Source organism: Somniosus microcephalus, unplaced genomic scaffold (assembly GCF_052327205.1).
Source record: "Somniosus microcephalus isolate GS21.2 unplaced genomic scaffold, FLI_Smic_1.0 scaffold119, whole genome shotgun sequence".
In the NCBI taxonomy this organism is placed as follows: domain Eukaryota; kingdom Metazoa; phylum Chordata; class Chondrichthyes; order Squaliformes; family Somniosidae; genus Somniosus; species Somniosus microcephalus.
Genome location: NW_028225306.1, coordinates 559,601 through 630,868, shown reverse-complemented (window position 1 = coordinate 630,868; position 71,268 = coordinate 559,601). Strand labels below are relative to the sequence as shown.

At 47.5% G+C, this 71,268-nt stretch overlaps 7 non-coding genes across 7 annotated transcripts; all 7 read left to right on the top strand.

The window, feature by feature from the left end:
• The first annotated feature begins 28,419 nt into the window (after positions 1-28,419).
• trnal-uaa (transfer RNA leucine (anticodon UAA)) lies at positions 28,420-28,503 on the top strand. Its single transcript has one exon. It is a non-coding gene; the product is annotated as a tRNA-Leu (tRNA).
• A 7,427-nt stretch (positions 28,504-35,930) lies between these two features.
• Positions 35,931-36,013, top strand: trnal-uaa (transfer RNA leucine (anticodon UAA)). The gene has a single exon. It is a non-coding gene; the product is annotated as a tRNA-Leu (tRNA).
• Positions 36,014-37,561: 1,548 nt separating this feature from the next.
• On the top strand, positions 37,562-37,643 carry trnas-aga (transfer RNA serine (anticodon AGA)). Its single transcript has one exon. It is a non-coding gene; the product is annotated as a tRNA-Ser (tRNA).
• A 7,494-nt stretch (positions 37,644-45,137) lies between these two features.
• Positions 45,138-45,219, top strand: trnas-aga (transfer RNA serine (anticodon AGA)). The gene has a single exon. It is a non-coding gene; the product is annotated as a tRNA-Ser (tRNA).
• Positions 45,220-45,822: 603 nt separating this feature from the next.
• Positions 45,823-45,907, top strand: trnal-uaa (transfer RNA leucine (anticodon UAA)). The gene has a single exon. It is a non-coding gene; the product is annotated as a tRNA-Leu (tRNA).
• A 7,408-nt stretch (positions 45,908-53,315) lies between these two features.
• Positions 53,316-53,398, top strand: trnal-uaa (transfer RNA leucine (anticodon UAA)). Its single transcript has one exon. It is a non-coding gene; the product is annotated as a tRNA-Leu (tRNA).
• A 1,478-nt stretch (positions 53,399-54,876) lies between these two features.
• trnai-uau (transfer RNA isoleucine (anticodon UAU)) lies at positions 54,877-54,959 on the top strand. The gene has a single exon. It is a non-coding gene; the product is annotated as a tRNA-Ile (tRNA).
• Positions 54,960-71,268: the final 16,309 nt, after the last annotated feature.

Below are 71,268 nucleotides of genomic sequence, written 5' to 3'. Positions count from 1 at the left end.
GGTCTCCACAACGACCTCTGTCACCCAGGGGTCACCCGACTATACCATTTTATAAAGTCCCGCAATCTGCCCCACTCCATCGAGGAGGTCAGGGCAATGACCAGAGCCTGCCACATCTGTGCGAAATGCAAGCCTCGTTTCTACAGGCCTGACCGTGCACACCTTATCAAAGCCACACGGCCATTCGAGCGCCTAAGTCTGGACTTCAAGGGACCCCTTCCCTCTGCCGACCGTAACGTATTCATTGATGAATATTCCCGCTTCCCCTTCGCCATTCCCTGCCCAGACATGACCAGTGCCACGGTCATCAAGTGTCTCTGTAATCTATTCTGCATGTTTGGCATGCCGAACTACATACACAGCGATAGGGGGACGTCATTCATGAGTGACGAGCTGCGCCAGTTCTTGCTCTCGAAGGGGATAGCCACTAGCAGAACCACTAGCTACAACCCCCGGGAATATGGGCAAGTGGAAAGGGAGAATGCTACTGTTTGGAAGGCTGTCACGTTAGCCTTAAAGTCAAAAGGCCTTCCGACCTCCCGCTGGCAGGAAGTCCTCCCAGACGTGCTCCACTCCATAAGGTCTCTGTTATGTACTGCCACTAACGCTACCCCTCACAAAAAGATGTTAGTTTTCCCACGGAAATCCACCTCGGGCATATCTCTACCCACGTGGCTGACGTCTCCGGGGACAGTACTATTGCAGAAGCACGTGAGAGGCCATAAAACGGACCTCCTTGTGGAAAAGGTACAGCTCCTCCATGCAAACCCTCAGTACGCCTATATCGAATACTCTGACGGGCGAGAGGACACTGTTTCCATAAAAGACCTCGCTCCCTCGGGGAGCGGAGAGAATGATGGGAGACTACCCGATGAAGACCTACACTACAAAGAGACAGGACGCCCAGAGGTATCAATACCCAACTTTAACCTGGAGGACACTGCAGATAACCTGGAAGACACTGCGGAGGCCCGGACAGCGGAGGAACCAGAATCCACTCCCCTAGAGGCCCCCCAACTGGCTTTGCGCCGATCACTGAGAACTGCAAAACCTCCTGACAGACTCACTTATACCAACTTTTAAGAAACATCACCCCGATGGACTAAATCTATAGAAGGGGTGAATGTAATGAAATCTGTTTGTCTTGATTCTGTCAATCTGTTTGCCTTGATTCTGTATTCGTTTTGCACTCATGTATATTACCCTCCTCCACTGTGTATAGTTTCACTTCCTCTTTCCCGAATAACCTGGAAGGTTCCAGGTCTTGGCTCTTGGCTCCGCCCCTGACTTCTCTTACATAAAGATCCCAGGATCTGTATGACTCATTCCTGTGAACCAGTCGGCGTGTTGAGATGTTAGCTCTGATCTTAGTGATTAAAAGCCAACTTGTTTAAGTCTATAACTTCTAGTTTTGTGGTTATTGAAGGCCCATCAATGTCCCTTTAACTGGGCCGCACATGCCTGTGATTAAAGGCATCGGAAACAGTGGAATTGACCCACCGCAGTCACACTGTGGACACTCTGGTGTGTCAGCGGGTGGGATACACCAGGGATTCCCTTTCCACACACTGAGGAGTACTCCAGATGTGGTCTCACCAATGCCCTGTATAACTGAAGCATAACCTCCCTACTTTTGTATTCAGTTTCCCTCACAATAAACAATAACATTCTATTAGCTTTCCTGATTACTTGTTGTAGCTGAATACTAACCTTTTGTCATTCATGCATTAGGACACCCAGATCCCTCTGCATCTCAGAGCTCTGCAATCTCTCACCATTTAGATAATATGCTTCTTTTTTATTCTTCCTGCCAAAATGGACAACTTCACATTTTCCCACGTTATTCTCCATTTGCCAGATCTTTGCCCACTCACTTAACCTATCTATATCCCTTTGTAGCCTCATTATGTCCTCTTCACAATTTACTTTCCTACCTATCTTTGTGTCATCAGCAAATTTAGCAGCCATGCCTTCGGTCCCTTCATCCAAGTTATTGATATAAATTGTAAAAAGTTGAGGCCCCAGCACTGATCCCTGTGGCACACCACTCGTTACATCTTGCCAACCAGAAAATGACCCATTTATGCCTACTCTCTGTTTCCTGTTAGCTAGCCAATCTTCTATCCATGCCAACATGTTACCCCCGACACCATGTGCTTTTATTTTCTGCAATAACCTTTGATGTGGCACCTTATCAAATGCCTTCTGGAAATCTAAGTACAGTACATCCACCGGTTCATTGAAACATAGAAATATAGAAGATAGGAGCAGGAGTAGGCCATTCGGCCCCTCGAGCCTGCTCTGCCATTCAATGAGATCATGGCTGATCATCCAAATTCAGTACCCTATCCCTGCCTTCTCCCCATATCCCTTGATCCCTTTAGCCTCAAGAAATATATCCAACTCCTTCTTGAATACATTTAATGAATTGGCCTCCACTGCCTTCTGTGGTAGAGAATTCCACAGGTTCACCACTCTCTGGGTGAAGAAATTCCTCCTCATCTCTGTCCTAAATGGCTTACCCCTTATATTTAGACTGTGACCCCTGGTTCTGGACTCCCTGACTATTGGGAACATCCTTCCTGCATCTAATCTGTCCAGTCCTGTTAGAATTTTATGTTTCAATGAGATCCCCTCTCATTCTTCTAAACTCCAGCGAGTATAAGCCCAATCGACCCAATCTTTCCTCATACGTCATTCCTGCCATCCCAGGTGAATCTTCGCTGCACTCCCTCCATGGCAAGAACATCCTTCCTCAGATAAGGCGACCAAAATTTCACACAATACTCAAGATGTGGTCTCACCAAGGCCCTGTACAACTGCAGCAAGACTTCCTTGTTCCTGTACTCGAACCCTCTCGCTACGAAGGCCAACATACCATTTGCCTTCTAACCGCCTGCTGCACCTGCATGCTTACCTTCAGCGACTGGTGCACAAAGACACCCAGGTCTCGTTGAACTTCCCCTTTTCCCAATCTATTGCCGTTCAGATAATAAGCTGCCTTCATGTTTTTGCCACCAAAGTGGATAACCTCGCATTTATCCACATTATACTGCATCTGCCATGCTTCTGCCCAATCACTCAACCTGTCCAAATCATACTGGAGTCTCTCGGCATCCTCCTCACAGCACACACGCCCACCCAGCTTTGTCATCTGCAAACTTGGATTAATTACATCTAGTTCCCTCGTCTAGATCATTAATATATATTGTGAATAGCTGGGGTCCAAGGACCGATCCCTGCGGTACCCCACTAGTCACTGCCTGCCACTCAGAAAAAGACCCGTTTATTCCAACTCTTTGTTTTCTGTCTGCCAACCAGTTCTCTATCCAAGTCAATACCTTGTCCCCAATCCCATGTGCCTTAACTTTACATGCTAATCTCTTATGCGGGACCTTATCGAAAGCCTTCTGAAAGTCCAAATACACCACATCCACTGGTTCTCCCTTATCTATTTTACCAGTTACATCCTCAAAAAATAAATAAGGAGAAACTGTTTCCAGTGGAGGAAGGGTCGGTAACCAGAGGACACAGATTTAAGGTGATTGGCAAAAGAACCAGAGGTGACATGAGGACTCTTTTTTTCCACAGCAAGTTGTTGTGATGGGGAATGCGCTGCCTGATAGGGCGGTGGAAGCAGATTCAACAGGAGCCTTCAAAAGGGGGCGGGATAAATACTTGAACTGAAATAAATTGCAGGGATATAGGGAAAGAGCGGAGGAGTGGGACTAACTGGATTGCTCTTCGAAAGAGCCGGCACAGACTCGATGGGCCGAATGGCCTCCTTCTGTGCCATTCTGTGATTCTATGAATACAGAGAGACAATGTCCCTTTAAATATCGAGGTGTTACGCTGAGGTAAGGAGACACATTGTCCCTTTAGTTACAAAGGAGAAGACAAAAAGATCGCAGACTCTTTAACTGACACCAATACTCCGAGAGAAGAGGATGTGACGGTCGATGTCCCTTTAACTGGGCCGCACATGCCTGTGATTAAAGGCATCGGAAACAGTGGAATCGACCCACCGCAGTCACACTGTGGACACTCTGGTGTGTCAGCGGGTGGGATACACCAGGGAATCCCTTTCCACACACTGAGGTTGACTCTAATGATCGGGAGTCCCAGGGTTTCGGATACCAGATAATCAAGCTCACAAGAACACAAATTGTCTCTCCAGGCTTTATTAAGAGCGCTGCATAACACAGATCGGATGATAATTCCCTCAATCTGGAGAATAGAAGTACAGTGGATTCACGCGCGATCTTCTCGAGTCTGTTCCAACTGACAACGGCTTAAGTGGCCTGTTCTTATACACAAGCTTGGTTACCACTCAGGAAATGGGATTGTTTGGACCCGTCTGTTGACCGCCTCCTGAACTCCTGCTAATTCAGGGAATTTAGTCCATCTGTGACCAGACTATAACCACAAGCCCGTCTGGTTATCACACCTATACGGTCCGTGAGGTTATTATTCGATTCACACCCAGACATTGTGCCTTTTCTTTTCTGGCACTTCATCCCATAACACGGGTACAGGAGCTCAGTAATGTTTCATTCATCAGAAAAAGACAAAGTACAACAACATACTGGGCAGCTTAACAAAATCTCATCATAATTACGGGGCCATAAATATAAAAGGCACTAAGAAATCCAGTAGTGAATTCAGGAGAAATATCTTTACCCAGAGAATGGTAGAATGGGGAACTCGCTACCACAGGGAGTAGTTGTGGTGAACAGCACAGATGGATTTAAGGGGAAGCCACACAAGGGAGAAAGGAATGGGAGGAGATGTTGATCGGGTTAATTGAAGTAGGGTGGGTGTGGGGCATAAACACTGGCATGGACCAGTTGGGCTGAATGGCCTGTTTCTGTGCTGTACATTCTATGTAACACCATGAACAGTCAATCGAAGGGAATCATCAGCACAACAGTCTTAAAGATTAAACAGCAGTACAAGAATTTATAAAACATTCATCCATTCCACGTTCATGTCACCCCAGCTGTCTCCAGGGCTCTGCGCTACAGAACAATGTGAACTCGCTGGTGTGTCAGCAGGTGGGCTGACCGAGTGAATCCCTTCCCACACACAGAGCAGGTGAACGGTCTCTCCCCAGTGTGAACTCGCTGGTGTCCCTTCAGATTCCCGGAGCTTTTAAAGCTCATCCCACAGTCAGAACAGTTAAATGGTCTCTCATCAGTGTGAACTCGCTGGTGTGTCACCAGGCTTGATGACTGAGTGAATCCCTTCCCACACACGGAGCAGGTGAACGGCCTCTCATCAGTGTGTACTCGCTGGTGTCTCACCAGGTGGGCTGACTGAGAGAATCCCTTCCCACACACGGAGCAGGTGAACGGTCTCTTCCCAGTGTGAACTCGCTGGTGTCCGTTCAGATTCCTGGAGCTTTTAAAGCTCTTCCCACAGACAGAACATGTAAATGGTCTCTCATCAGTGTGAACAAGCTGGTGTTGCTTCAGATCCTTGGAGCATTTGAAGCTCTTCCCGCAGACAGAACATTTAAATGGTCTCTCATCAGTGTGAACTCGCTGGTGTAGCTTCAGTTCCATGGAGCTTTTAAAGCTCTTCCCGCAGACAGAACATTTAAATGGTCTCTCATCAGTGTGAACTCGCTGATGTGTCAGTAGGTTGGATGACCGAGTGAATCCCTTCCCACACACGGAGCAGGTGAATGGTTTCTTTCCTGCTTTCTCCAGCTGGTCTCCCTTCAGCTCCTGGGACCTTTTAAAGCTTTTCCTACAGTCGGAATGTTTCACCAGTTTCTCCCCAGTGTGAACTCGCTGGTGTATCATCGGAGCGGATGACTGAGTGAATCCCTTCTGGAACACAGGGCCGGTGAACGGGCTCTCCCCAATGTGTAGCCACTGGTGTCGCTTCAGGTGCTTGTAGATCTTGAAGCTCTTCCCACACTCAGAACATTTAAAAGGTCTCTCATCAGTGTGAACTCTCTGGTTCACTGGTGTACCAGCAGATTGGAGGACCGATTGCATCAGGTCCTGACGAATCCTGTAACTCTGTCAGATCTTGACGTGATGTTTGGTCTCAGCCTCCTGTCTGTAAAGGCTCCACTTCTAAAGCCCTGTGAAAGGAGTGTAGAAAGGGGTAAGACGGAGAATGTGGTCTCAATTTTTTTAATATAATCATTCATAGAAACATAGAAGATAGGAGCAGGAGTCGGCCATTCGGCCCCTCGAGCCTGCTCCGCCATTCAATTGATCCCTTTAGCCTTCACGGGATGTGAGCATCGCTGGCAACACCAGCATTTATTGCCCATCTCTAGTTGCCCTTGAGAAGGTGGTGGCGAGCCACCGCCTTGAACCACTGCAGTCCGTGTGGTGAAGGTGCTCCCACAGTGCGGTTACACTTCTTTGCAGTGGTTTGGTACAACTGAGGGGCTTGCTAGGCCGCTTCAGAGGGCAGTGAAGAGACAACCACATTGCTGTGAGTCTGAAGTCACATCTAAGCCAGTCAGATTAGTGAACCAGATGGGTTTTTAACGACGGTTTCATGGTCACCATTACTAGCCTTTTAATTCCAGATTTATTTAATTAACTGAATTTAAGTTCTGCAGCTGCCGTGCTGGGATTACATAGAAACATAGAAGATAGGAGCAGGAGTAGGACATTCAGCCCCTCGAGCCTGCTCTGCCATTCAATGAGATCATGGCTGATCATCCAAATTCAGTACCCTGTCCCTGCCTTCTCCCCATATCCCTTGATCCCTTTAGCCTTAAAAAATATATCTAAGTCCTTCTTGAATATATTTAATGAATTTTAAATATATTCAAGAAGGAGTTAGATATAGTTCTCACTTGAACTCACTTCTCCAGATCACTAGTCTAGGCCTCTGGAGAACTAGTCCAGTAACATAGCCACTGTGGTATGGTACCTGTACTCATGTCTCCCTTTTCCCAGCCCAGGGGCAGTGAAGCTGATTTTCAGGCCCCAGCTGCTGCACAGGTTGGTTGAAAGGATCAACAATGGCAGCTGCAATCCCCACAAGCCCCCGCGCTCCAGAAAGCGCTCCGGCCGCCGCGCTGAGTTGTGGCTGACCCCGCGCATGCGCCACATGGCCCCGCCCTCTCCTGCTCCACAGGCGCCCGGCCCGCACCGCGCATGCTCAGCACACACCCTGGGCCCCTGTCAATCATCCTTCCCCGTGCCTGCCATTGGGCCCGAGCTCCAGGCTGCCGCTCGGGGCTTTCTTTGTAAAGTCGGTGTTGGTGAAGAGCCGCAATCAGTGAGGGAAAGTGAGTTTTCCCCCAGATCCGATTGAGATCAGAGGAGGGGAGAGAATAAAGGGGAATCCAAACCTGAGAGTCTGCGGATCCGGGCCCCAAGCGGAGCTTCTTCAATTTGGCGGAGCGCACCCGTAAGACAAAGGTCCTCGACCAACCTGCACCCGCCATGCAGTGCTGCCCCCCGATTATGAAAATCCACGACAAGGCCTTGGACAACGTGGACCACTTTCCATACCTCGGGAGCCTACTGTCAACAAGGGCAGACATCGACGACAACGTCCAACACCGCCTTCAGTGTGCCAGTGCAGCCTTCGGTTGCCTCAGGAAGAGAGTGTTTGAAGACCAGGACCTCAAACCTGGCACTAAGCTCATGGTCTACAGAGCAGTAGTAACACCCGCCCTGCTATATGCCTCAGAGACATGGACCATGTACAGCAGGCACCTCAAAGCAAAAAATAAACCCTTTTCAATTTAATTTAAAATAAGACAATACTTTAGAAAATATGATTAAATATAAAATAAATATTCACAGCCTCCGCCGTTTTACTTCAGACACACCCCTCCGCCAGCATTCATCTGTGTGAAAGGCTCAGAGGGTGCGGAATTCTTAAAGTGCATCCAGGAGAGCTTTTTGAGCCAGCATGTAGAAAGTCATACAAGAGAGGGGGCGGTACTGGACCTAATTCTAGGGAATGTAGCCGGGCAAGTGGTAGAAGTGTCAGTAGGAGAGCATTTTGGTGACAGTGACCATAATTCGGTGAGATTTAAGGTAGTCATGGAAAAGGACAAAGATGGACCAGAAATAAAAGTTCTAAATTGGGGGAAGGCCGATTTTAATATGATAAGGCAGGATCTGGCCAAAGTGGACTGGGATCAGCTGCTTGTAGGAAAATCCACATCAGAGCAATGGGAGTCTTTCAGAAAGGAAATTGAGAGAGTACAATGGCAACATGTTCCCGTAAAGGTCAAGGGTGGGACCAACAAGCCCAGGGAACCCTGGATGTCAAGGGATATACGAGAATGGATTAGGGAAAAAAGGGAGGCTTTTGGTAGATACAAAGGACTAAAAACAGTGGAAGCCCTAGAGGAGTACAGAAAGTGCTGGGGGGGGGTACTTAAAAAAGAAATTCGGAGAGAAAAGAGGGGGCATGAAATAACACTGGTGGGCAAAATAAAGGAAAATCTCAAGGTGTTTTATAAGTATATTAAGGGCAAGAGGATAACCATGGAAAGAATAGGGCCCATTAGGGACCAAAGTGGCAATCTGTGCATAGAGCCAGAAGATATAGGTGGGGTTTTAAATGAATATTTTGCATCTGTGTTCACGATGGAGAACGACAATGTAGGCATAGAAATCAGGCAGGGGGATTGTGATATACTTGAACAAATTATTATCGAGAGGGAGGAGGTACTTGCAGTTTTAGCGGGCTTAAAAGTGGATAAATCCCCAGGCCCAGACGAGATGTATCCCAGGCTGCTGTGTGAGGCAAAGGAGGAGATTGCAGGGGCTCTGACACAAATTTTCAGAACCTCTCTGGCCACAGTGGAGGTGCCGGAGGACTGGAGGACAGCTAACGCAGTACCATTATTCAACAAGGGTAGTAGGGATAAACCAGGGAATTACAGGCCAGTGAGCCTAACATCAGTGGTAGGGAAATTATTGGAAAAAATTCTGAGGGACAGAATTAGTCTCCACTTAGAGAGGCAAGGATTAATCAAGGATAGTCAGCATGGCTTTGTCAGGGGGAGATCATGTCTAACCAATTTGATTGAATTTTGAGAGGGGGTGACTAGGTGTGTGGATGAGGGTAGTGCAGTTGATGTAGTCTACATGGACTTTAGTAAGGCTTTTGACAAAGTCCCACATGGGAGATTGGTCAAGAAGGTAAGAACCCATGGGATCCAGGGCAATTTGGCACATTGGATCCAAAATTGGCTTAGTAGCAGGAGGTAGAGGGTGATGGTTGAAGGTTGTTTTTGTGACTGGAAGCCTGTGTCCAGTGGTGTACCGCAGGGATCGGTGCTGGGTCCTTTGCTGTTTGTCGTGTACATTAATGATTTAGATATGAATGTAGGCGGTATGATCAGTAAGTTCGCAGATGACACAAAAATTGGTGGAGTGGTAAATAGCAAGGAGAGAAGCCTCAGGCTACAGGACGATATAGACGGGTTGGTCAGATGGGCAGAACAGTGGCAAATGGAATTTAACCCTGAAAAGTGTGAGGTGATGCATTTTGGGAGGACTAACAAGGCAAGGGAATACACAATGAATGGTAGGACCCTAGGAAGGACAGAGGATCAGAGGGACCTTGGTGTGCATGTACATAGATCCCTGAAGGCAGCAGGACAGGTGGATAAGGTGGTTAAAAAGGCATATGGGATACTTGGTTTCAATAGCCGAGGCATAGAATATAAGAGCAGGGAGGTTATGATGGAGCTGTACAAAATGCTAGTTAGGCCACAGCTGGAGTACTGTGTGCAGTTCTGGTAGCCACAATATAGGAAGGATGCGATTGCATTGGAGAGGGTGCAGAGGAGATTCACCAGGATGTTACCTGGGCTGGAGCGCTTCAGCTATGAAGAGAGACTGGACAGGCTGGGGTTGTTTTCGTTAGAGCAGAGAAGGCTGAGGGGGGACCTGATTGAGGTGTACAAAATTATGAGGGGCAGAGATAGGGTAGATAGAAAGGAACTTTTTCCCTTAGTAGAGGGGTCAATAACCAGGGGGCATAGTTTCAAGGTAAGGGGCAGGAGGTTTAGAGGGGATTTGAGGAAAAACTTTTTCACCCAGAGGGTGGTTGGAATCTGGAACTCACTGCCTGAAAGGGTGGTAGAGGCAGGAACCCTCACAACATTCAAGAAGCATTTAGATGAGCACTTGAAACGCCATAGCATACAAGGCTATGGACCAAGTGCTGGAAAATAGGATTAGAATAGACAGGGCTTGATGGCCGGCGTGGACACGATGGGCCGAAGGGCCTCTTTCTGTGCTGTATAACTCTATGACTCTAACTCTGAGCCGAAGTTCCTCGAGCTGCAGACACTTCTGGTCACCACACTTTAGGAAGGATGTGAAGGCCCTTGAGAGGGTGCAGAGGAGATTTACCAGAATGGGTCCGGGGATGGGGGATCTTAGCTCCAAGGACAGGTTGGAGAAGCTGGATTTGTTTTCATTAGAGCAAAGGAGGTTGAGGGCTGATTTGACAGAGGTGTACAAGATTATGACGGGTTTGGATCGGCTAGACGGTGAAAGGCTGTTCCCACTAGTTGATGGTACAAGGACTAGGGGACACAGATTTAAGGTTTTGGGCAAGAGATACAGGGGGGACGTGCGGGAAAACTTTTTTACGCAGCGAGTGATGAGGACCTGGAACTCGCTGCCGACGGAAGTGGTGGAAGCGGAGACACTCAATGTTTTCAAGGGGAGACTGGATAGGCACTTGAGGTAAATAAACTTGCAGGGCTACGGGGATGGAGCAGGGGAATGGGACTGACTGGATTGTTCTACAGAGAGTCGGCTCAGACTCGATGGGCCGAATGGCCTCCTTCTGTGCCTCTATGACTCTATGTGGTTGCTGTGGATCACACTGGGGTCCACCAGCTCCCACATGCTACAGCTGCAACACATCACCTGCCCGGCCATCTCTATTGTATTTTATTTAACTAATTAGGTTTCCAAGTTTTGAAATACCCAATTGTCTATTAATAGTTTTTAATCTAGTTAATAACCTTGTTTAATTTATTACATTTAGTTATATGCTTTAGGTCTTTACTGTAACTTAGCCCACAGTCCTAATTAAACCCTAGTTGTTTATATTTTTTCACGTATCAAGCAGCAACTCTTACCCCCACCTCATCGAATTCGCTCACTCACCCAATTCCCGAGTTAAGTACTCTGTAGAAGCCGTACTCCGTAGAACTGGACTCCGTGCTACTTACCTCCCAAACATTTCCCCTTCCGCACTCAAAAGGCCGATGAATTTCAGGTCCTGATGAATGGAGTGACTCTCTGAGATCTCGATGTGAAGTTTGGTTTGAGTTTCCCCGTCTGTCAATCCTGCCCTTCTCACAGCCGGTGAAAGGAGTTTCCAAAAGCCATCACTGAGAGTCCAGGACAGAAATTGACAACATTCTCCCCCAGCAACAATTCTCTTGTCCTCACCCAATCACGTTCCCTTAGCAACAAGGTATTGAAACTTCTTTTATACATTCTCGCAAAATATTACACACAGGTGTCTTCAACCAATCTCGCTCCCCCAGCAACAACTCCCCGGTCCTCACAGGATACTAGTTTGGCAACATTAAATGATATGGAACCTTCCAGAACTTTGGGCACTTTTTAATGGTTAATTACAAAACGGGCAGTTTTGCAGCTACCAATTACTGTAACTCATCAATACACACAATTCTGATTCATCGACTTTGCATTATAGAATAGTAGAATTACATTAATACATCCAAAGGGCTTCCAGCAAATAGTTTGCAGAAGGCTGCACCACTGAATAAATGTGAAATATTTAGTGTTTCCCACATTCAATAACTGTTCATTTTATTTTGCCTCATTTGAACACATTAATCTGACTGGCTGAAGGGCACTGATGTAATTTGATTGGAGGCCTTCTATCAATTATCTTGCCTACCCTCAATCTGGCAAGAAACTACTTAAAAATGTCGACTATTCCTCAATTCAATTAATGTCAAGCACAATGGTTTTAATGGGAACAGTCACAAACAGTTAATTCCTGCCCCTTGCCCACCACAACAGCACTTAGACATACTATGGGGAATCCTCATGGGACAAAGATGGAAGCTTTGTGAATTTAACACAAAATGAGGGCAGCTAATGTTGTCAAGCCTAAGGGGGAATTACAGTTTGTGTCCCGAGCTCAGCCGCCCCGTCTTAAACTGAGTTTGTTTAGTCTTGTTTCTTATTTACAAGTTCACTTCTTACAATACATTCTTTAATTCTTTATGTTGCTGCTTTAAGCTATATAATTTTCACCCTAACAGATATGTACTTGAAGTGCCGTAACCTACAAGGCTACGGACCAAGTGCTGGAAAGTGGGATTCGGGTGGATAGCTCTTTGTCGGCTGGCACGGACAAGATGGGCTGAATGGCCTCCTTCTGTGCTGTAAATTTCTAAGATTCTATGATTCATTGATCATCCCATTCCCAAGCTGCCTCTGTGTTAACACCTCAGACGAGCCGTCCCACGTAGGGTGACTCCCTCAACCTGTTCTCCCGGTTACAGAACCAGTTTGTCTCTCTCAGGAATGCCCAAGCCTCTGTTGTCTGGGCACCAACTCACTCGTGACCTCACATGTTGCAACAAGTCTGCTGCCTGAGCAGTTTGCAGTGTTATTAGGTCTGTGGTTCTCTTAGCAACCACCTCCCTTATCTAGGCAAAGGGCTCATCTCCTGACTTTGGGTGTTATCATTCCAAACTTCAGCATTCTCTGTCTTTTAGCTTCAATCTGTCTGTGTCCACCCAGTGACAACACTGAGCTCCTCCCTCCAACCACTGACACTCGCCCTCTTGCTAAGAAAGAAAGACTTGCATTTATATAGCGCCTTTCACAACCTCAGGATGCCCCAGAGCGCTTTACAGCCAATGAAGAATTTCTGAAGTGTAGTCACTGTTGTAATGTAGGAAATGCAGCAGCCAATTGGCGCACAGCAAGCTCCCACAAACAGCAATGTGACAATGACCAGATAATCTATTTCAGTGATGTTGATTGAGGGATAAATATTGGCCCCAGGACACCGGGGAGAACTCCGCTGCTCTTCTTCAATGTAGTGCCATGGGATCTTTTACATCCACCTGAAAGAGCAGACGGGGGCCTCGGTTTAACATCTCATCCGAAAGACGGCACCTCTGACAGTGCAGCACTCTCTCAGTACTGGAGTGTCAACCGAGATTTTTATGCTCAAGTCTCTGGACTGGGACTTGAACCCACGACCTTCTGACTCAGAGGTGAGAGTGCTGCCCACTGAGCTAAAGTGCCTGGAGCTAAGCCAGCTGGGATACTTGACATAGGATTACATCGGATATACGGCACAGAAACAGGCCATTCGGCCCAACCAGTCCATGCCGGTGTTTATGCTCCACTCGAGCCTCCTCCCGTCTTTCCTCATCTAAATCTATCAGCATAACCCTCGATTCCCTTCTCCCTCATATGCTTGTCTAGCCTCCCCTTAAATGCATCGATACTATTCGCTTCAACCACTCCCTGTGGCAGCGAGTTCCACATTCTCACCACTCTCTGGGTAAAGAAGTTTCTTCTGAATTCCCTATTGGATTTCTTGGTGACTATCTTATATTGAGGCCTCTAGTTATGCTCTTCCCCACAAGTGGAAACGTTCTCTCTGTATCCACTCTATCAACATTTTTCATAATTTTAAAGACCTCTATTAGGTCACCCCTCAGCCTTCTTTTTTCAAGAGAAAAGAGACCCAGCCTGTTCATCCTTTCCTGATATGTATACCCTCGCATTTCTGGTATCATCCTTGTAAATCTTCTCTGCACCCTCTCCAGTGCCTCTATATCCTTTTTATAATATGGCGACCAGAACTGTACACAGTACTCTAAGTGTGGTCTAACCAAGGTTCGATACAGGTTTAGCATAACTTCACTACTTTTCAATTCTATCCCTCGAGAAATAAACCCTAGTGCTTGGTTTGCTTTTTTTATGGCCTTGCTAACCTGTGTCGCAACTTTTAGTGATTTGTGTATTTGTACTCCGAGATCCCTTTGTTCCTCTACCCCACCCAGACTCACACCCTCCAAGTGATATGTGACCTCCCCATTCTTCCTACCAAAATGTAATACCTCACGTTTATCTGTGTTGAACTTCATTTGCCAATTATATACCCATTCTGCAAGTTTATTAATGTCCTCCTGTAATTTGTTGCAGTCCTCATCAATATTGACTATTCCCCAAAGTTGGTGTCATCCGCAAATTTAGAAATGGTGTTTTTGATTCCAAAGTCTAAATCGTTAATATAACTTGTGAACAACAGTGGACCCAGCACTGATCCTTGTGGAACACCACCACCCACCTTCTGCCACTGTCAACAGCTACCCTTTTACCATTGATTTGTGAAATAAAGTCTATCAATCAGACGTCTCAATGTTTCCTGTTCCACGAGCTTGTTTCGGGGGTCTGGCTCAGCGACTATCCTGTAATCACACCAACAAGTCCCACTGGGCTGAACAATGGAGGAGAGGCGTTGGAGGAGCATGGTGTGATCAACCGTGGTGAAGCTCGCAGACAGGTCGAGAAGGATGAAGAGAGATAGTCCACCGGTTACAATCACAGAGGATGTAATTCGTGACTTATGTTGAGGGCCGTTTCATAGAATCATAGAAAGTTACAGCACGGAAGGAGGCCATTTTGGCCCATCGTGTCCGCGCCGGACAACAAAGAGCGATCCAGCCTATTCCCACTTCCCAGCTCTTGGTCCGTAGCCCTGCAGGTTACAGCATCCCAAGGGCACATCCAAGTACTTTTTAAATGTGGTTAGGGTTCCTGCCTCTACCACCCTTTCAGGCAATGAGTTCCAGTCCCCACAACCCTCTGGGTGAAGACATTTCCCCTGAAATCCCCTCTAAACCTTCCACCAATTACTTTAAATCTGTGCCCCCTGGTTTTTGACCCCTCTGCTAAGGGAAATAGGTCCTTTCTATCCACTTTATCTAGGCCCCTCATAATTTTATACATCTCAATAAGGTCTCCCCTCAGCCTCCTCTGTTCCAAGGAAAACAACCCCAGCATATCCAGTCTTTCCTCAGAGCTAAGATTCTCCACTCCCAACAACATCCTTGTAAATCTCCTCTGTACCCTCTCTAGTGCAATCACATCCTTCCTGTAATGTGGTGACCAGAACTGCACGCTGTTCTCTAACTGAGGCCTAACTAGTGTTTTATACAGTTGAAGCATAACCCCCCCTGCTCTTGTATTCTATACCATGGCTAATACAGACAAGCATTCCGTATGCCTTCTTAACCACCTTATCTACCTGTCCTGCTACCTTCAGAGATCTGTGGACATGCACTCCAAGGTCCCTTTGCTCCTCTACAATACTCAGTGTCCTACCATTTAATGTGTATTCCCTTTCCTTGTTGGCCCTCCCCAAATGCATTACCTCACACTTCTCCAGATTGAATTCCATTTGCCACTGTTCTGCCCACCTAAACAATTTATTGATGTCTTCCTGCAGTCTGCAGCTTCCTTCTTCAGTATCAGTGTAAGGTGTTTGGTTCCCTCGTCCTTACAAGGATTCTTTGACTCTGGGTTTTACAGCAACAAAATTGTAGACGACACAAAGGTTTAGGTTCAACCCAAAACTGTTAGTTTATTACAACCAAGAAAACACAGACAAGACCCTGTTGTGATTGGGCTGAAACTTACAATCACCCGTACGGCCGGTCGTTACTGTTGTGGATTGAAGGCCTGGATCGGAGATGACCTGTCCCCGTCCTCCTTTATCTGACTGCAGTGGCCTACACAACGCAAACCCCTTGTAGGGTCAACTGATACTAACAATCACCCGTCGGGCTGGTCATGGCCGATGTCGATTGCAGGCTGGGGCTGGAGATGACCGTCTTCCCTTCCTTCTTACACCTGGCAGTTGCTGTAGTTCGAGCTAGCTTCCGAGAGAGAGAGAGAGAGAGCTTCCGAGAGAGTTCCGAGCGAAAAGAGAGAGCTGAGGTGTGGTTCCTTCTTATAGTTCTTTTAGTCACCTGGCCCCATGCTGGGCCTCCCCCAACCAGTTTCGGTTGTCGGTTTGCTGAACTGTCCGATATTCACACCTCATCAACCTGTAATTCAATCACCGGAGGTGTACAGAGTTGTGAGATCGAAGATAACTTCTTATTTCCTCTCCCGCTTTATGTAACGCAGATTCAATGTGATTTCTATTACTATTGATGGGCAGCTGGCTGATTGACTTATGTCTCTTCCATTGAAGCCAGGAAGTCCATCGTGACCCCCATTGTTTCAGTTAAACTCAGAGCGTTGTCCAGATGTTAGTTTTTCCCATTGAAACCAATCATGATTCAAGGCCTCACAGTTCAATGTCAATGTCCTTCTCAGAGTTAATCATGAGTCCAGTATCAATGTGTTCTCCAAGAACTGCAGACTTTGATGACTGACCGGCACCTTTTCTGTGCTTCGAAGTTTAACCGTTTCATGCCCTTACCACTGGGCCAATAGGCTTCCAGCATTTTGTTATTGCACCGGTTTTTCTTTTAAATCTACATCAACCACAGCCAATTTTAGTATCATCTGCAAACTTCTTAATCATACCCCCTATATTCAAGACTAGATCATTGATATATACCACAAAAAGCAAGGGACCCAGTACTGAGCCCTGCGGAACCCCGCTGGAAACAGCCTTCCAGTCACATAAACACCCATCAACCATTACCCTCTGCTTCCTGCCTCCGAGCCAATATTGAATCCAACTTGACACTTTGCCCTGGATCCCATGGGCTTTTAACTTCTTGACCAGTCTGCTATGTGGAACCTTATCAAAAGCCTTGCTAAATTCCATATACACTACATCATAGAAGATAGGAACAGGAGTTGGCCATTCGGCCCCTCGAGCCTGTTCCACCATTTAATGAGATCATGGCTGATCATCCAAATTCAGTACCCTGTCCCTGCCTTCTCCCCATACCCCTTGATCCCTTTAGCCTTAAGAAATATATCTAACTCCTTCTTGAATATATTTAATGAATTGGCCTCTACTGCCTTCTGTGGTAGAGAATTCCACAGGTTCACCACTCTCTGGGTGAAGAAATTCCTCCTCATCTCAGTCCTTAATGGCTTACCCCTTATCCTTAAACTGTGAACCCTGGTTCTGGACTCCCCGGCCATCGGGAACGTCCTTCCTGCATCTAGTCTGTCTAGCCCTGTTGGAATTTTATAAGTTTCAATGAGATCCCCTTTTATTCTACTAAACTCCAGCGAATATAAGCCCAATCGCCCAACCTGTCCAAATCATACTGGAGTTTCTCTGCATCTTCCTCATAGCACACACGCCCACCCAGCTTTATGTCATATGCAAATTTGGAAATAATACACCTAGTTCCCTCAGCTGGATCATTAATATATATTGTGAATAGCTGGGGTCCTAGCACCGATCCCTGAGGTACACCGCTAGTCACTGCCTGCCACTTGGAAAAAGACCCGTTCTTTTTCCAACTCTTTGCTTCCTGTGTGCCAACCAGTTTTCTATCCAAGTCAGTACCTTACTCCCAATCCCATGCGCTTTAACTTTACACGCTAATCTCTTATGTGGGACCTTATCGAAAGCCTTCTGAAAGTCCAAATACACCACATCCACTGGTTCTCCCTTATCTATTCTACTAGTTACATCCTCAAAAAATTCCAGTAGATTAGTCAAGCATGATTTACCTTTTGTAAATCCATGCTGACTTTGTCCGATCCTGTCACTGTTTTCCAAGTGCTCTGCTATTACATCTTTTATAATGGACTCCAGCATTTTTCCCACTAACATGGGAACTGTGCCAGAGTCCATTGAATTTTGGAAGATGACCAGCAATGCATCTACTATTTAAAGGGCCACTTTCTTATGTACCCTAGGATGTAGATTATCAGGCCCTGGGGATTTATCAGCCTTGATTGCCGTCAATTTCCCGAACACCATTTCCCTACAAATACTGATTTCATTCAATTCCTCCCTCTCATTAGACCCTATGTTCCCCGACATCTCTGGGAGGTTATTTGTGTCCTCCTTTGCGAGGAGGAAAGCCTCAGGCTACAGGACGATATTAACGGGTTGGTCAGATGGGCGGAAAAGTGGCAAATGGAATTTAACCCTGAAAAGTGCGAGGTGATGCATTTTGGACGGACAAATAAGGCAAGGGAATACACAATGAGTGGTAGGACCCTAGGAAGTACAGAGGGTCAGAGGGACCTTGGTGTACATGTACATAGATCCCTGAAGGCAGCGGAACAGGTAGATAAGGTGGTTAAAAAGGCATATGGGATACTTGCCTTCATTAGCCGAGGCATAGAATATGAGAGCAGGGAGGTTATGATGGAGCTGCACAAAACGCTGGTGAGGCCACAGCTGGAGTACTGTGTGCAGTTCTGGTCGCCTCACTATAGGAAGGATGTGATTGCTTTGGAGAGGGTGCAGAGAAGATTCACCAGGATGTTACCTGGGATGGAGCGCCTCAGCTATGAAGAAAGGCTAAACAGGCTGGGAGCAAAGAAGGCTGAGGGGGGACCTGATTGAGGTGTACAAAATGATGAGGGGCATAGATAGGGTAGATAAAGAGGAACTTTTCCCCTTAGTAGGGGGGTCAATAACAAGGGGGCATAGATTCAGGGTAAGGGACAGGAGATTGAGAGGGGATTTGAGGAGGAACTTTTTCACCCAGAGGGTGGTTGGAATCTGGAACTCACTGCCTGAAAGGGTGGTAGAGGCAGGAACCCTCACAACATTCAAGAAGCATTTGGATGAGCACTTGAAATGCCATTGCATACAAGGCTATGGACCAAATGCTGGAAAATGGGATTAGACTGGACAGGGATTGATGGACGGCGCAGACACGATGGGCCGAAGGGCCTCTTTCTGTGCTGTAAAACTCTATGACTCTATGACTTTGTGAAGGACTGCAGACTTTGATGACTGGCACCTTTTCTGTGCTTCGAAATTTAACCGTTTCATGCCCTTACCACTGGGCCAAACAGGCTTCCAGCATTTTGCTATTGTACCGGGTTTAAAAAAAAATCTACATCAACCACAGCCGATTTAAGTATCATCTGCAAACTTCTCAATCATACCCCTATATTCAAGTCTAGATCATTGATATGTACCACAAAAAGAAAGGGATCTAGTACTTAGCGCTGTGGAACCCCACTGGAAACAGCCTTCCAGTCACATAAACACCCATCAACCATTACCCTCTGTCTGCTTCCTGCCTCCGAGCCAGTTTTGAATCCAACTTGACACTTTGCCTTGGATCCCATGGGCTTTTAACGTCTTGACCAGTCTGCCATGAGGAACCTTATCAAAAGTCTTGCTAAAGTCCATATGGACTACATCAAACACACTACCCTCATCTACCCTCCTTGTTACCTCCTCAAAATATTCAATCAAGTTTGTCAGACACGACCTTCCCTTAACAAATCCATGCTGACTATCCTTGATTAATCCGTGTCTCTCTAAATGAAGATTTATCCTGTCCTTCAGAATTCTTTCCAATAATTTTCCCACCACCGAGGTTAGGCTGACTGGCCTGTAATTTCTCGGTCTATCCCTTTCTCCCTTTTTAAACAAGGGTACCACATTAGCAGTCCTCCAGTCCTCCGGCACCACACCTGAAGCCAGAGAGGATTGGAAAATAATGGTCAGGGCCTCTGCTGTTTCCTCTTTTGCTTCACTTAACAGCCTGGGATACATTTATCCACTTTTAAAGCTGCTAAACCCCTTAATACTTCATCTGTCACTATGTTTATTTCATCTAATATTTCACACTCCTCCTCCCTGATAGCAATGTCTGCTTCGCCCCTCTCCTTTGCTAAAACATACGCAAAGTATTCATTAAGAACCCTACCGACGTCTCCCGCCTCCACACCCAGATTACCCTCATGATCTCTCATAGGCCCTACCCATTCTTTCATTATCCTCTTACTCTTAATATATTTATAAAACATCTTTGGGTTTTCCTTGATTTTACTTGCCAAGAATTTTTCCTGCTCTTTGGGGCTGCTGGGGCAGGGGTGGAATCCTGATGGGAGAGGTTCAAACCTGGAGTTCCGGGAAAGATGGGCACTGATTTGGGAGGCGGCAACACGTTCAAGGACTGGAGAGGAAGGGGAGGTTGGAGATGTGGCGGTGGTTTGCAAGGACAGAGGTGTCAAGGGTGTAATGATCAATAACATGTCATTCTATAGTGGACACTAGGTGGAGCCGTAGAGCTGTGTAGAGCTGTATATAGCTGTATGTATATAAGACTACACTACCCAGCTGTATAGATATTAAGACTACATTACCCATGAGGCACTAGGCTACCCACAAGGCAACAGTCAAGATGGCAGCCTGCACACAGGAGCACACATGCTGCATCTCTACAGATACTGTACCTAGAGAACGTGCACTGAATAAATGACTAGCTAGAAGCTAGCTGTGTTCATAATAAGAATGTCTAGTTATTAATGAACATAAGATGGTACCAGGATGGTGAAGATCTGCTAAAAATTGTGAAAAGCCACATGGAGAATTTGAAGCCACCAGAGCGTTTGAAACTCACAGAAAAAATCGACTACAATTGGCAGACTTTTAAACAACAATTTGAACTCTACATTGCAGCCATCGGATTCGGTACAAAGCCAGACGCAAGGAAGATAGTGTTGCTGCTTACGGTTGCAGGCCCACAGGCGATAGAGGTATTTAATACATTTGTATTTAATCAAGAGGAGAACAGAGAAAAATTAGAAGATGTGCTAAAAAAAATTGATGCACATTGCTCTCCCAAAAAGAATGAGATGCATGAAAGATACATCTTCCGTTCTCAGACACAGCAACAAAATGAGACTTTTGATAGCTTTATAACTGATCTGAAACTGAAAGCACAGACATGTAATTTCTCTGAGCTGAAATCATCCATGATTCGTGACCAGATTGTGTTTGGTATTCATGATAAAAAAGTCAGGGAACGTCTGTTGAGAGAAACCGAACTAAATTTGGAAAATGCGGTGAAAATATGCCAAGCCAGCGAGCTAGCTCGAAAGCACGTGAAGACTTTCAGTGAAATCAATAATGATGCGATTGTAATGAGTGATAATGCTGCTGTCGGTGCTGTGTCCTACAAGGGGAAGAAACGTGGGCAGAACAGAAATGAAAAGCAATCGGAGGATGAAATTTTTAATTGTAAACGCTGTGGTTACAAACACCAGTTAAGACAATGCCCAGCATTTGGAAAAATGTGCACAAAGTGTAATGGAAAGAATCACTTTGCCAAACAATGCTTTTCAAAAGTAAAAACGACGAAAGGGCAACAAGTTAATGTGATTGAGGACACTGATTTAAGTGAGACATTTTTTGTAGGAATGGTGTCATGTGACGATATCAAAAAAGATACAGAAAATGTGCAGCCCTCAGAAATGGACAATGCTGAACATAAAGTCAATGCAGTAAAAGTGGACAAATGGATGATCCCACTGCAGATAAATGGAGCATTAGTTACATTGAAACTGGACACTGGGGCAAAAGCAAACTTAATCAGTATGAGTGACATAAAAAATATGAAAGAAAAGCCCAAAATACAGAAAAAGTCAGTACTACTGAAGAGCTATAATGGACAGAAAATAGATAGCTTAGGTGTATGCAGACTTAAAGTGACAGTCAAAGACAAAGTGCATCATCTCATGTTTTCTGTTGTGGCTGAAAGACTTGATTCGATACTAGGTGACAAAGCTTGTGAAGACTTAGAACTGGTCAAGAGAGTCTACCGTATAAACTGTGCCATAAGCAGACCAGATGACTCAGGTGATGAAGCAGAGAGCCCATCAAAGATGAAAAGGCCAAAGGGTATCCATGTCTTCAAAAAACCTAGTTTCTCCAAGAAGAAAGAAAAAGACTTTAAGGTCAAAGAGAAGCCAAAGGAAGAAAAGCACAAAGAGGAAAAACACAAGGAGAAAAAGTCCAAAGATATAACTGCAGCAGATGTTGTTAAGCAGTGGAAAGAGAAAAAGAAAAAGAAGAAGCCTGCACCAGAGCAGGAAGCAGTTCCGGTGGATACTCCTTCTTCCCTCAGGCCAATCTTTGGTGTTCCATTAGCCGAGGCTGCTGAGCGGATTATGCTGTATGATGGGATCCAGCTGCCAGCAGTTTTTCGAGAGTGCATTGACTACATTGAGAGTTATGGCATGAAGAGTGAAGGAAACACTGAAACCCTCTCCAAGCAAAGATCACAAGGAGACCTCGATCTATACAAGAGCAGATTGATGACAATGCCGCAACTGCATCTTGTCATTCACCGCCAGAACAATCTCATGAAGACACATCAGACTTACCCATGTTGAGAAGATTCACACGTGAAGTAAAAGAGCCTGATAGACTTAATCTTTGAGTACAATGTAAAGCTTTGAAAATGTGTTGACTGTTTTGAAAATGTTTATGTTTATAGAGCACTAACAAAAGTGTCACTGATATTATCTTTATTGTTTTCTTGAAAGTTGATTGATATTGATTTTGTTAAACCTCAAAGAAAGGGGGATGTAATGATCAATAACATGTCATTCTATAGTGGACACTAGGTGGAGCCGTAGAGCTGTGTAGAGCTGTATAAAGCTGTATGTATATAAGACTACACTACCCAGCTGTATAGATATTAAGACTACATTACCCATGAGGCACTAGGCTACCCACAAGGCAACAGTCAAGATGGCAGCCTGCACACAGGAGCACACATGCTGCATCTCTACAGATACTGTACCTAGAGAACGTGTACTGAATAAATGACTAGCTAGAAGCTAGCTGTGTTCATGATAAGAATGTCTAGTTATAAATGAACATAAGAAAGGGTGGGTCTTTTGAAGGGCGGGATCGGACTCAAAGGCCCAAGTGAGCCAGAGAAGGGAGAGATGAAATTCACTGTAATATCAGTGAAATTAATTTTGGAAATGTTAACTTTTATCAGTAGATTTTTTTCCTGCCCGTCTCTTTGCCAATCACCATAAACCTGTGTCCTCTAGTTATTGACCCTCCTGGTGCACACTTATGGTCGTACGCTCTGTCTCCTCCTGTCACACTCTGGTTATCATTACCCCATCGCTACCCTGCACTATTGCCTTCTCCTTTCTCTTTGACTTTCTAATTCCCTCTTCCCTCCTCCCCTGAATATTTAGTTTAAAGCCCTATTTATAAAGCCCAGGACCCCATATGCTTTATTAAATGCTTTGTTAACCTGTCCTGCCACCTTAAGAAGCTCTGTTCTGCTCAACTTACTGGCAGAGTGGCGCTTGAATCCCAGAATCACAAAGAGACCGTCTCCTAGCAACACCAGCACCAGGATGGTCGAGTGGTTAAGGTGTGAGACTTAAGATCCAATCAGTTTATACCCGTTTAGATCAATGTCCTTTCATCCTGCTCAGTGACACTCGTTTGTCATCTGCTGAATCTCCATCAAACAAACAATGAGATGTTTATAGATCTGGAAAGAACATAAGGAGCAGGAGTCGGCCATTTGGCCCTTCGAGCCTGCTCCGCCATTCAAGGCTGTCACACATTTGTCTTCAGCCTCCTTTTGTCTCTCTCTGTCTTCTTCTCTCAGTCTCTCTCTCTCTCTCTCTCTGTCTCTCTCTGTCCGAGTCTTCCTCTGTCTGTCTCTCTGTCTCAGTATCTATCTCTGTCTTTCTCTGTATTTCTCTGTCTGTCTCCCTGACTCTGTATGTCGTTCTGTCTTTCTCTGTCTGTTTCACTCTGTCTGTCACTGTCTGTTTCTCTCTGTCTGTCTCTGTCTATCTCTGTCTTTCTCTCTCTGTCTCTCTATGACTCTCTCTGTCTTTGTCTCTGTCTCTGACTCTCTCTGTCTCGCTCTGTCTTTCTCATTTATCAAGTTCTGTTCACAGCTCAGTTCTTGCTCTGAAAAGCTGCTTGTGTCAGTTCCTCGTTAGTATAGTGGTGAGTATCCCCGCCTGTCATGTGGGAGACTGGGGTTCAGTTCCCTGATGGGGAGGACGATTTTAACTTTGCATATTCTAAACCTTTGGGCAACTCTTTAAAAACTTCCTTGGAGAAGCAAAACAGACAAAAATCAACTAAAATAATTTTGAAAGATTTACTGGCATATGAAGAACTGTATAACAACTTCCTGCACCAGTTCCTCATTAGTATAGAGTATCTCCCTTTTGTGTGGGGCGCGGAGGAGGGAGAGAGTGACAGAGAGAAAGAGATTAACAGGGTTACGGACAAAAAGCGGGGGGTGGGACTGAGCACGACTGCTCTTTCAAAGAGACAGCGCAGGCACGACGATCCGAATGGCCTCCTGCTGTGCTGTAAGATTTTTATGAATCCATGAAACTCAGAAAAGCTTATGAGACATACCGACACATATAGAGAGAGCAGACACTCATGTCCATGGCTGTGTGTGTCTGTGAGTGTGTTTGAGTCTTTGTCTCAAGCACTGCCTAACTATTTCCTCTACCAGGTCCTTGATAGTATAGTGTGTGAGGATTCAATTCCCCGACAGGTTCTCTCTGTCTCTCTTCCTCTGTCTCTCTCTCATATTTAACTGTAATTCTTCAAAAGTGCTATTTTGGCATCTGCTGAATCTGCATTTTTCTCTCTCTCTGTCACTATTAACTAACAAGGAGAAAGAGAATTCAGTCTCCACCCCTCTCTGTCACACTATCTGTCTCTCGGTCTCCCTCTCATTCTCTCTCTCCTTGTCTCTCTCTCTCTGTCTCTCTGTTACACATTTGTCATAAGCCTCCTGTATGTCTCTCTCTCTGTCTCTCTCTGTATCTATCATTGTCTCTCTCTTTCTCTCTCTGGCTTTCTCTCTGTCTTTCTCTCTCTGTCTGTCTCACTATTTGTCTCTGTTTCTCTGTTTGTCCCCGTCTCTCGCTCTTTGTCTCTCTGTCTCTCTCTGCCACTTTCTCACTCAGTCCAGTTCTGTTCACAGCTCGATTCTTGCTCTGACAGATTGTGCACCTGTCAATTCCTCATTAGTATAGTGGTGAGTATCTCCACCTGTCATGCGGGAGACCGGGGTTCAATTTCCCGACAGGATAGAAGCCTTTTTAACATCTCGAATTTTAAACCTTTCTGCAACTTCTTAAAATCCTCCTTGGAAATGAGGACAGAAAAAAATGATTTAAAATAATTTCGAAAGATTTACTGTCATATGAAGAATTGTATAACAACTTCCTGCACCAGTTCCTCGTTAGTATAGAGCTCTCTCTCTCTCTCTCTCTGTTTCCCTCTCCCTTTTGTGTGGGGCGCGGAGGAGGGAGAGAGTGACAGAGAGAAAGAGATTAACAGGGTTACGGACTGTCTGTCTCTCTTTCTCTCTTTGTCCTCTCTCTCTGTCTCTCTGTCTGTCTCTCTCTCTGTCTCTCTCGCTCTTTGTTTCCCTCTCCTTGCTCACTCCTCCCTCTGGGTCTGGTGAATGAGCCCAGGTCTGTTCACAGCGCGATTCTTGCTCTGCGCTTCTGCAGAGACTGCAAAGCAGCGTCTTCCGTCAATTCCTCTTTAAATGTAGTGAAATATTCCCGCCTGTTACGTGGGGTGGCCAGGGTTCAATTCCCGAATGGGCAGTAAGTATTTCTAAGATGTTAATCTGCAATGATGTATCCTGGTGTAGCTTCAAGTTAAAAAGCTGCAGTAAAAAACCGAAGTGTAAAAATTGCGAGAGGAGATTGTACCTTTGAGAAGTTTCTTCAAACTAGACTGTTTCGGGGTGAAGTGCTCTTAGTCTACAGAACGATGGATGATTGCGATTTTATCTGAGCAACATTTAACTCTTTGCAGACCCAGTAGTCGTGGCCAAGTGGTTAAGGCAATAGACTAGAAATTCATCGGGGTCTCCCTGCGCAGGTTCCAATCCTGCCGCCTACAGTTCCAGCATTTTTCATCCCATTTCATTTCAAAATGTAACCAAATCCTGAGTTGGGCGGAATTGACTTCCCACATTTTTCAACACCTCGAGGTTATTCACTGTTTCATTGTGCAAGTATGCACGAAATATACGGTCAGAAATAGAACCACAATCAGGCAACTCGGGGTATAAATTTACTTGAAATAACAACAGAAAATGCTGGAAAAACTCAGCAGGCCAGGCAACATCCGTGGAGAGAGAAGTAGAGTCAACGTTTCAGGTCGAAACCCTTCGTCAGAATTGAGAAAAAAGCAGGAAATGGAAAGCAAGTTTAGGGGCTGGGAAAAGGGGGAGGGGATGAAAGAACAAAAGGGAAGGTCAGCGATAGGATAGAAAGCAGGAGAGATTAAGAGACATTGAGAGATAATCAAGGCGAGAGGAGATGGTAATATAACAAGTAAAGAGGCAAAGGATGGCTCAAGATGAAGTGTGAAATGCGCTGGCAGAGTGAGAGATAGCTGCCATGTGGGAGAGAGAAAAAAGGAAAAGTCACAAACCAAAGGTGTGGATAAAAAATATAAAAATGTAATAGGGGCCGAGGTTATGATCTGAAATTGTTGAACTCGATATTGAGTCCGGAAGGCTGTAAAGTGCCTAGTTGGAAGAAGAGGTGCTGTTCCTCGAGTTTACGCTGAGCTTCCGTGGAACAATGCAAGAGGCCAAGGACGGTGAGGTCCGAGTGGGAATGGAGCGGTGAATTAAAATGACAGGCGACCGGAAGCTCGGGGTTACCCTTACGGACTGAATGGAGGTGTTCCTCAAGGCAGTCACCCAATCTGCGTTTGGTCTCCCCAATGTAGAGGAGACCACATCGTGAGCAGCGAATACAGTTTACTAGATTGCAAGAAGTACAAGTAAATCGCTGTTTCACCTGGAAGGGGTGTTGGGGCCCTGGACAGTGGGAAGCGGGGGGAGGTATAGGGGCAGGTGTTGCATCTCCTGCGCTTGCACGGGAAGGTGCCGGTCGAAGGGGAAGGGTGCTGGGGGTGGTGGAGGAGTGGACTAGGGTGTCTCAGTGGGAGCAGTCCCTGCGGAATGCTGAAAGTGGAGGTGGGGTTAAGATGCGTTTGGTGGTGGGATCACGTTGGAGGTGGCAGATATGGTGGAGGATGATCCGTTGAATGTGGAGGCTGGTGAGGTGAAAGGTAAGGACAAGGGGAACCCTATCGTGGTTCTGGGAGGGAGAGGCAGGGGTGAGGGCAGAAGTGCGGGAGATAGAACAGACACGGTCAAGGGCCATGTCAACAATGGTAGAGGGGAATCCTCAGTTGAGGAAAAAGTAAGATGTCGGAAGCACTGGTGTGGAAGGTGGCATCGTCGGAGCAGATGCGGCGGAGATGGAGAAACTGGGAGAATGGAATAGAGTCCTTACAGGAGGCAGGGTGGGAGGAAGTGTAGTCCAGGTAGGTGTGGGAATCTGTGGGCTTGTAGTGAAAATTGGTCAATAACCTATCCCCAGAGATGGAGACGGAGAAGTCGAGGAAGGGAAGGGAAGAGTCAGAGATTGACCAAGTGAAGGTGACGGAAGGGTGGAAATTGGAGGCAAAGTGAATGAAATTGTCTAGTTCAGGGCGAGAGCAGGAAACGGCACCAATACAGTCATCAATGTACCAGAAAAAGAGGTGAGGGAGGGGACCCGAGTAAAACTGGAACAAAGAGGGTGCCACATAGCCCACGAAAAGGCAGGGGTTCATTCTTTCCTGATATGTATACCCTCGCAATTCTGGTAACATACTTATAAATCTTCTCGGTACCCTCTGTGTGTCTGTCTGTGTCTGTGTGTCTATGTGGGTGTCTCTCTGTGTCTGTCTGTGTGTCTATGTGTGTGTCTCTCTGTGTCGGTCTGTGTGTCTGTCTGTGTCTGTCTGTGTCTGTGTGTCTATGTGTGTGTCTCTCTGCGTCAGTCTGTGTGTCTGTCTGTGTCTGTGTGTCTATGTGGGTGTCTCTCTGTGTGTGTCTGTGTGTCTATGTGGGTGTCTCTCTGTGTCGGTCTGTGTGTCTATGTGGGTGTCTCTCTGTGTCGGTCTGTGTGTCTCTCTCTATGTCTGTGTGTCTGTCTGTGTCTGTCTCTCTGTGTTGGTCTGTGAGGCATAGTGGTTAGCACTGTTGCCTCACAGCACCAGGGACCCGGGTTCAAATCCGGCCTCGGGCGACTGTCTGTGTGGAGTTTGCACATTCTCCCCGTGTTTGCGTGGGTTTTCTCTGGGTGCTCCGGTTTCCTCCCACAGTCCAAAGATGTGCGGGTTAGGTTGGTTGGCCATGATAAAAATTGGCCCTTAGTGTTAGGGGGGATTAAATACATGGGGTTACGGGGATAGGGCTTGGGTGGGATGGCTGTCGGTGTAGGGACCGGGTGCTAGGGTTTGGATGATCAGCCATGATCTCATTGAATGGCGGAGAAGGGCCGAATGGCCTACTCCTGTTCCTATGTTTCTATGTCTCTCTCTGCTCTGTGCAACTCTGGGGCAAGGTGGAGCTTGAAGGCCCGATTCTCACAGAGACAGTCTATAAGTCATTCCAACACCAGGATGGCCAAGTGGTTAAGGCTGTTGGACTTAAGATCCAATGGGTTTATACCCGCATGGGTTCAAACCCCACTCCTGGTAGCTCTTTAATTTAAGATCCATTTTCTTTCATCCTGCTCAGCGACACTCATTTGTCATCAGCTGATTCTCCAACAAACAATGAGATGTTTATAGATATGGAAAGAAAGATCTCATATGTAATTCTTAAAGTGCTATTTTGGCAATTGCTGAATCTGCATTTTTCTCTCAGTCTCTGTAACTCTCAACTAATAAAGAGAAGAGATCGTGAAATATTTTTACATCTTTCAGTCTCCACCTCTCTCTGTCTCACTAGCTGTGTCCCTCTCATTCTCTCACTCTCTTTTTCTCTCTCTCTCTCTCTTGCACATTTGTCATGCGCCTCCTTTCTTGTCTCTCTACCTGTCTGTCCCTCTGTCTGTCTCTCTCTCTCTCTGTCTGGCTCTCTCTGTCTGGCTCTGTCTATTTCTCTCTGTCTGTCTCTCTCTGTCTTTCTCTCTCTGGCAGTTTCTCTGTCTTTCTCTCTCTCTCTCTCTCTCTTTGTCCCTGTCTCTCTCTCTGTCTCTCTCTGTATGGCTCTCTGTCTTCCTCTGTCTGTCTCTCTCTGTCTGCCTCTCTCTGTCTGCCTCTCTCTGTCTGGCTCTCTGTCTATTTCTCTCTGTCTGTCTGTCACTGTCTGTTTCTCTCTGTCTGTCTCTCTCTGTCTATCTCTGTCTTTCTCTCTCTGTCAGTTTCTCTGTCTGTCTGTCTCTCTCTCTCTCTCTTTGTCTTTGTCTCTGCCTTTGTCCCTGTCTCTCTCTCTGTCTTTCTCATTTGTCAAGTTCTGTTCACAGCTCAATTCTTGCTCTGGCAAATTATACATGTCAGTTCCTTGTTAGTATAGTGGTGAATATCCCTGCTTATCACGTGGGAGACCGGGGTTCAATTCCCCAACGGGGAGGGTAATTTTAACATTCCAAATTTTAAACCTTTTGGCAACTCCTTAAAAAGTTCCTTGGAAAAGTAGAACAGAAAAAAATCAACTAAAATAATTTTGAAAGATTTACTGTCATATGAAGAACTGTGTAACCACTCCTGCACCAGTTCCTCGTTAGTATAGAGCTCTCTCTCTCTCTGTTTCCCTCTCCCTTTTGTGTGGGGCGCGGAGGAGGGAGAGAGTGACAGAGAGAAAGAGATTAACAGGGTTACGGACTGTCTGTCTGTCTCTCTCTCCTTGTCCTCTTTAACTTTGTGTGTCTCTCTCTGTCTGTGTGTGTCTCTCTCTCTCTCTGCCTCTCTCTGTTTCTCTCTCTCTCTCGCTCTTTGTTTCCCACTCCTTGATCAATCCTCCCTCTGGGTCTGGTGAATGAGCCCAGGTCTGTTCACAGCGCCATTCTTGCTCTGCGCTTCTGCAGAGACTGCACAGCAGCGTCTTCCGTCAGTTCCTCGTTTCACATAATGAAGTATCCCCGCCTGTTACGTGAGAGTCCGGGGTTCAATTCCTGAACGGAAAATAGGCATTTTTTAAGATATCAATCTACAATGATGTACCCTGCTGTGGCTTCAAGTTAAAAAGCTGCAGTGAAAACTTGAAGAGTGAAAATTAATTAATCCCTTTGTCCTCCTTTGTTGAATCCTAAACTGCTCCCAATCCTCAGGTTTGCTGCTTTTTCTGGCCAATTTATATGTCCTCTCCTTGGATCTTATGCTATCCTTAAATTCCCTTGTTAGCCACGGTTGAGTCACCTTTTCCGTTTTATTTTTATGCCAAACTGGGGTGAACAAATTCTGTAGTTCATCCATGCAATCTTTAAATGTTTGTCATTGCCTATCCACCGTAAATCCTCTGAGTAACATTCCCCAATCAATCCTACCCAACTTGTGTCTCAGACCATCGTAGTTTCCTTTATTTAAATTCAGGACCCTAGTCTCTGAGTCAACTATTTCATTCTCCATCTTAATGAAGAATTCGATCATATTATGATCGCTCCTCTCCAAGGGGCCTCATAGAACAAGATTGCTAATTAATCCTTTCTCGTTACTGTGGTAAACCACTGTTGTTGTTGTTGTTGTTGATACACACTGTTGTACCTATGCATGCCTCAACATGCCTCGGCTGGCTCCACCCACACAGGCCCAGGTATAAAGGTGATTGACCTGCAGCCCCCTGCCTTCTTGGAACCCAGTCAACCACGAGAGGCATGCTCTGTTCTTTGCTAATAAAAGCCTTTAGTTACTCTCTTAACTCTCAGTCTTTTATGAGTAATTGATAGCGCATCAATTTTATTAGCAAATGTCGACATTTTGTTTTTGCTAATAAAATTGCTGAACAACAGGCTGCTGCACCAAACGCTGAACAGCAGGCTGCTGCACCAAACGCTGAGCAACAGGAGCTGCTGCGAGCCCTCAGACCAACATGCCTGGACCTAGACCCCCAAGAGGCGGGTTCGGCTACCAAATTCGCGCATTGGCTGCGTTGCTTCGAGGCCTACCTGCAAGCCTCAACTGTGACCCTGGACGAAAACAAGTTGGAAATCCTGGCCTCAAAGGTGAGCCACCAAGTTTATACAATAATCCAGGACGCGACGACCTACGCGGCGGCTATCGGTCTGCTAAAAGGGCAATACGCACGCCCGGTAAATACGGTCTATGCCCGGCACCTCTTAAGATCCCGCAGACAGCAGCCCGGGGAATCGGTGGAGGCCTTCCTACGGGCACTACGGATACTCGGCCGAGACTGCGACTGCAAAGAAGCATCAGCCGCAGCACACACGGAGGGACTGATCCGAGACGCTTTCGTTGCGGGTCTAAGGTCCGACTACTCCCGGCAGAGACTGTTGGAAAAGGGAGAAATGGACCTGAGAAAGGCAGTGTCCCTCGCGCTCTTGCTCGACGCGGCCCACAGGAATATGGACGCCTTCTCCCCTAACCGCTCCGCAACGTGGACGCCACAACCTTGGGTCATGGGACCGCCACCTTCAACTGCTGCTGCGATGTCCAAGGCACAGAAATGTTATTTTTGTGGCCAGGCAAAACACCCCAGAGCACGCTGCCCGGCGAGAAACGCTACCTGCTCCGGGAAGAAAGGACACTATGTCAGCGCCTGCAAAGGTAAAACCGCTAACGCCAGCAGTGCCGCGTGCGAACCGTGGGGGCAGCCATCTTGTCCGCCATCTTGGGCTCCCCCAGCCGCGTGGGGATCGGGACCATGGGCACCGCCATTTTGTCCGCCATCTCGGATGTCTCCAACTTCAACCACGGGGGGCCTGGACTCAACCACCGCCTCATCTGACGACCACATCGACTCGCTCGACCATACGCTGGCCTCCGTGACGCTGGACCAATCTCTCCCTCATCAACTGTCCAGGTCCATGATGGACATTAAGGCAAACGGCCGCGCCACTACCTGCCTTTTTGACAGCGGGAGCACGGAAAGCTTTATCCACCCTGACACGGTGCGGAGTTACTCTCTCCCGGTCCTGCCGACGCGACATCGGATCTCTTTGGCTTCCAAAGCCCAGTCAGTGGACGTCGGTGGCTACTGTGTAGTGACCCTTTCAGTAAGGGGCACAGAATACAAAAATTTGAAACTCCTGGTCCTGCCCCATCTTTGCGCTGCCGTTCTACTGGGGTTGGATTTTCAGTGCAACCTTAAGAGTGTCACATTAGCGTACGACGGACCCCTCCCCCCACTCACAGTCTGCAGCCAGCAGCTTTTAAATCGCCCGCCGCGCACCATTTGCAGCCTCTCCACCCTTAAAGTCCCCCCCCCTCCTTGTTCACTAACCTCAACCGTGACTGTAAGCCCATCGCTACCAAAAGCAGGCGTTACAGTGCTGGGGATAGGAGCTTCATTAAATCCGAGGTAGCAAGACTCCTGAAGGAAGGGATTATTGAAAGTAGCACCAGCCCATGGCGAGCACAAGTGGTGGTAGTGAAGACTGGCGAAAAACAGCGCCTAGTTATTGACTACAGCCAGACGATCAACCGCTACACCCAGCTAGATGCATACCCACTCCCCCGCATATCTGACATGGTCAATCAGATAGCACAATACCGGGTGTTCTCGACGATTGATCTGAAGTCGGCATACCACCAGCTCCCCATCAGGGCTGAGGACCGCCAGTACACAGCTTTTGAAGCTGACGGTCGTCTCTCCCACTTCCTCAGAGTTCCCTTCGGCGTCACCAACGGGGTTTCAGTCTTCCAACGGGAGATGGACCGGATGGTCGACCAGAACGCGCTCCAGGCCACTTTCCCCTATCTAGACAACATCACCATCTGCGGCCGCGACCAGCAGGACCATGATGTTAATCTAGAGAAATTCCTCCGTACGGCCCAGCGGCTGAACCTAACATACAACAAGGACAAATGTATGTTTCGTACCAAGCGCCTCGCCATTCTTGGCTGTGTAGTGGAGAACGGAGTCATCGGCCCCGACCCCGACAGGATGCGCCCCCTTATGGAGCTCCCCCTCCCCCACTGCCAAAAAGCACTGAAGAGATGCCTAGGGTTTTTCTCGTACTATGCTCAGTGGGTGCCGAACTATGCGAACAAAGCCAGACCCCTCATCAAGTCCACCTCCTTCCCCCTGACAGCAGAGGCCTGTGCAGCCTTCACTCTCATAAAAGGAGATATTGCGAAGGCCACAATGCACGCAGTGGATGAGTCCATCCCTTTCCAAGTGGAGAGCGATGCATCCGACTTTGCCCTAGCTGCAACCCTTAACCAGGCGGGGAGACCCGTGGCCTTTTTCTCAAGGACCCTCCAGGGCCCCGAGATACGACACTCCTCTGTCGAAAAGGAGGCCCAGGCTATTGTGGAAGCGGTGCATCACTGGAGGCATTACCTGGCCGGAAAATGATTTACCCTGCTCACTGACCAGCGTTCAGTAGCTTTTATGTTTAATAATAAGCAGAGGGGCAAAATCAAGAACAACAAGATCTTGAGGTGGAGAATCGAATTCTCCACCTACAATTACGATATCTTGTACCGGCCCGGGAAACTCAATGAGCCCCCAGATGCCCTATCACGTGGTACGTGCGCCAACGCGCAGGTCGATAGACTGAAGACCCTCCACAATGACCTCTGCCACCCGGGGGTCACCAGGTTTTTTCACTTCATCAAATCCCGTAACCTGCCCTACTCCATCGAGGAGGTCAGGACCATGACCAGGAACTGCCAAATCTGTGCCGAGTGCAAACCGCATTTTTATAGGCCAGACAGAGCAAGCCTGATCAAAGCCACGCGCCCCTTTGAATGGCTGAGCGTCGATTTTAAAGGGCCCCTCCCCTCCTCCGACCGCAATGTGTACTTCCTCAACATAATTGATGAGTACTCCCGTTTTCCGTTTGCCATCCCTTGCTCAGACATGACCAGTACCACGGTCATTAAATGTCTGAATGACCTCTTCGCCTTGTTCGGTTTCCCTAGCTATATTCATAGCGACAGGGGCTCATCCTTTATGAGCGACGAACTCCGGCAGTACCTGCTCTCGAGAGGTATCGCTACAAGCAGGACCACCAGCTACAACCCCCGGGGGAATGGCCAGGTGGAAAGGGAGAATGCGACGGTCTGGAAGGCAGTCCTTTTAAACTTGAAATCTAAGGGCCTCCCGACCTCTCGCTGGCAGGAAGTCCTCCCTGCGGCGCTCCATTCCATTCGGTCACTGCTCTGTACAGCCACCAATGCTACCCCTCACGAGAGAATGTTCTCCTTCCCCAGGAAGTCCACATCAGGGACCTCGTTACCGACATAGCTGACTTCTCCAGGACCCGTCCTACTGCGGAAGCACGTGAGGTTCCATAAGACGGACCCCCTGGTCGAGAGGGTGAGCCTCCTCCATGCCAACCCTCAGTATGCTTACGTGGTGTACCCGGACGGGCGGGAGGACACAGTCTCCATACGAGACCTCGCACCTTCGGGTGCTCCCGAAACACCCCCCTCGCCATCCACCACTACCCACGCCTACCCCCAGTACGCTTACGTAGCGTACCCAGACGGGCGGGAGGACACAGCCCCCACACGAGATCTCGCACCTTTGGGTGCCCCTGAAACACTACCATTGCCATCCACCACTACCCACAACCCAACCCCACTAGACGGCATGCCGCAGCCCCAGGACCCGTCATTGACCACCCAACCACTCAATGAGACGCCAGACTCAACGTTGGATGCTGCACCATCACCGCTGCCACCACGACGATCAGGACGGCATACAAGGCCACCTGATAGACTTACTTACACGAACCTTTAGTACACTTCACCCCGCCGGACTCAATTTTAAACAAGGGGTGAATGTGGTAAACCACTGTTGTTGTTGTTGTTGTTGATACACACTGTTGTACCTATGCATGCCTCAACATGTCTCGGCTGGCTCCACCCACACAGGCCCAGGTATAAAGGTGATTGACCTGCAGCCCCCTGCTTCTTGGAACCCAGTCAACCACGAGAGGCATGCTCTGTTCTTTGCTAATAAAAGCCTTTAGTTACTCTCTTAACTCTCAGTCTTTTATGAGTAATTGATAGCGCATCAGTTACATAATACCCAGTCTAAGATGGCCTGATCTCTAGTTGGTTCCTTGACATATTGGTCCAGGAAACCATCCCGTAAACACTCCAGGAATTCCTCCTCCACAGTATTGTTACTAATTTGGTTAGCCCAATCTATATGTAGATTAAAGTCACCCATGATAACTGCTGTGCCCTTATTGCATGCATCTCTAATTTCCCATCTAATTGTCTCTTTGAGATGTTTCTTCAATCTGGACTATTTCGGGAGTAAGTGCTCTTATGCTACAGAACGATGGATGAATTTTCTTGAGCGGAGACTGTTTCGGGACTGATTGCTGTTTTGCTCCAGATCGATGGGATTGTGATTTTATCTGAGCAACATTTAAAATCTTGAAAGCCCAGTAGTCGTGGCTGAGTGGTTAAGGCGATGGACTAGAAATCCATTGTGGGTCTCCCCACGCAGGTTTGAATCCTGCCGACTGCAGTTCTAGCATTGTTCATCCCATTTCATTTCAAAATGGAATTAAACACTAGTACAATAGCAAGATGCTGGAAATCTGAAATAACAGCAGAAAATGCTGGAAAAACTCAGCAGGCCAGGCATACATCCATGAAAAAAAAAATAGTCTGCAGTTGGGTGGAATTAAATCCCCACTTTTCAACACCTAGAAGTTTTTCACTTTTTCATTGATCTGCAAGTATGCACGAAATATACGGTCGGAAATAGAACAATAATCAGGCAAATCAGGGTATAAACTAATTTGGCAGGGGTCCATCCTTTCCTGATATGTATACCCTTGCATTTCTGGTATCATCCTTGTAAATCTTCCCTGTACCCTCTCTGTGTCTGTGTGTTTATGCGTGTGTCTCTCTGTGTCGGTCTGTGTGTCTCTATGTGTGTGTCGGTCTGTGTGTCTCTCTCTGCTCTGCTCAACTCTGTGGCAAGGTGGAGCTTGAAGGCCCGATTCTCTCAGAGACAGTCCACAAACAATCCCAGCACCAGGATGGCCGAGTGGTTAAGGCGTTGGACTTAAGATCCAATGGGTTTATACCCACGTGGGTTCGAACCCCACTCCTGGTAATTTTTAAATTTAAGATTCATTTCCTTTCATCCTGCTCAATAACACCCGTTTCTCATCATCTGATTCTCCAACAAACAATGAGATGTTTATAGATATGGAAAGAAAGATCTCATATCTAATTCTTAAAGTCCTATTTTGGCATCTGCTGAATCTGCATTTTTCTCTCACTCTCTGTCACTCTCAACTAACAAAGAGAAGGGATCGTGAAATGTTTTTACATCTTTCAGTCTCCACCACTCTCTGTCTCACTAGCTGTGTCCCTCTTATTCTCTCACTCTCTCTTTTTCTCCCTCTCTGTCTCTCTCTGTCTGTTTCTCTGTCTGTTTCTCTCTGTCTATCTTGCTCTTTGTCTGTCTCTGTCTTTGTCCCTGTCTCTCTCTCTGTCTCTTGCTGTCTTTCTCATTTGTCAAGTTCTGTTCACAGCTCGATTCTTGCAGTGACGAATGTGTCAATTCCTTGTTAGTGTAGCGATGAGTATTCCCGCCTGTTATGTGGGAGATTGGGGTTCAATTCCTCGATGGGGAGGCTGATTGTAACATTCCAAATTTTAAACCTTTGGGCAACTCCTTAGAAACCTCCTTGGAAAAGTAGAACAGAAAAAAACCCAACTAAAATAATTTAAAAGATTTACTGACATATGAAGAACTGTATAACAACTTCCTGCACCAGTTCCTGGTTAGTATAGAGCTCTCTCTCTCTCTGTTTCCCTCTCCCTTTTGTGTGGGGCGCGGAGGAGGGAGAGAGTGACAGAGAGAAAGAGATTAACAGGGTTACGGACAAAAAGCGGGGGGTGGGACTGAGCACGACTGCCCTTTCACAGAGACATCACAGGCACGACGGGCCAAATGGCCTCCTTCTGTGCTGTAAGTTTTTTATGAATCCATGAAACTCAGAAAAGCTTATTAAATATGGGACATACCGACACATATAGAGAGCAGACACACATGTCAGTGTGTGAGTGTGTGTTTGAGTCTTTGTCTCAAGCACTGTATAACTACTTCCTCTACCAGGTCCTTGATAGTATAGTGGTGAGGATTCAATTCCCCGACAGGTTCTCTCTTGTGTCCCTCTCTCAGTCTCCCTCTTTGTGTCTCCCTTTCTCTCTCTCAGTCTCTCTCATTGTGTCTCCCTTTCTCTCTCTCTCTCTGTCTCTCTCTCACTCTTTGTTTCCCTCTCCTTGCTCACTCCTCCCTCTGGGTCTGGTGAATGAGCCCAGGTCTGTCCACAGCGCCATTCTTGCTCTGCGCTTCTGCAGTGAACGCCCAGCAGTGACTTTGGTCAGTTTAGTGGAGTATCCTCGCCTGTTGCACAGGTGAGCAGGGTTCTGCGATGGGGTGAAATGCATCTTTAAGATGTGAAATAGTAATTAAATTGGTTCGTGTTAAAAAGCGAGGGAGGAACATGGAAGAGTGAAAAAATGCGAGAGGAGATTGTCTCTTTGGGAATTTTCTTGAGCGGAGACTGTTCAGGGACTGAGTGCTGTTTTGCTCCAGAGCGATGGATGATTGCGATTTTATCGGAGCAACATTTCAAATCTCACAGACCCAGTAGTCGTGGCCGAGTGGTTAAGGCGATGGACTAGAAATCCATTGGGGTCTCCCCGCGCAGGTTCCAACCCTGCCGACTACGGTTCCCAGCGTTTTCATCCCACTTCTTTTCAAAATGTAAGCAAATCCCTGGAGAACTAATCCTGAGTTCAGCGGAATTCAATCCCACAACTTTCAACACCTCGAGATTTTTCTCATTTTCATTGATCTGCAAGTATTCACCAAATTTACTGTCAGAAATGGAACAAAAATCAAGCAATTTATCGACAGTATTTCTCTCTACCTGTCTGTCTCTGTCGATGTCTAAGTCACTCTGTGTTTATGTGTATGCCTGTCTGTGTACATGTGTGGCTTTCTGTTCCTGTCTGTGTGTGTCTGCCTGTCACTCAAGTAACAAGCGGGGATACTTTCCTCAGCCTTCACGTCCTTATCTGAGGAAGGATGTTCTTGCCATGGAAGGAGTTCAGCGAAGATTCACCAGGCTGATACCTGGGATGGCAGGAATGACGTATGAGGAGAGATTGGGTCGATTGGGCTTGTACTCGCTGGAGTTTAGAAGAATGAGAGGGGACCTCATTGAAACTTATAAAATTCTGACATGACTGGACAGACTAGATGCTGGAAGGATGTTCCCAATGATAGGGGAGTCCAGAACCAGGGGTCACAGTCTAAGGATAAGGGGTAAGCCATTTAGGACAGAAATGAGGAGGAATTTCTTCACCCAGAGAGCGGTGAACCTGTGGAATTCTCTACCACAGAAGGCAGTAGAGGCCAATTCATTAAATATATTCAAGAAGGAGTTGGATATATTTCTTAAGGCTAAAGGGATCAAGGGGTATGGGGAGAAGGCAGGGACAGGGTACTGAATTTGGATGATCAGCCATGATCTCATTGAATGGCGGAGCAGACTCGAGGGGCCGAATGGCCTAATCCTGCTCCTATCTTCTATGTTTCTATGTCCGTCCTAAAGTGCGGTTCCCCAGAATTGGACACAATACTCCCGCTGGGGCCGAACTAGTGTTTTATTATCTTTCGCACTTCTGCCTTCACCCCTGCCCCTCCCTCCTGGAACCACGATAGGGTTCCCCTTGTCCTCACCTTTCACCCCATCAGCCTCCACATTCAACGGATCATCCTCTGCCATTTCCGCCACCTCCAGCGTGATCCCACCACCAAACGCATCTTCCCCTCACCTCCCCTTTCAGCATTCTGTAGGGTCTACTCCCTCCGCGACATCCTAGTCCACTCCTCTACCACCCCCAGCACCCCTTCCCCTTTGCCCGGCACCTTTCTGTACATGCACAGGAGATGCAACACCTGCCCTTTTACCTCCGCCCTTCCCACTGTCCAGGGCCCCAAACACCCCTTCCAGGTGAAACAGTGATTTACTTGTACTTCTTGCAATTTAGTATACTGTATTCGCTGCTCACGATGTGGTCTCCTCTAAATTGGGGAGACCAAACGCAGATTGGGTGACTGCTTTGTGGAACACCTCCGTTCAGTCCGTAAGGGTGACCCCGAGCTTCCGGTCACCTGTCATTTCAATTCACTGCTCCATTCCCACTCGGTCCTCGCCATCCTTGGCCTCTTACACTGTTCCACGGAAGCTCAACGTAAACTCGAGGAACAGCACCTCATCTTCCGATTAGGCACTTTGCAGCCCTCTGGAAACATAGAAACATAGAAGATAGGAGCAGGAGTAGGGAATTTGGCCTCTCGAGCCTGCTCCGCCATTCAATGAGGTCATGGCTGATCATCCAAATTCAGTACCCTGTCCCTGCTTTCTCCCCATACCCCTTGATCCCTTTAGCCTTAAGAAATATATCCAACTCCTTCTTGAATATATTTAATGAATTGGCCTCAACTGCCTTCTGTGGCAGAGAATTCCACAGGTTCACCACTCTCTGGGTGAAGTAATTCCTCCTCATTTCTGTCCTAAATGGCTTACCCCTTATCCTTAGACTATGACCCCTGGTTCTGGACTCCCCGATAATCGGGAACATCCTTCCTGCATCTAGTCTGTCCATCCTGCCAGAATTTTATAAGTTTCAATGAGATCACCTCTCATTCTTGTAAACTCCAGTGAGTACAAGTCCAATCGACACAATCTCTCCTCATACGTCATTCCTGCCATCCCAGGTATCAGCCTGGTGAATCTTCGCTGCACTCCTTCTATGGCAAGAACATCCTTCAACATAGACTCAACATAGAGTTCCACAATTTCAGATCATAACCTCGGCCCCTATCACACACATATATATATGTTTGTTTGGCCCTTTTTTTTCTTCGCTCCCACATGGCAGCTGTCCTTCATTCTGCCAGCACAATTCACACCCCATCTGGAGCCATCCTTTGTTCCGTAACCTGTCCCATTACCACCTCCGCTCGCCTTGAATATCTCTTACAGTCTCTCAATGTCTCTTAATCTCTCCTGCTTTCTATCCTGTCACTGACCTTCCCTTTTGTTCTTTCAGCCCCGCCCCCTTTTCCCAGCCCCTAACTTGCTTCACAATCTGTCCCATTTCCTGCTTTTTTCCAGTTCTGACGAAAGGTCATCGACCTGAAACGTTAACTCTGTCTCTCTCTCCATGGATGCTACCCTGGCCTGCTGAGTTTTATCCAGCGTTTTCTGTTGTTATATCGAATTTTTAGCAACCGCAGTATTTTGTTATCGTATAAGTGTTTCACGATTCAATTCCCTGACTGGTTCTCTCTGTCTCTCTTTTGTCTCTCTCTCAGTCTCTCTCTTTGTGTCTCCCTTTCTCTCTCTCAGCCTCTCTCTCTCGCTCTTTGTTTCCTTCTCCTTGATCACTCCTCCCTCTGGGGCTGGTGAATGAGCCCAGGTCTGTCCACAGTGCCATTCTTGCTCTGCTCTTCTGCAGAGTGATGCGCCTCAATAACTTCAAGGCTCAAAGTTAACTGGATAACACTAGGCTTTTATTAGCAAAGAAAGATGCCTGTGTCTTCACCTAGCATTCTGCTGTTCTGCTGCAAGACAAGCCTGGGCTTGTCTTAAGTAGGGCCAGGTATGGGCGGAGCTGACACACCCAATGGGGAGAAAGGGGGCGGTGCACTATATACAATACAAGGTAAAAACACAGGAGCAGGCAATACAATATATGTAGTTAAATACAGAGTCTGATGAATGACATATTTCATCACATTCACCCCTTCTACAGATTTAGTCTGTCCGGGGGTGTGATAGTCCTCTGTGACCGACGTAACGGTTGCGGTGCCGTGGGTGCCGGCTGGGTGTCCCGGGTGACCTCCTGGGTCTCTGCCGGGGGCGCCACCGGGGTTGTTGAAGGAGTAGGTGGTGGGGGTACCGTTGGCTGGTGTTCTTCCGGGGGTGATGAAAGAATAGTGGGTGGAGTGGGTGGGTAATAGTTGTTGTGGTTGTTGTCGTTGTTGCTGTTGTTGTTGTAGTCATTGTCGTTGTTGCTGTTGTTACCGGCTGGGGCGAGGTCTTTTATGGACACAGTGTCCTCCCGTCCGTCGGCGTGCCGGACATACGCATATTGTGGGTTGGCGTGGAGCAGGTGCACTGGCTCCGTGAGAGGGTCTGTCTTGTGGCCCCTCACATGCTTCTGCAAAAGTACCGGACCTGGGGTGGAGAGCCATGACGGTATGGATACGCCTGAGGTGGATTTCCGGGGAAACACAAACATTAGCTCATGAGGCGTGGCATTAGTGGCGGTACACAATAGTGACCGTATTGAGTGGAGCACATCTGGGAGGACTTCCTGCCAGCGGGAGATAGGGAGGCCCTTGGTCCTTAGAGTTAGAGTGACTGCCCTCCATACTGTCCCGTTCTCTCGCTCCACCTGACCGTTACCCCGGGGGTTGTAGCTGGTGGTACGGCTCGTGGCAATCCCCTTGGACAGCATGTACTGGCGTAGCTCTTCACTCATGAAGGACGCCCCCCTATCCGTGTGGATATAGCTTGGCATACCAAACAGGCAGAACAGGCTGTTGAGGCATTTAATGACTGTGGCGCTGGTCATGTCTGGGCAGGGGAAGGCGAATGGGAAACGGGAGTATTCGTCCACAATGTTCAGGAAGTAAACATTGCGGTCGACAGACGGGAGGGGGCCCTTGAAATCTAAGCTAAGCCGCTCAAAGGGCCATGTAGCTTTGATTAGGTGGGCTCTATCAGGGCGGTAGAACCGAGGCTTGCAATCAGTGCAAGTGCGGCAGTTCCTGGTCAGAGACCGAACTTCCTCAATCGAGTAGGGTAAGTTGCGGGACTTTATGAAGTGGAACAGCCGTGTGACCCCTGGGTGGCAGAGGTCATTGTGGAGGGTCTGTAGCCGATCCCCGGTGGCGTTGGCACACATCCCTCGTGAGAGGGCGTCGGGGGATTCGTTAAGGGCCCCCAGCCGGTATATGATGTCATACTCGAAGGTGGAGAGCTCGATCCGCCACCTAAGAATCTTATCATTTTAAATCTTCCCCCTCTGTTTATTATTGAACATAAACGTTACCGACCGCTGGTCGGTAAGTAGGGTGAAGCGTTTGCCGGCTAGGTAGTGCCGCCAGTGGCGCACTGCCTCCACGATGGCTTGGGCCTCCTTTTCCACGGAGGAGTGTCTGATCTTGGGCCCCTGGAGGGTCCTCGAGAAGAAAGCTACGGGCCGCCCCGCCTGGTTGAGGGTGGCCACCAAGGCAAAGTCAGACGCATCACTTTCCACTTGAAAGGGAGTGTTCTCGTCCACTGCCTGTAGCGTGGCCCGCTCAATATCCTTCTTAATGCTTTTGAAGGCAGCATGGGCCTCAGCAGAGAGCGGGAAAGAGGATGCTTTCAAGAGGGGGTGGGCTTTATCGGAGTAGTTAGGGACCCATTGGGCATAATACGAGAATAACCCCAGGCACCTTTTCAGGGCTTTGGGAGTGTTGGGCAGGGGCAGCTCCCGTAGGGGGCGCAATTGGTCGGGGTCTGGTCCGATTTCCCCATTCTCCACCACACTGCCTAGTATGCAGAGGCGCGTGGTGTTGAAAATGCACTTGTCCTCGTTGTAGGTGAGGTTGAGTTTTTGTGCGGTTTTCAGAAACCTCGCGAGGTTTGAGTCGTGGTCCTGTTGGTTGTGGCCGCAGATGGTGACGTTGTCGAGATAGAGGAAGGTTGCCTGCAAGTGGTACCATGCGGTCCATCTCCCTCTGAAAGACCGAGACCCCATTCGTCACCCCAAAGGGGACTCTGAGGAACTGGTAGAGGCGTCCGTTTGCCTCGAAGGCGGTGTACGAACGGTCCTCTGGTCTGATAGGGAGCTGGTGGTACGCAGACTTGAGGTCGATAGTGGAGAACACCCGGTATTGGGCAATTTGGTTCACCATCTCGGATATGCGGGGTAGCGGGTAGGCGTCTAGTTGGGTATAGATGTTGACTGATTGACTATAGTCAATCACCATCCGCTTCTTCTCGCTACCCCTCACCACCACCACTTAGGCGTGCCACGGGCTGTTGCTGCGTTCAATAATGCGCTCCCTCAGGAGCCTGTCTACCTCGGTCGCGATAAACCGCCTGTCCTCCCAGCTGTACCTCCTGCTTTTGGTCGCTATTGGCCGGCAGTTAGGGGTAAGGTTCGCGAATAGCGAAGACGGCTTTACCTTCAGGGTAGCCAGACCGCACACTGTGAGGGGCGGCTGGGTCCCACCGAAATTGAATGTGATGCTTTGGTGGTGGCACTGAAAATCCAGGCCCAAGATCACGCTCACACATAAATCCTTCATAATTAACAGTTTAAAATTATTATATACAGTGCCTTTAACGGACAATCGTACCGCGCAGTAACCCGCAATAGTTGATATCTGGGTTTTGTCGGCCATAGAGATCGTGCCCTGAGTAGGGACTATAGTTAGAGAGAGTCGTTGTACCAGACCAGGGTGAATGAAGCTCTCCGTGCTCCCGCTGTCAATTAAACATTTAACCTTGCACCCGTTTACCTCGATGTCCACCATCGATTTGGATAGTGGGTGCGGTCTGGACTGGCCCACTGTGATCGACGCCATTGTAGGGCCCTGATCGGGACAAGATGGTGGGCCACACGAGGCCGGGTAAGATGGCATCCACGATGTCTGCTCGCGAGATGGCGGACCCCACAAGGTCGGACAAGATGGCATCCAAGATGGCCACTCCCACGGCGCGCACGCGGCGGTGGCGGGTTTGCCTGTGGGGTTCCCTCTGCACACCTTCCCAAAGTGCCCCTTCTTACTGCACTTACAGCAGGTGGTGCCTTTCGCCGGGCACAGGTTCCTGGTGTGCTTCGGCTGCCCGCAGAAGTAGCATTTGGGGCCCCGATGCGTCGCGGCGGTCGTAGGGCTTCTGGGGGGAGAGCAGGGCCCCGACGGTGTTGGGCTACCGGGCGGAGAAGATGTCTTCCAACATGGCGGCACCCTTGGTGTGTACGAGGCGGCGTGGGCTGCGCGGCCTGAAGAGTAGGAGTCAGAGTTCTTCTGAGCCACATCCAGCGATCGCGCTGTGTCCACAGCCTGTGTCAGATCTAGGCCCGTTTTCTCTAGCAGTCTCTGCCGGATGTAATTAGAGCTAAGGCCTGCGATAAAGGCATCCCGAATAAGCTCGTCTGTGTATACCGTGGCTTTCATGTCTTTGCATTTGCAGTCTTTGCCATAGCACTTTTAGGGTGACTAGAAAGTCCTCTCGCGACTCTCCGGGTCGCTGTGTGCAGGTAGCAAGCAGATGCCTGGCGTACACCTCGTTGGTAGGCTGCTGATAGTGGGCCTTTAGAATGTTGCAGGCATCCAGGGAGGTGGCGGCGTCTTGGATGAGTGGAAAAACCCGGTGGCTTACCCGATTCTGCAGGATCCCAAGTTTCACATCTCCGGTGGCTCTAGAGGCTGTGACGGCTTCAGAGTTGGCCATAAAAAATTCCAAGCACTGGAACCAGTGTCCAAACCGTGCCGATGCATCCGAAGCATGCGGGTCCAAATCCAAGCATTCCGGTTTCAAAAGTTGATCCATCGTTGAAAGTTTGCTAATAAAATTGATGCGCCTCAATAACTTCAAGGCTCAAAGTTAACTGGATAAAACTAGGCTTTTATTAGCAAAGAAAGATGCCTGTGTCTTCACCTAGCATTCTGCTGTTCTGCTGCAAGACAAGCCTGGGCTTGTCTTAAGTAGGGCCAGGTATGGGCGGAGCCGACACTCCCAATGGGGAGAAAGGGGGCGGTGCACTATATACAATACAAGGTAAAAACACAGGAGCAGGCAATACAATATATGTAGTTAAATACAGAGTCTGATGAATGACATATTTCATCACACAGAGAACGCCCAGCAGTGACTTTGGTCAGTTTAGTGGAGTATCCCCACCTGTTGCACGGTTGAGTGGGGCTCTGCGATGGGGCAAAATGCATCTTTAAGATGTGAAATAGTATTTAAATTGGTTTGTGTTAAAAGGCGAGGGAGGAACATGGAAGAGTAAAAAATTGTGAGAGGAGATTGTCTCTTTGAGAATGTTCTTGAGCGGAGACTGTTCAGGGACTGAGTGCTGTTTTGCTCCAGAGCGATGGATGATTGCGATTTTATCTGAGCAACATTTAAAGTCTGACAGACCCAGTAGTCGTGGCCGAGTGGTTAAGGCGATGGACTAGAAATCCATTGGGGTCTCCCCGCGCAGGTTCGAATCCTGCCGACTACGGTTCCTGCATTTTTCATTCCATTTCATTTCAAAATGTAACCAAATCCCTGGAGAACTAATCTTGAATTAAATCCCACAACTTTCAACACCTCGAGATTTTTCTCGTTTTCATTGGTCTGCAAGTATTCACAAAATTTATGGTCAGAAATGGAACAACAATCAGGCAAATTACCGACAGTGTTTCTCTCTACCTGCCTGTCTCTCTCGATGTCTAAGTCACTCTATGTGTGTGTCTGTGTTGATGTGTATGTCTGTCTGTGTACATGTGGGACTTTCTGTTTCTGTCTGTGTGTGTCTGCCGGTCACTCGGGTAACAAGCGGGGATAATTTCCTCAGCCTTCACCTCCTTCCTAAAGTGTGCTTCCCCAGAATTGGACACAATACTCCAGCTGGGGCCGAACTAGTGTTTTATTTAGGTTTAGCATAACTTCCTGGCTTGTGTACTCTGTGCCTCCATTTACAAAGCCCAGGATCCCATCTGCTTCATTAACTGCTTTGTTAACCTGTCCTGTCACCGAGGAAATCTCTGCTCTGCTCAACTCTGTGGCAGGGTGGGGCTTGAAGCCCCGGTTCTCACAGAGACAGTCCCTACAGGTGACTAGCACCAGGATGGCCGAGTGGTTAAGGCGGTCGGACTTAAAATCTACTGGGTTTATACCTGTGTGGGTTCGAGCCCCACTCCTGTGTAACTCTTTAATTTAAGACCTATTTCCTTTCATCCTGCTCAATGACACTCATTTGTCATCAGCTGAATCTCCATGCAAACAAACAATGAGATGTTTATAGATACGGAAGGAAAGATTTCATATTTACATGTAATTCTTAAAGTGCTATTTTGGAATCTGCTGAATCTGTATTTTTGCTCACTCTCAACTAACAAAGAGAAGTAATCGTAAAATGTTTTTATATCTTTCAGTCTCCACCTCTGTCTCACTATCTGTCTCTCTGTCTCCCTCTCATTCTGTCACTCTCTTTCTGTCTCTCTGTTACACATTTGTCATACGCCTCCTTTTTTGTCTCTCACTCTGTCTGTCTCTCTGCCTGTCTCTCTGTCTCTGTATGTCTCTCTGTCTTTGTCTGTCTGTCTGACTGTCTTTCTCTGTCTGTCACTCTGTCTCTGTATGTCTCTCTGTCTTTGTCTGTCTGTCTCTCTCTGTCTTTCTCTCTGTCTGTCTCTGTCTCTGTATGTCTCTCTGTCTGTCTGTCTCTCTTTCTGTCTCTCTGTGTCTTTCTCTCTGTCTTTCTGTCTCTATGTCTCTCTGTCTTTCTCTGTCTGGCTCTCTGTCTTGCTCTGTCTGTCTCTGTCTTTGTCTGTCTGTCTGTCTGACTGTCTTTCTCTGTCTGTCACTCTGTCTCTGTATGTCTCTCTGTCTTTCTCTGTCCGTCTCTCTGTCTTGCTCTGTTTGTCTCTGTCTCTGTATGTCTCTCTGTCTGTCTGTCTCTCTTTCTGTCTCTCTCTGTCTTTCTCTCTGTCTTTCTGTCTCTGTATGTCTCTCTGTCTTTCTCTGTCTGGCTCTCTCTCTCTCTCTGTATGTCTCTCTGTCAGTCTCTGTCTGGCTCTCTCTCTCTCTCTGTATGTCTCTCTGTCAGTCTCTCTCTCTCTCTCTCTCTGCCTTTCTCCGTCTGTCACTCTGTCGCTGTCTGTCTCTCTCTCTGTCTCACTCTGCCCAGGTCTGTTCACAGGTCGATTCTTGCTCTGACAGCCTTCGCGTTCATCAATTCCTCGTTAGTATAGTTGTGAGTATCTCCGTCTGTTACGCGGGAGACTGGGGTTCAATTTCCCGACGGGGAGGAAGCATTTTTAACATCTCTGTCTGTAGGTGTCTCTGTCTGTTTCTCTCTCTGTGTCTCTCTCTGTATGGCTCTTTGTCTGTCTCTGTCTGTTTCTCTCTTTCTGTCTCTGTCTTTTTCTCTCTTTCTGTCTGTCTCTGTCTGTTTCTCTCCGTCTGTCTCTGTCTGTCTCTGTCTCTCACCCTCTGTCTCTCTCTCTGTGAGTGTCTCTCTCTTTGTCTGTCTCTCTCTGTCTATCTCTCTCTCTGTGTATGGCTCTCTGACTGTTTCTCTCTGTCTGTCTCTCTCTGTCTTTCTCTCTGTCTGTTTCTCTGTCTTTCTCTCTCTGTGTCTGTCTCTTTCTCTCTGTCTCTGTCTTTGTCCCTGTCTCTCTGCCTCTCTCTGTCTTTCTCATTTGTCAAGTTCTGTTCACAGCTCGATTCTTACTTTGGCAAACTGCATGTGTCAGTTCCTAGTTAGTATGGTGGTGAGTATCTTTGCCTGTCACGCAGAAGACCGGGTTTCAATTCCCCAATGGGGAGGACGAGTTTATCATTCCAAATTTTAAACCTTTGGCCAACTCCTTAAAAACCACCTTGGAAAAGTAGAACTGAAAGAAATCAACTAAAATAATTTTGAAAGATTTACTGGCATACGAAGAACTGTATAACTACTTCCTGCACCAGTTCCTCGTTAGTATAGAGCTCTCTCTCTCTCTCTGTTTCCCTCTCTCTCTCTCTGTTTCCCTCTCCCTTTTGTGTGGGGCGCGGAGGAGGGAGAGAGTGACAGAGAAAAAGAGATCAACAGGGTTACGGACTGTCTGTCTGTCTCTCTCTTTGTCCTCTCTATCTTTGTGTCTCTCTTTCTTTGTCCTCTCTATCTTTGTGTCTCTCTCTTTGTCCTCTCTATCTTTGTGTCTCTCTTTCTTTGTCTGTCTCCGTCTTTCTGTCTGTGTCTCTCTCTCTGCCTCTCTCTGTTTCTCTCTCACTCTTTGTTTCCCTTGATGTGCCTCAATAATTCCGAGACTTGATGTTAGCGAAACAAAACAAGGCTTTTATTAACTTAGAAAGTAACACGTAAGAGAGAGAGGTATCTTCCTTCTGGAGACTGAGGCCAGACTGAGCTAGCTTACAAAAGGGGCCAGGTATGGGCGGAGCCCTACACACACAGCACATTCCAGCACATTCCAATAAACAGTACAATGAGGACTGGGGGAAGGGAAATGACACTGAAACCGACCACAGTCACAGGCAGTGATGAATGGAATATTTCATCACATTCACCCCTTCTATGGATTTAGTCTGTTCGGGGGTTTGATAGTCCTCTGCGACCGACGTGGCTGTTGTGGTGCCGCGGGTGTCGGCTGGGTGTCCCCGGTAGTCTCCTGGGTCTCTGCCGGGGGTGCCGCCAGGGTTGTTGAAGGGGTAGTTGGTGGGGGTGCCGTTGGTCGATGTTCTTCCGGGGGTGATGAAAGAGTAGTGGGTGGGTAAGAGTTGCTGTGATCGTTGTTGTTGCTATTGCCGTGGTTGTTGTCGATGCCGGCTGGGGCGACGTCTTTTATGGACACGGTGTCCTCCCTTCCATCGGCGTGCCAGACATATGCGTATTGGGGGTTGGCATGGAGTAGGTGTACTGGCTCCATGAGAGGGTCCGTCTTGTGGCCCCTCACATGCCTTCGCACGAGTACCGGACCTGGGGTGGAGAGCCATGACGGCATGGATATGCCTGAGGTGGATTTCCGGGGAAAGACAAACATTCGTTCATGAGGCGTGGCATTAGTGGCCGTACACAATAGCGACCGTATCGAATGGAGCACATCCAAGAGGACTTCCTGCCAGCGGGAGATAGGGAGGCCCTTGGTCCTTAGAGCTAGAGTGACTGCTTTCCATACTGTCCCGTTCTCTCGCTCCACTTGGCCGTTACCCCGGGGGTTGTAGCTGGTGGTACGGCTCGTGGCGATCCCCTTGGACAGCATGTACTGGCGTAGCTCTTCACTCATGAAGGACACCCCCCTATCCGTATGGATGTAGCTCGGCATACCGAACAGGCAGAACAGGCTGTTGAGGCATTTAATGACCGTGGCGCTGGTCATGTCTGGGCAGGGGAAGGCGAATGGGAACCGGGAGTATTCGTCCACAATGTTCAGGAAGTAAACATTGCGGTCGACGGACGGGAGGGGGCCCTTGAAATCTAAGCTGAGCCGCTCAAAGGGCCGTGTAGCTTTGATTAAGTGGGCTCTATCTGGGCGGTAGAACCGAGGCTTGCACTCAGCGCAAGTGCGGCAGTTCCTGGTCAGAGACCGAACTTCCTCAATTGAGTAGGGTAAGTTACAGGACTTTATGAAGTGGAACAGCCGCGTGACCCCTGGGTGGCAGAGGTCGTTGTGGAGGGTCTGTAGCCGATCCCCGGTGGCGCTGGCACACATCCCTCGTGAGAGGGCGTCAGGGGATTCGTTAAGGGCCCCTGGCCGGTAAATGATGTCGTACTCGAAGGTGGAGAGCTCGATCCGCCACCTAAGAATCTTATCATTTTTAATCTTCCCCCTCTGTTTATTATTGAACATAAACGCTACCGACCGCTGGTCGGTAAGTAGGGTGAAGCGTTTGCCGGCTAGGTAGTGGCGCCAGTGGCGCACTGCCTCCACGATGGCTTGGGCCTCCTTTTCCACGGAGGAGTGTCTGATCTCAGGCCCTTGGAGGGTCCTTGAGAAGAAAGCTACGGGCCGCCCCGCCTGGTTGAGGGTGGCTGCCAAGGCGAAGTCAGACGCATCACTTTCCACTTGAAATGGAGTGTTCTCGTCCACTGCCTGTAGCGTGGCCTGCTCAATATCCTGCTTAATGCTTTTGAAGGTGGCGTGGGCCTCAGCAGAGAGCGGAAAAGAGGATGCTTTCAAGAGGGGGCGGGCTTTGTCGGAGTAGTTGGGGACCCATTGGGAATAATAAGAAAATAACCCCAGGCACCTTTTCAGGGCTTTGGGAGTGTTGGGCAGGGGCAGCTCCCGTAGGGGGCGCAATCGGTCGGGGTCTGGTCCGATTTCCCCATTCTCCACCACGCTGCCTAGTATGCAGAGGCGCGTGGTGTTGAAAACGCACTTGTCCTCGTTGTAGGTGAGGTTGAGTTTTTGTGCAGTTTCCAGGAACCTCTCGAGGTTCGAGTTGTGATCCTGCTGATTGTGGCCGCAGATGGTGACGTTGTCGAGGTAGGGGAAGGTTGCCTGCAAGTGGTGGTCATTGACCATGCGGTCCATCTCCCTCTGAAAAACCGAGACCCCATTCGTCACCCCAAAGGGGACTCTGAGGAATTGGTAGAGGCGTCCGTTTGCCTCGAAGGCAGTGTACGGGCGGTCCTCTGGTCTGATAGGGAGCTGGTGGTACGCTGACTTGAGGTCGATGGTGGAGAACACCCGGTATTGGGCGATTTGGTTCACCATTTCTGATATGCGGGGTAGCGGGTAGGCGTCTAGTTGGGTGTACCTGTTGATTGTTTGACTATAGTCGATCACCATCCATTTCTTCTCGCTACCCCTTACCACTACCACTTGGGCGCGCCACGGGCTGTTGCTGCGTTCAATAATGCGCTCTTTCAGGAGCCTGTCTACCTCGGTCGCGATAAACCGCCTGTCCTCCCAGCTGTACCTCCTGCTTTTGGTCGCTATTGGCCGGCAGTTAGGGGTAAGGTTCGCGAATAGCGAAGGCGGCTTTACCTTCAGGGTAGCCAGACCGCACACTGTGAGGGGCGGCTGGGACCCACCGTACTTGAGCGTGATGCTTTGGTGGTTGCACTGGAAATCCAGGCCCAAGATCACGCTCGCACATAGGTTCTTCATGATTAATACTTTAAAATTATCGTATACAGTTCCGTTAATGCCCAATTGTACCGTGCAGTAACCCAGAATGGTCGATGTCTGGGTTTTATCAGCCATAGAGATGGTACCCTGAGCAGGGACCACCTTTAGGGAGAGTTGCTGTGCCAGTTCAGGGTGGATAAAACTCTCCGTGCTTCCACTGTCAATTAAACATTTAACCCGGCACCCGTTTACCTCGATGTCCACCATTGATTTGGATAGCGGGTGCGGCCTGGTCTGGTCCACTGTGACCAATGCCACTGTAGGGCCCTGATCGATACAAGATGGCATCCACGCTGTCTGCTCATAAGATGGCGGACCCCACGAGGTCGGGCAAGATGGCGTCCAAGATGGCCGCTCCCACGGCGCACACGCGGCGGTGGCGGGTTTTCCGGCGGTTGGTTTTCCGGCGGGGTTCCCTCTGCACACCTTCCCAAAGTGCCCCTTCTTACCGCACTTAAAGCAGGTGGTGCCTTTCGCCGGGCACAGGTTTCTGGTGTGTTTTGGCTGCCCGCAGAAGTAGCAGTTGGGTCCCTGACGCGTCGCGGCTGTCGTAGGGCTTCTGGGGGGAGAGCGGGGCCCCGCCGGTGTCGGGCTGCCGGGCGGGGAAGATGCCTTCCAAGATGGCGGCGCCCTCGGTGCACACGTGGCGGCATGGACGGCGCGGGCTGAAGAGTAGGCGTCCGAGTTTCTCTGGGCCACATCCAGGGATCGCGCGGTGTCCGCAGCCTGTTTCAGGTCCAACCCCGTTTTTTCCAGCAGTCTTTGCCGGATGTAAGTGGAGCTGAGGCCTGTGATAAAGGCATCGCGAACAAGCTCGTCAGTGTACACTGCGGCTTTTACATCTCGGCACTTGCAGTCTTTGCCAAGCATTTTCAGGGTGCTTAGGAACTCCTCCACCGATTCCCCAGGTCGCTGTGCGCGAGTAGCGAGCAGATGCCTAGCATACACCTCATTCGTAGGCTGCTGGTAATGCGCCTTTAAGATGTCGCAGGCGGCCAGGTACGTATCGGCGTCTTGGATGAGGGGGTAAACCCGGTGGCTTACCCAATTCCACAGAATTCCGAGTCTCATCCTCGCAGCGTCCGTAGCGTCTTTGACGGCTGCGGAATTGTCCAGGAAGAATTCCATACACTCAAACCAGTGTCCGAAGCGTGCTGATGCGTCCGGAGCATGTTGATCCAAATCCAAACGTTCGGGTTTCAGGAGTTGATCCATAGTGTTGAAAAATAAGTTAATAAAATTGATGTGCCTCAATAATTCCGAGACTCGATGTTAGCGAAACAAAACAAGGCTTTTATTAACTTAGAAAGTAACACGTAAGAGAGAGAGGTATCTTCCTTCTGGAGACTGAGGCCAGACTGAGCTAGCTTACAAAAGGGGCCAGGTATGGGCGGAGCCCTACACACACAGCACATTCCAGCACATTCCAATAAACAATACAATGAGGACTGGGGGAAGGGAAATGACACTGAAACCGACCACAGTCACAGGCAGTGATGAATGGAATATTTCATCACATCCCTCTCCTTGCTCACTCCTCCCTCTGGGTCTGGTGAATGAGCCCAGGTCTGTTCACTGCGCGATTCTTGCTCTGTGCTTAGCAGAGACTGCACAGCAGTGTCTTCCGTCAGTTCCTTGTAAAATATAGTGAAGTATCCCCACTTGTTACGTGGGAGACCGGGGCTCTAATTCCTCAAACGGGATGTGAGCATTTCTAAGATATCAGTCTGTAATGATGTATCCCAGTGTAAATTCAAGTTAAAAAGCTACAGTGAAAAACAGAAGAGTGAAAATTGCGAGAGAGGATTGTCTCTTTAAAAGTTTCTTCAATATAGACTGTTTCGGGGCGAAGTGCTCTTATGGTATAGAGTGATGGATGATTGCGATTTTATCTGGGCAACATTTAACGTCTCACAGACCTAGTAGTCATGGCTGAGTGGTTGAGGCGTTGGACTAGAAATCCATTGGGGTCTCTCTGTGCAGTTTTGAATCCTGCCGACTACAGTTCCAGCATTTTTCATCCCATTTCATTTCAAAATGTAACCAAATCCCTGGAGAACTAATCCTGAGTTGGGCGGAATTAAATCCCACACTTTTCAACACCTCAAAGTTTTTCACTTTTTCATTGTGCAAGTATGCACAAAATATATGGTCGGAAATAGAACCACAATCAGGCAAATCAGGGTTTAAACTAATTTGGCAGTGGTCCATCCTTTCCTCGCATTTCTGGTATCATCCTTGTAAATCTTCTCTGTACCCTCTCTGTGTCTGTGTGTCTCTCTGTGTCGGTCTGTGTGTCTCTCTCTGTGTCTGTGTGTCTGTCTGTGTCTGTGTGTTTATGTGTGTGTCTCGCTATGTCTGTGTGTCTGTCTGTGTCTGTGTGACTATGTGTGTGTCTCGCTCTGCTCTGCTCAACTCTGTGGCAAGGTGAAGCTTGAAGGCCCGATTCTCTCAGACACAGTCCACAAGCAATCCCAACACCAGGATGGCCGAGTGGTTAAAGTGTTGGACTTAAAATCCAATGGGTTTATAACCACGTGCGTTCAAACCCCACTCCTAGTAACTCTTTAATTTAAGATCCATTTCCTTTCATTCTGCTGATTCTCCAACAAACAATGAGATGTTTATAGATATGGAAAGAAAGATCCCATATGTAATTCTTAGTGATATTTTGTCATCTGCTGAATCTGCATTTTTCTCTCTCTCTCTGTAACTCTCAACTAACAAAGAGAAGGGATCGTGAAATGTTTTTACGTCTTTCAGTCTCCACCTCTCTCTGTCTCACTATCTGTTTCCATCTCATTCTCTCACTCTCTTTTTCTCTCTCTTTCTGTCTCTCACTGTCTGTGTCTCTCTGTCTATCTCTCTCTGTATGGTCCTCTGTCTTTCTCTGCCTGTCTCTGGCCCTCTCTGTCTGTCTCTCTCTGTCTTTCTCTCTCTGTCTCTTTCTCTGTCTTTCTCTCTCTGTCTGTCTCTCTCTCTGATTGTCTCTCCCTTTCTCTCTTTGTCCCTGTCTCTCTCTCTGTCTCTCTCTGTCTTTCTCATTTGTCCAGTTGTGTTCACAGCTCGATTCTTGCTCTGGCAAGCTCTGCACATGTCATTTCCTCGTTAGCCTGCTCCGCCATTTAATGAGATCATGGTTGATCGTCCAAACTCAGTACCCTGCCCCTGCCTTCTCCCCATACCCCTTGATCCCTTTAGCCTTAAGAAATATATCCAACTCCGTCTTGAATATATTTAATGAATTGGCCTCCACTGCCTTCTGTGGTAGAGAGTTCCACAAGTTCACCACTCTCTGGGTGAAGAAATTCCTCCTCATCTCTGTCCTAAAAGTCACACAAACCCAGTAGTCGTGGCCAAGTGGTTAAAGCGATGGACTAGAAATTCATTGGGGTCTCCCCACGCAAGTTTGAATGCTGCCGACGACGATTCCAACATTTTTCAAATCATTTCAAAATGCAACAAAGTCCCTGGAGAACTAATCCTGAGTTAGGCGGAATTAAATCCCACAACTTTCAACACCTCGTGATTTTTCTCGTTTTCATTGATCTGCAAGTATTCAGCAAATATACGGTCGGAAATAGAACAGAATTCAGGCAAATTACTGACAGTGTTTCTCTCTACCTGTCTGTCTCTCTCTCTCTCGATATCTAAGTCACTCTATGTGTGTGTCTGTGTTGATGTGTATGTCTGTCTGTGTACATGTGGGACTTTCTGTTTCTGTCTGTGTGTCTGCCGGTCACTCGGGTAACAAGCGGGGATACTTTCCTCAGCCTTCACCTCCTTCCTAAAGTGTGCTTCCCCAGAATTGGACACAATACTCCAGCTGGGACCGAACTAGTGTTTTATTTAGGTTTAGCATAACTTCCTGGCTTGTGTACTCTGTGCCTCCATTTATAAAGCCCAGGATCCCATCTGCTTTATTAACTGCTTTGTTAACCTGTCCTGTCACCGAGGAAATCTCTGCTCTGCTCAACTCTGTGGCAGGGTGGGGCTTGAAGCCCCGATTCTCACAGAGACAGCCTACAAATGTTAACAGCACCAGGATGGCCGAGTGGTTAAGGCGTTGGACTTATGATCCAGTGGGTTTATGCCCTCGCGGGTTTGAACCCCACTCCTGGTAACTCTTTAATTTAAGATCCATTTCCTTTCATCCTGCTCAACGACACTCATTTGTCATCTGCTGATTCTCCAACAAACAATGAGATATTTTTGATATGGAAAGAAATAGCTCGCAGGTAATTCTTAAAGTGCTATTTTGGCATCTGCTGAATCTGCATTATTCTCTCACTCTCTCTGTCACTCTCAACTAATGAAGCAAAGGGATCGTGAAATGTTTTTACATCTTTCAGTCTCCACCTCTCTCTGTCTGACTAGTGGTTTCCATCTCATTCTCTCACTCTCTTTTTCTCTCTCTTTCTGTCTCTGTTGCACATTTGTCATGCGCCTCCTTTTTTGTCTCTCACTCTGTCTGTCTCTCTGTCTGTCTCTCTCTCTCTGAATGTCTCTGTGTCTGTCTCTCTCTTTATCTCTCTCTGTATGGCTCTCTGTCTGTTTCTCTCTGTCTGTTTCTTTCTGTCTGTCTCTGTTTGTTTCTCTCTGTCTGTCTCTGTCTGTTTCTCTCTGTCTGTCTCTGTCTGTTTCTCTCTGTCTGTCTCTGTCTGTTTCTCTCTGTCTCTGTCTGTTTCTCTCTGTCTGTCTCTGTCTGTTTCTCTCTGTCTGTCTCTGTCTGTTTCTCTCTGTCTGTCTCTGTCTGTTTCTCTCTGTCTCTGTCTGTTTCTCTCTGTCTGTCTCTGTCTGTTTCTCTCTGTCTGTCTCTGTCTGTTTCTCTCTGTCTGTCTCTGTCTGTTTCTCTGTCTGTCTCTGTCTGTTTCTCTATGTCTGTCTCTGTCTGTTTCTCTCTGTCTGTCTCTGTCTGTTTCTCTCTGTCTGTCTCTGTCTGTTTCTCTCTGTCTGTCTCTGTCTGTTTCTCTATGTCTGTCTCTGTCTGTTTCTCTATGTCTGTCTCTGTCTGTTTCTCTCTGTCTGTCTCTTTCTCCCTGTCTGTCTCTGTCTGTTTCTCTCTGTCTGTCTCTGTTTGTTTCTCTCTGTCTGTCTCTGTCTGTTTCTCTCTGTCTGTCTCTGTCTGTTTCTCTCTGTCTGTTTCTCTCTGTCTGTCTCTGTTTGTTTCTCTCAGTATGTCTGTGTCTTTCTCTCTCTGACTGCCTCTCTCTTTGTCGCTGTCACTGTCTTTGTCCTTGTCTCTCTCTCTGCCTTTCTCATTTGTCAAGTTCTGTGCACAGCTCGATTCTTGCTCTGGCAAACTGTATGTATCACTTCATCATTAGTATTGTGGTGAGTATCCCCGCCTGTCACGTGGGAGACCGGCGTTCAATTCCCTGACAGGGAGGATGATTTTAACATTCCAAATTTTAAACCTTTGGGCAACCCCTTAAAAACCTCCTTGGAAAAGTAGAACAGAAAAAAAATCAACTAAAGTAATTTTAAAAGATTTACTGTCATACGAAGAACTGTGTAACAACTCCTGCACCAGTTCCTCGTTAGTATAGAGCTCTCTCTCTCTGTTTCCCTCTCCCTTTTGTGTGGGGCACGGAGGAGGGAGAGAGTGACAGAGAGAAAGAGATTAACAGGGTTACGGACAAAAAGCGGGGGGTGGGACTGAGCACGACTGCTCTTTCAATAGGACAGCACAGGCATGACGGGCCGAATGGCCTCCTTCTGGGCTGTAAGTTTCTATGAATCCATGAAACTCAGAAAAGCTTATGAGACATAACGACACATATAGAGAGAGCAGACACACATGTCTGTGTGTGTGTGTGTGTGTGTTCGAGTCTCTGTCTCAAGCACTGTATAACTACTTCCTCTACCAGGTCCCTGATAGTATCGTGGTGAGGATTCAATTCCCCGACATGTTCGCTCTGTCTCTCTCTTTTGTCCCTCTCTCAGTCTCTCTCTTTGTGTCTCCCTTTCTCTCTCTCAGTGTCTCTCTCTCAGTCTCTCTCTCTCAGTGTCTCTCTCTCAGTGTCTCTCTCTCAGTCTCTCTCAGTCCAATTCCAATTCAAATGCTTTATTGGCATGAAAGTTTACAGAGAACCATATTGCCAAAGCTTACATAGCAAAAAGGTACAGTTTTCCAACATTCTGTAGGTGTCAATCGATTTGACATTTGTTGGGTACATACAATATTACTTTTAAACAATATTAATTTTAAACAGTCTTTGTACTTCATTTGGTACGTTCAATATTAATTTTAAACAGTCTTAATTTTAAACAGTCCTCAGGTTGTGACATGTTGTTACATATTTGGCCCCAAGGTATGGTCTGTCTCCTTCTCCCAGGACTAATCTCAATTTTGACAGGTCATCCAATTCCTTGAAATCTGGGGTTGTTTGGCTTAGCTTGTTGAATAATATGTTTCTTAATGTGTTGAATTTTTCGCATTTTAGGAGGAAATGCATTTCTGTTTCAACCTCGCCGGCCAGACATTGATCGCATATTCTATTCTCTCTAGGCTGCCAGGATTTCTTGTATCTGCCTTTTTCAATTTCCAGTTGGTGGTCGCTTAGTCTGTACCTGGTGAGGGTCTGTCTCTGTTTTGTGTCTCTGATGGTCGTGAGGTAGTCTGCCAGTTTATATTCTCTTTTTAGGGCCCGGTAACATTCTAATCTGCTTTGGCTTTCGGTTATTTTGTTCCAATGTTCCAGGTAGGTTTCTTTGCATTGTTTAATGATTTGGTTCACTCGGATTGGTGTTTGGACGGCTGTGTTGGTCTGGGGCTGGTCAGGGTCCGGCTGAGTACTTATTTTCAGTAGCAGCTGACTCAGGGGACTCTTTTCTGGGTTTAGCTCTTGGGTCTGAAAGGCTTTGAAATGAAGGGTGTCTGGGGAGCTAGATTTGAGGTGATTTAGGAAGTTTAGTGCTCGTTTTTGGATGTTTATTATCAGTGGGTATCTGCCTAGTTTGGCTCTGCATGCATTTGTTGGCGTTTTTCTTTGGGTGTGAAGGATGCTTCGGCAGAATTCTGCATGTAGGGCTTCTATTGTGTGTTTTTCCCATTTAGTGTAGCTTTGGTGATTTAGCGGGCCCCATACTTCACTACCGTACAGTGCAATGGGCAGGATTATGCTGTCAAATATTTTAGCCAGATTTTGATTGGGATTTGGATGTTGTAGAATTTTCTTTTTATTGCATATAGGGCTCTTCGGGCTTTTTCTTTTAGTGCATTCACTGCTATGCTGAAGCTCCCTGATGCTGTAATAGTTAGACCAAGGTAGGTGTAGCTCATAGTGTGTCCTATAGTGGTATCACTGAGGGTAAACTGGTATTTGTTTTCCTGACATCTGGGCCTTTTTTGAAAAATCATGATGTTGGTTTTCTTTAAATTTACTGTTAGAGCCCAATTTTGGCAGTATTTGTCGAGTAGGTCTAGTTGTTGCTGTAATCCCTGTTCTGTGGGAGACAGCAGAACCAGGTCGTCCGCATAGAACAGGGATTTCACTTCTCCATCCAGGAGACGGAGACCTGGTGACTCGCTTTGCTCCAGCATGTCTGCTAATTCATTTATGTATATGTTGAACAGGGTCGGGCTCAAATTGCAGCCCTGCCGGACGCCTCTTCTCTGGGTGAAGAAATCGGTGCGTTTGTCTCCAATTTTGACCCCGCATTTGTTTTTCAGATACATTGATTTAATAAGGTCATAGACTTTGCCCCCTATTCCACACTGAAGAAGTTTATAATAGAGCCCTTCGTGCCATATAGAGTCAAAGGCTTTCTTGAAGTCGATGAAACAGGCGAATATTTTCCCATTTTTTGTTTGGTGTATATGTTTTTCAATGAGGGTGTGAAGGGTATAGATATGGTCTCTCTCTCAGTCTCTCTCTCAGTGTCTCTCTCTCAGTGTCTCTCTCTCAGTCTCTCTCTCAGTGTCCCTCTCTCAGTGTCTCTCTCTCAGTCCAATTCCAATTCCAATTCCAATTAAAATGCTTTATTGGCATGAAAGTTTACAGAGAACCATATTGCCAAAGCTTACATAGCAAAAAGGTACAGTTTTCCAACATTCTGTAGGTGTCAATCGATTTGACATTTGTTGGGTACATACAATATTACTTTTAAACAATATTAATTTTAAACAGTCTTTGTACTTCATTTGGTACGTTCAATATTAATTTTAAACAGTCTTAATTTTAAACAGTCCTCAGGTTGTGACATGTTGTTACATATTTGGCCCCAAGGTATGGTCTGTCTCCTTCTCCTAGGACTAATCTCAATTTTGACAGATCATCCAATTCCTTGAAATCTGGGGTTGTTTGGCTTAGCTTGTTGAATAATATGTTTCTTGATGTGTTGAATTTTTCGCATTTTAGGAGGAAATGCATTTCTGTTTCAACCTCGCCAGCCAGACATTGATCGCATATTCTATTCTCTCTAGGCTGCCAGGATTTCTTGTATCTGCCTTTTTCAATTTCCAGTTGGTGGTCGCTTAGTCTGTACCTGGTGAGGGTCTGTCTCTGTTTTGTGTCTCTGATGGTCGTGAGGTAGTCTGCCAGTTTATATTCTCTTTTTAGGGCCCTCTCTCTCTCAGTCTCTCTCTCAGTCTCTCTCTCAGTGTCTCTCTCTCAGTGTCTCTCTCTCAGTGTCTCTCTCAGTGTCTCTCTCTCAGTGTCTCTCTCTCAGTGTCTCTCTCTCAGTCCCTCTCTCAGTGTCTCTCTCAGTGTCTCTCTCAGTGTCTCTCTCAGTGTCTCTCTCTCAGTGTCTCTCTCTCAGTCTCTCTCTCAGTCTCTCTCTCAGTGTCTCTCTCTCTCAGTGTCTCTCTCTCAGTGTCCCTCTCTCAGTCTCTCTCTTTGTGTCTCCCTTTCTCTCTCTCTGTGTCTCTCTCTGTGTCTCTCTCTCAGTGTCTCTCTCTCTGTGTCTCCCTTTCTCTCTCTCTGTGTCTCTCTCTCAGTGTCTCTCTCTCAGTGTCTCTCTCTCTGTGTCTCCCTTTCTCTCTCTCAGTGTCTCTCTCTCAGTGTCTCTCTCTCAGTGTCTCTCTCTCAGTGTCTCTCTCTCAGTGTCTCTCTCTCTGTGTCTCCCTTTCTCTCTCTCAGTCTCTCTCTTTGTGTCTCCCTTTCTCTCTCTCAGTGTCTCTCTCTCAGTGTCTCTCTCGCTCTTTGTTTCCCTCTCCCTGCTCACTCCCCCCTCTGGGGCTGGTGAATGAGCCCAGGTCTGTCCACAGCGCCATTCTTGCTCTGAGCTTCTGCAGAGAACGCACAGCAGTGACTTTCATCAGTTTAGTGAAGTATTGTCGCCAGTTGAACGGGGTTCAATTCTGCGATGGGACAAAATGCGTCTTTAAGATGTGAAATAGTTATTAAATTGCTTCGTGTTAAAAAGCAAGAGAGAAAAATAGAAGAGTAAAAAATGCGAGAGGAGATTGTCTCTTTGAGAAATTTCTTGAGTGGAGACTGTTTCGGGACTGAGTGCTCTTTTGCTGCAGAGCGATGGATGATTGCTATTTTATTCTGAGTAACATTGAAATCTTCGCAGAGCCAGTAGTCGTGGCCGACTGGTTAAGGCGATGGAGCAGAAATCCATCCGTGCAAGTTCAATTCCTGCAGACTACTGTTACCAGCATTTTTCATCCCATTTCATTTCAAAATGTAACCAATCCCTGGAGAACAAATCCTGAGTTCGGCAGAATTAAATCCCACCACTTTCAACACCTCGAGATTTTTCCAGTTTTCATTCTCTGCCCCACAGGGCTGTGAATGCTGAGTCTTTGAGTATATTCAAGGCTGAGATCGATAGATTGTTGGACTCTAGGGGAATCAAGTGATATGGAGATCGGGCGGGAAAGTGGAGTTGAGGTCGATGATCAGCCATGATCTTATTGAATGGCGGCGCAGGCTCGAGGGGCCAAATGGCCTACTCCTGCTCTTAATGTTTATGTTCTAACAATTCTGCACCTTCGCGGCTCATCAACAACCTTCTTTTTGGGGCCTCGGAGCCTATTTTCTGGCCAGAGCCAACATTCCCATCATCTTTTATCTTTTCTGAACTTATCTCAAGGGTTCTCTCGACTAAACGCCTCATCATTAGGAGGGCAACCAGCATAACCAGCGACACCGCCAACAGGAAAGCAGAGGCTCTTCTTATCCAAGGATCTTGTCCTGAATGTTGGCCATAAACTTGAGGTCATCCGAAACTCTGCTACCCGTGTCCGAACTCATACCAAGTCCCGTTCACCCATCGCCCCCTGTGCTCGCTGACCTACATTGGCTCCCGCCCCAGCAACACCTCGATTTTTAAATTCTCATCCTCGCGTTGAAATCCCTCGGGCCCCTCCCTATCTCTGTAACCTCCTCCAGCCCCTACAAACCCGAGATCTCTGCGCTCCTCCAATTCTGGCCTCTTACACATCCCTGATATCCATCGCTTCACCATTGGCGGCCGTGCCTTCAGCTGCCTGGGCCCTAAGCTCTGGAATTCCCTCCCTAAACTTCTCCGCCTCTCTACCTCGCTGTCCTCTAAGACTTTCACCAAGCTTTTGGTCACCTGCCCTAAAATGTACTTATATGAGTCAGTGTCAAATTTGGTCTGATGGCACTCCTGTGAAGTGACTTGGGACGTTTTCACTACGTTACATATGATTACATAGGATATACAGCACAGAAACAGGCCATTCGGCCCAACCAGTCCATGCCGTGTTTCTGCTCCACTCGAGCCTCCTCCCGTCTTTCCTCACCTAAATCTATCAGTATAACCCTCTATTCCCTTCTCCCTCATATGCTTGTCTAGCCTCCCCTTAAATGCATCGATACTATTCGCTTCAACCACTCCCTGTGGCAGCGAGTTCCACATTCTCACCACTCTCTGGGTAAAGAAGTTTCTTCTGAATTCCCTATTGGATTTCTTGGTGACTATCTTATATTGAGGCCTCTAGTTATACTCTTCCCCATAAGTGGGAACATTCTCTCGTTATCCGCATCTATTAGGTCACCCCACAGCCTTCTACTTTCAAGAGAAAAGAGACCCAGCCTGTTCATCCTTTCCTGATATGTATACCCTCGCATTTCTGGTATCATCCTTGTAAATCTTCTCTGCACCCTCTCCAGTGCCTCTATATCCTTTTTATAATGTGGTGACCAGAACTGTACGCAGTACTCTAAGTGTGGTCTAACCAAGGTTCGATACAGGTTTAGCATAACTTCACTACTTTTCAATTCTATACCTCTAGAAATAAACCCTAGTGCTTGGTTTACTTTTTTATGGCCTTGCTAACCTGTGTCGCAACTTTTAGTGATTTGTGTATTTGTACTCCGAGATCCCTTTGTTCCTCTACCCCACCTAGACTCACACCCTCCAAGTGATAAGTGACCTCCCCATTCTTCCTACCAAAATGTAATACCTCACGTTTATCTGTGTTGAACTTCATTTGCCAATTATATACCCATTCTGCAAGTTTATTAATGTCCTCCTGTAATTTGTTGCAGTCCTCATCAGTGTTGACTATTCCCCAAAGTTGGTGTCATCCGCAAATTTAGAAATGGTGTTTTTGATTCCAAAGTCTAAATCATTAATATAAGTTGTGAACAACAGTGGACCCAGCACTGATCCTTGTGGAACACCACCACCCACCTTCTGCCACTGTCAACAGCTCCCTTTTACCATTGATTTGTGAAATAAAGTCTATCAATCAGATGTCTCAATGTTTCCTGTTCCACGAGCTTGTTTTGGGGGTCTGGCTCAGCGACTATCCTGTAATCACAATTCACAATTCACAATTCAAATCGCTTTATTGGCATGATAAGGTACATCTTATGTTGCCAAAGCATCAAAATACATTTATGGTTGAACACATAAACGCAGTTCTATTCATACAGTGTATAAACAGGTATATCCCTGAGTGTATAAATATACATTCGCATTGTTTATATATACTCTTTTCTTAGTTTACTGGTTGTCCCTCTGTTCATGGCAAGCTGTAACATAGTGTGCCGCCAGTGTTACACAGCTTCTCTCCTCCCCCAGTAGGAATGGGAGTTTTTGGTTGTCATTCAGATTTCTGAATTCAGGGCATATTTGTGAGAATTTTTGGTAGAAATTCTCCCTGATGCCCTGATATTTTCCACAGGCTGTGAGGAAGTGCATCTCTGTCTCCACTACTCCCTGACTGCAGTGAGAGCATATCCTGTCTTCTCTTGGCAGCCTGGTCTGCCTGTGTCTGCCTTTTTCGATCGCTAGGCTATGTTCGCTAAGTCTGTACCTTGTCAAGGTTCTTCTCAGTTTGTTACCCTTTACCATGGTCAGGTAATCAGCTATGTTGTATTGTCTGTTTAGGGCCAAGTAGCAAATGAGTTTGCTTTGGACAATGGAGGAGAGGCGTTGGAGGAGGATGGTGTGATCAACCGTGGGGAAGCTCGCAGACAGGTCAAGAAGGATGAAGAGAGATAGTCCACCGGTTACAGCTGCGGAGGATGTAATTCGTGACTTTTGTTGAGGGCCGTTTCATAGAATCATAGAAACCTACAGCACGGAAGGAGGCCATTCCGGCCCATCGTGTCCGCGCCGGCCAACAAAGAGCTATCCATCCTATTCCCACTTCCCAGCTCTTGGTCCGTGGCCCTGCAGGTTACAGCATCCCAAGTGCACATCCAAGTACTTTTTAAATGTGGTTAGGGTTCCTGCCTCTACCACCCTTTCAGGCAGTGAGTTCCAGACCCCCACAACCCTCTGGGTGAAGACATTTCCCCTCAAATCCCCTCTAAACCTTCCACCAATTACTTTAAATCTGTGCCCCTTGGTTTTTGACCCCTCTGCTAAGGGAAATAGGTCCTTTCTATCCACTTTATCTATGCCCCTCATAAATTTATACATCTCAATAAGTTCTCCCCCTCAGCCTCCTCTGTTCCAAGGAAAACAGACCCAGCCTATCCAGTCTTTCCTCAGAGCTAAGATTCTCTACTCCCGGCAGCACCCTTGTAAATCTCCTCTGTACCCTCTCTAGTGCAATCACATCCTTCCTGTAATGTGGTGACCAGAACTGCACGCTGTTCTCTAGCTGAGGCCTAACTAGTGTTTTATACAGTTGAAGCATAAACCTCCCTGCTCTTGTATTCTATGCCACAGCTAATAAAGGCAAGCATTCCGTAAGCCTTCTTAACCACCTTATGTGCCTGGCCTGCTACCCTCAGAGATCTGTGGACATGCACTCCAAGGTCCTTTGCTTTTTGTGGTATAAATCAATGATTTGGACTTGAATGTAGGAAGTATGATTAACCTGATTGCATTATTTGAGGAGGTAAGAAGGAGGATCGATGAGGGTAGTGCGTTTGATGCAGTCTATATGGATTTTAGCAAGGCTTTTGATAAGCTCCTACATGGCAGACTGGTGAAGAAAGTAAAAGCCCATGGGACCCAATGCAAAGTGACAAGTTGGATCCAAATTTGGCTCAAAGGCAGGAAACAAAGGGTAATGGTCGAAGGGTGTTTCTGTGTCTGGAAGGCTGTTTCCAGTGGGGTTCCGCAGGGCTCAGTACTGGGTCCTTTGCTTTTTGTGGTATAAATCAATGATTTGGACTTGAATGTAGGAAGTATGATTAAGAAGTTTGCAGATGATGCAAAAGTTGGCCGTGTGGTTGATAATGAAGAAGAAAGCTGCAGACTGCAGGAAGATATCAAGGGACTGGTCAGGTGGGCAGAACAGTGGCAAATGGAATTCAATCTGGAGAAGTGTGAGGTAATGCATTTGGAGAGGGCTAACAAGGCAAGGGAATACACTATAAATGGTAGGACACTGAGAAGTGCAGAGGATCAGAGGGACCTTGGAGTGCACGAAACTCAAAAAGGTTAGTATGCAGGTGCAGCAAGTGATCAAGAAGGCCAATGGAATGTTGGCTTTTATTGCTAGGGGGATGGAATATAAAAACAGGGAGGTATTGCTGCAGTTGTACAAGGTATTGGTGAGACCGCACCTGGAATACTGCATACAGTTTTGGTGTCCATACTTAAGAAAAGACATACTTGCTCTTGAGTCAGTACAAAGAAGGTTCACTCGGTTAATCCCGGGGATGAGCGGGTGGTCATATGAGGAGAGGTTGAGTAGATTGGGACTCTACTCATTGGAGTTCAGAAAAATGAGAGGCGATCTTATGGAAACATATAAGATTGTGAAGGGGCTTGATCGGGTGGATGCGGTGAGGATGTTCCCAATCATGGGTGAAACTAGAACTAGGGGGCATAATCTTAAAATAAGGGGCTGCTCTTTCAAAACTGAGATGAGGAGAAACTTCTTCACTCAGAGGGTGGTAGGTTTGTGGAATTTGCTGCCCCAGAAAGCTGTGGAAGCTGCAACATTAAATAAATTTAAAACAGAAATAGATAGTTTCCTAGAAGTAAAGGGAATTAAGGGTTACGGGGAGCGGGCAGGAAATTGGACGAGTCTAGGTTCAGAATGGTCATGGCCCTGTGGGTAGTGGAGTGGGCCCAGGGGCCGTGTAGCCTGGTTCTGCTCCTACTGTGTTCTAATTCTGTGTTAGATTTCAGGAGATGGTTTTATTCCTGTTCCTGGCTGGGGTGGAGATCGCCTTTACAGAAGGTAAGTACTGTAGAAAATATAGGGACAGAGTGATCTCCTGGAAGAATTTCGATCGCCTAGATGGGTCGGAGAGGAATTTCCCAGATTTTTTTCTCCCAAATTGGCCATTGGGTCTTTATCTGGTTTTTCACCTCTCCCGGGAGATCACATGGGTTCGGGTGGATGCAGAGTGAAAGTAGATTTGAGGTTAGGATCAGATCAGCCATTGAATGGTGGAGCAGGCTCGAGGGGCCGATTGGCCTACTCCTGCTCCTATTTCTTATGTTCTTATGTCCACAGATCCCTGAAGGTAGCAGGACAGGTAGTTAAGGCGGTTAAGACAGCACACGGGATACTTGCCTTTATTAGCCGGGGCACAGAATATAAGAGCAGGGAGGTTATGCTTGAACTGTATAAAACACTAGTTAGGCCGCAGCTAGAATACTGCGTGCAGTTCTGGTCACCACATTACAGGAAGGATGTGATTGCACTAGAGAGGGTGCAGAGGAGATTTACGAGGATGTTGCCTGGTCTGGGGAATTTTGGCTATAAGCAGAGATGGCTGGGGTTGTTTTCTTTGGAACGGAGGAGGCTGAGGAGAGACCTAATTGAGGTGTATAAAATTATGAGGGGCCTAGATAGGGTGGTAGAGGCAGAGACCCTCATCACATTTAAAAAGTACTTGGATATGCACTTGAAGTGCCGTAACCTATAAGGCTACGGACCAAGTGCTGGAAAGTGGGATTAGGGAGGATAGCTCTTCGTCAGCCGGCACGGACAAGATGGGCCGAATGGCCTCCTTTTGTGCTGTAAATTTCTATGATTCTATGATTCATTGATCATCCCATTCCCAAGCTGACTCTGTGTTAACACCTCAGACGAGCCGTCCCACGTAGGGTGACTCCCTCAACCTGTTCTCCCGGTTACAGAACCAGTTTGTGTCTCTCAGGAATGCCCAAGGCTCTGTTGTCTGTGCACCAACTCACTCGTGACCTCACACGTTGCAACAAGTCTGCTGCCTGAGCAGTTTGCAGTGTTATTAGGTCTGTGGGTCTCTTAGCAACCACCTCCCTTATCGAGGCAAAGGGCTCATCTCCTGACTTTGGGTGTTATCATTCCAAACTTCAGCATTCTCTGTCTTTTAGTTTCAATCTGTCTGTGTCCACCCAGTGACAACACTGAGCTCCTCCCTCCAACCACTGACACTCGCCCTCTTGCTGAGAAAGAAAGACTTGCATTTATATAGCGCCTTTCACAACCTCAGGATGTCCCAGAGCACTTTACAGCCAATGAAGAACCTCTGAAGTGTAGTCACTGTTGTAATGTAGGAAATGCAGCAGCCAATTGGTGCACAGCAAGCTCCCACAAACAGCAATGTGACAATGACCAGATAATCTATTTCAGTGATGTTGATTGAGGGATAAATATTGGCCCCAGGACACCGGGGAGAACTCCCCTGCTCTTCTTCAATGTAGTGCCATGGGACCTTTTACATCCACCTGAAAGAGCAGACAGGGGCCTCGCTTTAACATCTCATCCGAAAGACGCCATCTCTGACAGCGCAGCACTCTCTCAGTACTGGAGTGTCAGCCTAGATTTTTATGCTCAAGTCTCTGGACTGGGACTTGAACCCACGACCTTCTGACTCAGAGGTGAGAGTGCTGCCCACTGAGCTAAAGTGCCTGGAGCTAAGCCAGCTGGGATACTTGACATAGGATTACATCGGATATACGGCACAGAAACAGGCCATTCGGCCCAACCAGTCCATGCCGGTGTTTATGCTCCACTCGAGCCTCCTCCCGTCTTTCCTCATCTAAATCTATCAGCATAACCCTCGATTCCCTTCTCCCTCATTGGCTTGTCTAGCCTCCCCTTAAATGCATCGATACTATTCGCTTCAACCACTCCCTGTGGCAGCGAGTTCCACATTCTCACCACTCTCTGGGTAAAGAAGTTTCTTCTGAATTCCCTATTGGATTTCTTGCTGACTATTCAATAGTAACTGTCAAAAGGGAATTGGATATATACTAAAAGCAGAAATGTGCAGGGCTGTGGGGAAAGAGCAGGGCAGTGGGACTAATTGCATCGCTCTTTCAGAGAGCCGGCACCAGCACGATGGGCCGAAAGGCATCCTACTGTGCTCTATGATTCTATAACATCAGCTTCTCTCTGCTCACTGGTACTGAGAGAACAGGGAATAATCTTTAAATCCAGCCCAGTTATTGGGGGCTCTTAACATTAACAAGCCCCAGTTGCCTGAATTAACATGGTTCAGTCCTGGATGTGATTAAAGGCATCGTAAACAGTGGACTCGACCCACCGCAGTCACACTGTGGACACTCTGGTGTGTCAGCGGGTGGGATACACCAGGGAATCCCTTTCCACACACTGAGGTTGACTCTAATGATCGGGAGTCCCAGGGTTTCGGATACCAGATAATCAAGCTCACAAGAACACAAATTGTGTCTCCAGACTTTATTAAGAGCGCAGCATAACACAGATCGGGTGATAATTCCCTCAATCTGGAGAATAGAAGTACAGTGGATTCACGCGCGATCTTCTCGAGTCTGTTCCAACTGACAACGGCTTAAGTGGCCTGTTCTTATACACAAGCTTCGTTACCGCTCAGGAAATGGGATTGTTTGGACCTGTTTGTTGACCGCCTCCTGAACTCCTGTTAATTCAGGGAATTTAGTCCATCTGTGACCAGACTATAACCACAAGCCCGTCTGGTTATCACACCTATATGGTCCGTGAGGTTATTATTAGATTCACACCCAGACGTTGTGCCTTCACTTGTCTGGCACTTCATCCCATAACACGGGTACAGAGGCTCAGTAATGTTTCATTCATCAGAAAAGACAAAGTACAACACCATACTGGACAGCTTAACAGAATCTCATCATATTTATGGGGCCATAAATATAAAAGGCACTAATAAATCCAGGAGGGAATTCAGGAGAAACTTCTTTACCCAGAGAGTGATGAGAATGTGGAACTCGCTCCCACAAGGAGTAGTTGAGGTGAATGGCATAGATGTATTTAAGACGAAGCCAGATAAACATAGGAGGATATGTCGGAGGAGGCTCGTGTGGAGCATAAACCCCGGCATGGACCAGTTGTGCCGAATGGCCTGTTTCTGTGCTGTACATTCAATGTAATAACATGAACAGTCCACCGGCGCGCTCGAGGCCTTCCGTGACCGGTGGGTACCGGAGGGACTGTTGTGCATCATCACCACCGAAAATAGAATCTTCATTTAATTTAAGTTTCCTTTAAACTTTTTTTGTTATGTTACAGGTTTTATTGGTTGTGATGGTTGACTTTTAATAGGCAATTGCCTGTGATAAGGAGAAAAACAAAAATAACATTAACGGTCAAATCAAGGGAATCATCAGCACAACAGATTGAAAGATTAAACAGTAGTACAAGAATTTATAAAACATTCATCCATTCCACGTTCATGTCACCCCAGCTGTCTGCAGGGCCCTGCGCTACAGAACAGTGTGAACTCGCTGGTGTCTCAGCAGGTCATTGGAGCTTTTAAAGCTCTTCCCACAATCAGAACATGTAAACGCTCTCTCATCAGTGTGAACAAGCTTGTGTGCCAGCAGGTTGGTGGACTGCAAGAATCCCTTCCCACACACACAGCAGGGAAATGGCCTCTCCCCAGTGTGAACTCGCTGGTGTCTGGTCAGAGCCCCAGACCTTTTAAAACTCTTACCACAGTCAGAACATGTAAATGGTCTCTCATCTGTGTGAACAAGCTGGTGTTGCTTCAGGTCCCGGGAGTATTTAAAGCTCTTCCCACAGTCAGAACATGTAAATGGTCTCTCATCAGTGTGAACAAGCTGGTGTATCAGCAAGTTAGATGAATCAGTGAATCCCTTCCCACACACAGAGCAGGGAAATGGCCTCTCCCTAGTGTGAACTCGCTGGTGTTTGGTCAGAGCCCCGGAGCTTTTAAAACTCTTCCCACAGTCAGAACATTTAAACGCTCTCTCATCAGTGTGAACAAGCTGGTGTTGCTTCAGATCCTTGGAGCATTTGAAGCTCTTCCCACAGTCAGAACATTTAAATGGTTTCTCATCAGAGTGAGCTTGCTGGTGTCTCAGCAGGTTGCATGAATACACAAATCCCTTCCCACACACGGAGCAGGTGAACGGACTGTCCCCAGGGTGACTGCGCCGATGGACATCTGACGCAGATGGCGAACTGAATCTCTTCCCGCTGTCCCCACCTTTACCCGGTTTCTCCCCGGTGTGACGGAGCACGTGTCTCGCAAGGTCAAGCGATCGGCTGAAGGCGAGTCCACACACGGAACACGTGTGCGGTTTGTCTACGCTGCGATCGCTGCTCTTTCCTTCCATGTACAAAGGCCGATGATATTCAGGTCCTGATGAATCGAGCAACTCTGTCAGATCCTGACGTGATGTCTGGTCTGAGCTTCCGGTCTGTAAATGCTCCACTTCTAAAACCCTGTAAAAGGAGTGTAGAAAGGGGTAAGAGGGAGAATGTTGTCTCATGTCCCCCTTTCCCAGCCCAGGGGCAGTGAAGCTGATTTTCAGGCCCCAGCTGCTGCACAGGTTGGTTGAAAGAATCAACAGTAATGGCGGCTGCAATCCCCACCAGCCCCCGCGCTCCAGACAGCGCTCCGGCCGCCGCGCTGAGTTGTGACTGACCCCGCGCATGCGCCCCATGGCCCCGCCCTCTCCTGCTCCACAGGCGCCCGGCCCGCACCGCTCATGCTCAGCACACACCCTGGGCCCCTGTCAATCATCCTCTGCGCGCTGGGCCCGAGCTCCAGGCTGCCGCGCGGGGCTTTCTTTGTAAAGTCGGTGTTGGTGAAGAGCCGCAATCAGTGAGGGAAACATAGAAGATAGGAGCAGGAGTAGGCCATTCAGCCCCTCGAGCCTGCTCCGCCATTCAATGAGATCATGGCTGATCATCCAAATTCAGTACCCTGTCCCTGCCTTCTCTCCATATCCCTTGATCCCTTTAGCCTTAAGAAATATATCCAACTCCTTCTTGAATATATTTAATGAATTGGCCTCTACTGCCTTCTGTGGTAGAGAATTCCACAGGTTCACCACTCTCTGGGTGAAGAAATTCCTCCTCATCTCTGCCCAAAAGGCTTACCCCTCATCCTTAGTCTGTGACCCCTGGTTCTGGACTCCCCGACCATTGGGAACATCCTTCCTGCATCTAGTCTGTCCAGTCCTGTTAGAATTTTATAAGTTTCAATGAGCTCCCCTCTCATTCTTCTAAACTCCAGCGAGTATAAGCCCAATCGACCCAATCTCTCCTCATACGTCATTCCTGCCATCCCAGGTATCAGTCTGGTGAATCTTCGCTGCACTCCTTCCATGGCAAGAACATCCTTCCTCAGATAAGGCGACCAAAACTGCACACAATACTCAAGATGTGGTCTCACCAAGGCCCTGTACAACGGCAGCATGACATCCTTGTTCCTGTATTCAAACCCTCTCACTACGAAGGCCAACATACCATTTGCCTTCTTAACCGCCTGCTGCACCTGCATGCTTACCTTCAGCGACAGGCGCACAAGAACACCCAGGTCTCGTTGCACTTCCCCTTCTCCCAATCTATTGCCGTTCAGAAAATAATCTACCTTCCTGTTTTTGCCACCAAAATGGATAACCTCGCATTTATCCACATTATACTGCATCTGCCATGCTTCTGCCCAATCACCCAACCTGTCCAAATCATACTGGAGTTTCTCGGCATCCTCCTCACAGCACACACGCCCACGCAGCTTTGTGTCATCTGCAAACTTGGAGATATTACATCTAGTTTTCTCGTCTAGATCATTTATATATATTGTGAATAGCTGGGGTCCTAGGACCGATCCCTGCGGTAC